This window comes from Cryptomeria japonica, chromosome 5 (genome assembly GCF_030272615.1).
Source record: "Cryptomeria japonica chromosome 5, Sugi_1.0, whole genome shotgun sequence".
In the NCBI taxonomy this organism is placed as follows: domain Eukaryota; kingdom Viridiplantae; phylum Streptophyta; class Pinopsida; order Cupressales; family Cupressaceae; genus Cryptomeria; species Cryptomeria japonica.
In genome coordinates this window covers 189,749,180-189,821,268 of record NC_081409.1, presented here as the reverse complement: position 1 = coordinate 189,821,268, position 72,089 = coordinate 189,749,180, and the positions used below count along the sequence as shown (strand labels likewise).

At 34.3% G+C, this 72,089-nt stretch overlaps 1 pseudogene; it reads right to left on the bottom strand.

Moving 5' to 3' along the window:
- Positions 1 to 52,837: 52,837 nt before the first annotated feature.
- On the bottom strand, positions 52,838 to 53,557 carry LOC131049852 (DNA-directed RNA polymerase subunit alpha-like; annotated as a pseudogene).
- Between the last annotated feature and the right edge of the window lie 18,532 nt (positions 53,558 to 72,089).

Here is a 72,089-nt window from a genome sequence, read left to right as displayed (position 1 = left end):
AAATTAGGAATAACATGAGAAATAGTGAAGAAGAGAAGCAACTTCAAAAGTTACAAGAGGATATGGATCTTGTGATGAGAGAAATGACACTTGAGAAGGGAAGATAGCTGCTTAAGGAAGCTGGTGTGCTATTATACTCTGGATGGGACATGAACTCTGCCTTGTTGTTTGATGGGTTCCTCAAGAAACAGGACCCAAGTAGGCAAATGATGCCAAAAGAGATTGATAAACTCTTTAGAGGATCAGGATATGATCTAGATCAGAAGGCTCTTCTATAGTGGGCTATCTATCCCAAAGATAAAAGACATATATTGGTTGATATAGAAGAAGCTTTTGGACATTTGATGGTGCAACAAGTTGGAAAGGTTGACCCTAGAACAACTGCCAGACTAAATTTGGATGTCGCTAAACTGAACCAAGATTAGATAGAGTTTCTGTTCTGAGAAAATTGTACATACAAAAGCCTATATGAGAAAACCGATGAAGAAAAAAAGAGGCTACAAGCAAGATTGCTTCAGATTGATATAGGTACCAATCAAATAGGGATGACATACAGTGTTGACAGAGATGCCATGGATGCCTTGATAGACACTATGTATTGGAGGAAAAGGACCAAAAAGACATCTCGACAACTAAAAAAGGAACAACAAAAGATGGATAAGTTAGTTCTCGAGGTCATTGACCATAGATTCAAAAGTATGATGCAGGTTGCAGAAATTTATTGGAAGACATAAACTAGAATAGTCAAAGGTGTGAAAGAGAATGAAAGGCTCAGGTCTCGGTTGGAAGGCTTGATGAATGACAATAGTCTGATGAATCTAGGTGAGAAAATTGAAGCCGAGGCTCACTTGAAGTCCCATGATGAATTGGCAAATCAATTAAGGAAAGAGAATCAGAGGCTGGACAATGGGAATACCCCTAGGGTGCCCTCTTTTTACAGTAATGGTGAGTTAGTATCATTGGAACAGTGGAAACAAGAGTTCAGTGATGAGAAGAATCGAGTAGTAGCAGAGTTGGATCGGGACAAAGATTTGTCACTTTGTGTTAACAATAATCTATCCAATCATTTCCAGATAGAAAGCGACATGAGGACACTAAACAATGATGTTCTAATGTATAAATATGATAAGTACATTGAACACATAGGAATGTTGAACTTGTTTATCTTCCAGTTTGTTAACAAAAGTGCTAATTAATAGTTATGTGCTGAAAAGCCACGATGCTTGGTGACAATGTATACACTCATATAAATGAGGGAATTTTCGTAACAATAAGGATCATTAGAGAAGAAGTAGAAAATAACCTCAAGCTTACTATTGTACCATTTTGTGAACATACATAATATAATTAGTCATCTTTCCTTTGTGTATATGCTATGGATTACTGCATCTTTCTGTTGGCAGTTGTTTGTGATATTATCTAAAGAAGATAAGGTTACTTGTGTTCTTCCAGTAAAACTCTGTGTTTCATATTGTGGATTTGAATAAAAGATTTACTTGCGAATATAGTTTTGTATATAGTGCACATGCATATTATCTCAACCATGGTGCGCCTGCATATGTATATAGTTTTGTTTATAGGTGGAAAGCCTGAGGTTCAATGTCAAACTTGGTTGCTCTGATACCATATGTAATATTCCATTAATTCTATACTTAAAGAAAATAAATTGTGATCTATATTAAGATAAAAAATTGAGCATTTCAAAATAAAACATAACTACTTCAGTTGAAGGAGAAAACTAACTAAATGTTCTTCAACATAATAAGAATCTAATTAATTTATCTAAAAGGAAGGTAATCTTTTAACGATAAAAAAGATTGAACAAATATTATTAAGCTAATCAATATGAGAAAGGAATTCAAATGGCAAGTTTCATTTTTGAGGGAAGAGGTAAAGGTTCAGAGGTTACTGTTATCACTGTTTAAAAAATGGGTATTCTTTTCCATAATTGGCTAAGTCTATGAAATTCTTGGGTTTGGTATGGCCTTGTGACTTCTATTGCTTTGGGTCCTAAAGAGGGTTTAGAGTTTAGGTTTAATCTCTTTCAAAATGTCTGAGAAAAAACCCTTATAATTCTATTTCCGTGTTACTTTATTCTCTTACGTAATGGGTCCATTTGTCATGCAAAGTGTTCCCCCCATTGTTTTTTACCTAGGTGGTCCTTTTAAATGTTTTAATTTTTATTCGCCTTTAAATTACCTTTTCTAATGACTGTCAAGCCTTGTAATTGTTGCACAACTCTCAGTCAATCAGATGGCCCACGTGGATTCGCGAACTCAACATGCCCAAAAGTTACCTATTGCATAGTAGTGAAAAGGTTTGGTGGGACCCAATGATAAGGACTTCTTTCCTGGCTAAAAGCATTCTATCGAAGTATCTAAGATTCAAACAGTATTGATGAGACCCAGCGATGTCTCATCGATATAAAAGGGGCATCGAAGAAAGAAAACACTGATGAACTTCAGAAAGGACTCATCAAAGATAGTAACTCCATCAATAAAAGATATCGAGGAAAGTGGAGATGGTTCTCATTGACAAGAAAAGGTCTTCGAGGATATCACACTATCAGTGCAAAAAGACTCACTGAAAGGGATGGTCCCACCAACAAAAGGTATCGAAGAAAGTAGAGGTGGCCCCCACCAATGACAAAAGGCTTTTGAAGAAACAATATCATCAATGCAAGATAAAGAAGATTCACCGAAAGAAGCATTCTCATCGAAAAAGTGATATCGATAAAATAGATGAAATCTACATCGATGAATGATATTGATAAGGATATGAGTTTCAATGAGAGGACAAAAGAAGTCACCAAAGTCCAAAGTCTCTTCGACATGAAACCCGACGGACAACAAAAAGATTTCGATCAGAATGAGTTTTGAGGAGACTAAAAGGCATGTCTCCAATACACATGGTTTCATCGATAGAAGCCATCTCTCTTTGGAAGAAATCATCATTTTCATTGATACCATAATAACCCATAAGTTATCGAACAAGTCTAAAAGCATTCTATCAAAGTATCTAAGATTTGAATAGTATCGATGAGACCCAATGATGTCTCATCAATATAAAAAGGGCATCGAAGAAAGCAAATGCCGATGAACTTCAGAAAGGACTCATCAAAGACAATAACTCCATCGATAAAAGATATCGAGGAAAGTGGAGATGGTTCTCATCGACAAGAAAAGGTCTTCAAGGATATAACACTATCGGTACAAAAAGACTCATCGAAAGGGATGGTCCTGTTATCACTGTTTTAAAAATGGATGTTCTCAGTTCATAAATGGCTAGGTTTTTTGAAAATTCTGTGTCTAGTACGCCTGTGTTCTTTCAATTTGTTTTAAATCCTAAGGGGTTCAGGGTTTAGGTTTTAAGTTGCTTCAATACTTGAGAAAATCCCTTTTGGTTTCTAATTTGGTGTTACTTTATTCACTTAAGCGATGGGTCCATTTATCATAAAAGTGTTCTCCCCTTGTCATTTACCTAGGTGGTCCCTTTAAATATTTTATTCTTGTTCACTTTTAATTTTCCTTTTCTAATGTCCATCGGGCCTTATAAGTATCATGTGATGTTTTGTTGATCTGACGGCCTGCATTGATTCATGACCAAAAAGTGCTCGAAACTTAGTTTGCGTGAAGTAGTGAAAGGAGAAGGTGGAACCAGCATATGGGTTTGGACCAAAGCTAAACACCGATCAACTTTCATCTGATCGAATGGACAGCATGGTTTTGTGAGATCAAGCTGAACGTGTTTTAACCTTTATGAAGTGGCGAAAGGGTTTGGCGGGTCCCAGAGATAAGCGGTCTTCTTTGGTTAAAGAATGATCAGGTTGGAAAAAGATCAATGGCTCATATTGATTCGCAGTCACAAGCCAAATGAAGTATAATGTTCGTGAAGTCGCAAAAGACAGGTGGAATTCACATGGAGGTGTGACGTGGCATAACAGCTACCACTTTTTGTAGAGCTCAATAGCGATGTGTTGAATGCCATGTGGCTCTAAAAGTGGTTGAGGGCTTGCCTAAGGTGTAACCAGCAGTTATGTGGGAATAGTAAAAGGGAACACATGGCGGATTAAGGGTGGAAACAAAAGGAGTTTCCAGGGCTAATGGCTGACTGCCACATGGCATTTATTAACAGAAGAACAAGTGGGGTAAGTAATTCCCAGGTAAAGGGCCCACTTAAAAGACATTCATCTCAAGATTGATCCAACACTTCTCGTTGTTTCATGGCCCTAAGATGCCTGCAGCTTAACCTCAGTGAAATGGTGAAAATAGTTAGCCATCAAGATGAGGCACGGTTAATTAAAAGGATTGATGGTCCCGGTTGGAGTTAAAGGCCAGGTGATTTGAGTTTGATCTAATGCTTGGCGCGGCCTTGAGAAGGAAAAGTGAACGACTATTAAAGTTCGCGAAGTGGCAAAAAGGAGGTAGGGCCGACACTAAAGCAAAGAGATGAAATGGAGATAAAGGCGATGCAAGTTCTCGTGATCCAACGATCGGCGTTGTTTCGCGAAAGAAAAGAGCACGGGTTTTATGTTCTGCGAAATAGCGAAAGAGCGAAACAGAGGAAAGACTTAGAGGAATTATGACCTGTTGGAGCCAGTTTTGAATTCGATTTGGCGAATTCAATTCTGAAAAGAAAGCCAAAGCATGCAGAGTTAATTTCTAAAACTTAAATGCCAACTTGTCCTTTTTGAGTCCGCATCAACTTGATTGCTAAGTATTGTTTCATCGAAGTTTGTTGCAGGGCGAATTGTTGAAGAGCGATTTTCTTCAGGTCAATAATCAGGTTTCTTGTGCTTTTCTTGATAACTCTTGGTTTGTTCTCAAATATTGCTGTGTGAATTACTTCATTAGAGGTCTGTGCTAGTTGCTAGTGGTATAATTGTTTGACCAGAATGGCACCTAGAAGAGAATTGATAGGGAAGGTGAATTACCAGGACCGAAATATTTGTGATGATTTTTTAGACCAATCAACCATGTCCACCAATGTTGGGGCTAAGGCCAAAGAGCTAGTACCTAAGAATCCTTGTCTAAAAATTGGAGATGGCCTTTATGATAAGGGTAATTGGTTGAGGGACCCTGAAATAGGATTGTCAAGCTTAGGACTCTTCAAAGTTGGTTTTGGGCAGAGGAATTCCCTAGCTCCTTTGAATGGCATATGGGAGTAGGATGTAGGAAAGCTTGTGGTCCCAGGTGTTTTTATGGATGTAGATCTATTAGCCCTGATTGCACATAATTATGACTCTGTGGCAAGATGCATCAAGAACATAAAGGGATTAGTCTTGATTGAGATAAATGAAGATGAATTTAGGAAAGTGTTTAAACTCAGTGAGTCCTCCAATTTGTTAGAACCTATTTACTTTGATTCATTAGCCCAGGTTTACAACACACAAAGGGATCATCTTAGAAGTGGCCCATTGAAAGAATTCTTTGTAAAGATAGGGGGGTTAATAGTTGTAGGCCACAGCACAATGGAACCATTCTCTCTCAACCTATTCACTCTAAGAGCTAAGGGTATGTATTGGGCATTATGCCAGGTTTTTGGAGAGGATGCTGAAAAGAATATGCCAACCCATTATATGTTAATGATTGCACAAATTCTAAACCCCTCCCCAGCAATAACATTTGATTATGCCTCATACCTTGCTGATGCAATTTATAAAGGGCTAGTAGGAATAAAAAATGGTAAGGTGGATCGGCCATTTGGATGGTACTCCATGTTAATGCATATGTTTCTGTTCAAAGGGGCTGATTATTTTGGGAAGGAGATGCTAGTGCAATTATGGAGTACTGTTCTATCTTGGGATAGAGAAGATGCAAGTTATTTAAAGTTTGATAGATGCTTTGAATATAAAATTAGGATTCTTCTATGCAGAGAAAACCCTAGAATTCCCAAGGCTCTTTTGGATTTTCTCAGACCAAAGGAGTTTGTAGAGGATTTCAAGATTGTTCACAATTGGGGAGACATATATTTATACCTTGTGTCTGCTATTTTTAGAGTGTTTGGATTTAGAGGCACCCCCTTTTTACTACCCTATCAGATCCCATTGAAGATAGGGATTGCAGAAGTCTCGAGACAAATTAGGGGAGTACAAGAAGCAGAGCTAACCAATAGAGGTAAAGGGACTATTTTCCCAACTATTACCATGGCTCACCATTTTGTGATCACTAAGGGTGGATGGAGATTTTTTGAAGAATTCTTTAAGCTATATAGGCTATCTACTGCAGTGTCAAGATGTGCAGACCCCGAGGATTTTTTCAATGGCATGTTCAGAAAAAGAGCAGTGTGCAGAGGTAGGCCACATCAATTTCAGTTCCCAGAAGATCTGATTAGAAATGAATTTAGCTTAAATGAGCAAGAACTAAGGAAGGAGAAGTGGGTGGCATATAAGAAATCCCTTGATTTTATCCATCAATTTGACACTGGCTATGACCCTCTTTCTAGCTTCAATCCATTTGAGGAGAAAATAAAATTCCTGATTCTTTATTTTGAAGATCTCATGCAGACCTTAAAAGAAAAGAGGGAGGCCATAATGCAAAATGAGCCTGATAAGGCTAAGATGGTATTGGCTATGCCTACCTTTGCTAGAGATATCCCACCTGGTGACTATGTAATTCACAAAAGGTCAAAGTACACTGTGATAATGTCAGTGACAGGTGAGCCTTCCACTTCAAAAGGGAAGAGGAAAATTGAAGATGTCATTGACATCCAGGATTCCCCTAAGAAGCAGAGAGTGGGAAAGGAAATTGAAACTAGTGAGCCTCAATATTCTCCATCTCAGTCTCCTATCCACATTGGAGATGAACAAGCTGTGGCTGAACAATTATTGTAGTTAGGGAGTCTCGGTGAGATTGCCTATACCTATGAGGAGACCCAAGAGGGGATGCCCAAAGAGCCACCTAATGTTGAAATGGATTTGACTGATGGTGAGTTAAAGGGCCAAGAAATGGACCTTACTGTTAAGCAAGCTAGTGAAGAATTCCTAGCTGACAGTAATTTTATTACATCAGGAGCTTTTATACTGTTTCTATGGAAGCAAAATATTGATCAATTCAAGACTAGATGTGAACTGAGGAAAAGTAAAAACCTCTTAAAAATATAACTCAGGTAGAAGAAGAGGTTAAGTAAGAAATGATGGAGGAGTTCAAAGCAATCACCCCTGAGAAAGGAAGAGAAATGGTAGCAAAGGCTAGTGTGTTGATTCTTCCTGAATGGGATATAGCTGATGCCTTAGTGCTTGATGCGGTGAGGAAAGGAACAAAGCCTATGGAAGGAGTGACATTCAGCAAGGATAATGCTGCTCTTGTCAAGTGGTCTTTAAAGAAGGATGAAAACAAAAGAAGGAAGGATGCATCAGATTCTAGCCTCTTAGGAGGCATGATAGTTAAAAGAGTCCAAGACACAGGGGTACTGGAAGTTGCAAGCACAGTCCTAGAGAGTGCAAAATTCAGTGTTACGGTGGCAAAGAAAGAGGCACCAGAAAAGGCTAATCTCCAATTGAAGTTGGAGACTATTTTAAAAGCTTACAATGATGCTAAAGAAGGAATAGCCAACAGAGACAACATAATTGCTAGACTCCAAAGTCAACTAGCAGGTCAATATCATCCCTGTGAATCTTCTACACCCATGATAGCCTCCTCTCCAGCAAGACCCCCTCCTACTAGTCCCATCATTGAATATCCCCCTTCTCCTATGCCTTCTAGTTCCCAATTACCTAAAAATGTCCAGCATGAGTTGGAAAAATTGAAACAAGCTCAGACATTGTATTCAAACAAATATGAGGAGAAGGTGAAAGCCACCATCTTGAAGTTTGCTGACTCAGTCAAAACCTCCAATGTATACATAAATATGAAGAAGATTCTTGAGATTTTGATCAAATTCAGAGAAGAAGAAGCCACTTTGGAACCAAACGTGAATAAGTGGGTGCCTAGAGGTAAAGAGTTAGAGCTCATGTGTTCTTCCCATGCAGATGCAAAAGAGAATGACAATATAAGGTTCACATGTGAGTTTATAAAAGAGATGACTATTCTTTCAGTGGAAGGAGCAGGTATAAAAAGAAAAGCCCAACTTTATAGCAAAGAATATTCAAATCATAAATTTGAAATGTTTCCAGGAGGTTTCATTGGTCTTGTCTAGCTAAAGGAAGAGAATACTTGGTTAAAGGAGGTGGACCACAGTTTGTCCCTAAGGATCAATTAGATTATTAGTACTAATGACACATCCTTATTTGTCCAAACAATTGAGGAAATTGAAAAAGTGAAATTTCATTATGGTTTCATAGAAACAGAGATTGGGCATGTACGAGTCACTTGGAAGCGGCTAGAAGATATGAAATAGAAGATTGCTAGTTTTACTTGGCCTAGTGATGATGTGTATCAAGAGTGGAAAGATAAGTATATGGGATAGAAAGAAGATGCTCGGGAGAAGTTACAAGAGGTTGCAATAGAACAACAAGTAGAGGAAGCCGTAGATGCTGAAAAGGACTTATAACCACTTCTTGAAAATGACTGGTTGTTTGTAACAAACTTTCTTTTGAAGGGTCCAAAGCTTGTATGCATCCATACTATTATAAATAGATACCAGGAGTCCTAAAAAAATGATCGCAAGTAATTGTAAGAAAACGCTATAGAAATTTATCTGAGCTTTTGTCTAGTCTTATGGAGAATACTCTGAGTTTTGTAATATTTTCTCAAAATTAATATCAATATACAGACTATCAACTTTCGAGCCTAAATTTTGTGTTGTCTTCTGGTCTACTTGCAAATATTTACTATTTTCAATATGAGTAATCTAGGGTTATTGGTGGAAGATGACAAAGAGAGGATAAAAGGGGCTTCAGTGAGACAACAAACCCATTCATTGAAGGAGCATAGTGATATCAATGGAAAAAGCATTTCGATGGAAAACTACAAGAAGTCAATGAAGCCCAGGGTTTCTTCAACATAAAAAGGGACCGATGGAATATAAAGACTCTGTAGCCCAAACAATGAAGAAAGGCACTGGTCATCTATAGAATACAATTCATCAGTTCACATTTCATTTTAAAGGAATAGGAGTAGTTGAGTAGGAAATATAGAGTAGACTAGAAATAGTGTATATACATAAATTTCAAGCATAGAAATTGAATAATTTATACAACAACAATCTTGAACTCATTTGCTATATCTCCATCCTGGGAATTTATGCAATTCTGAGATAGGAGGAAATCAGATCAAGATACTTAATCTTCTATAAAAAGCATTAGTCATTGAAAACAACTAGTGAGTAGGTATACCTGCTTAGGTCCTGCAAAGCCTAAAGTGAGAGAGTTAGTAACCGAGTAGGTTCACTCTATAAGTTGGCCAAGTCAATTGGAGGGTTTGATCATAGGAGTTGGCATTTCCTTAGAACCTATCTAATCTATTGATTTGAGACCCAACTAATTCATTAATTTTTTTGGACATTTCAAGCTATGTTTTCCTAATAGATGGTCAAGTATAGAACAACAACACTCAGAGAATATAGTTTAGAGAGATTGCAGTCTATAGTAAAGCCAGTAGGCAGTCATACCTAGTACCAAATAAAATGACAGTAATCAAGTCTACTAAGTGAAAAAGAGCAGGGTATAAGTTTCTTAAAGGTCTTTTCAAACCTTAACAACAAATAACATGTTATTGTTGCAGCATTGTCAAAACTTGACAAGAACAACACCTTATTACCTCAAGAGGCATAGCAGTCATAGGGCAACTCATGTCAAATGTGCAACTCAATACAATAAATAATCTTAGTTTGTAGCCCTATAGCATCATAATGCAGTCCTTGACCAAGTATGCATGCAAGAAACATCTAGTTCTATTAAGGCACAAGCATCAAAGTCAGAGGTTATGACAACTAGTGAAAAACATCAAGAACAAAAAGTTTAGTCTCAAGCATTAGGAGTTGTAATAAAAAAACTTACAAGGATGAGGCATATTCATAACTTTTGCACTCCCACCTTGGATATCAACACTAGAAGCAACTCATATTGTTCTTGTACAAACAAGACAATATGGGAGTTCATTATATCTAGCAACTCGTTGTGTTGTTGTTTGTGTTGGCTCTGTTGGACCCTACAATTAAGATTCAATATACATTATTAATAAGATTAACTGTGCAACATAATGAAATATTGAAAAGTGTGTTACCTTGTTGAGCTTCACTTGGTTTCAAGAATAGTTTAATATTCTCTACTTAACAGGGCCAACCATGTGAAGGTGGAAGCTTATTTGGCCCCTTCCCCCCCATAACATCACTCTAAATTCCCCGTTAACATCTTATAACATTCATTCATTAATTCTTTCTACCATTAATAAAATATAGTATTCATTCATTAATATCACATAATGTTTATTAACACATAACATTGATTAACATTAATTAACATGCAACATTCATCAATATTAATTAACACATATCATCCATAACCATTAATTAGCACAAAATTACATTCACTAACACATAAAAATCAGTCATTATCAAATAAGTTAGATTACAATCATTTCTTTCTTTGTTTTTTCTTTGAAGCTATGAAAAGACTAAGTGGAACATCGGTGTCTTCATCGTTTCCCCCCTCTGTAGATGTTCCACCAACTTCTCATGATCTCAATGTATGCCTAGTCCTATACTGAGGACGAGGACACTAAAGCGAAGGGGGGTCCTTTGCAATAACAAAGAAATGGGTTAAATTAAAAAAAACAAACAATTATTATTGTTACAAGTATTTCATTAATTTAGAGAACATAATTGTTGTGCTCTTTACCTAATGGGACCACATCATTTTGTGTAGCCTCAACCTCAACATGCTGAACACCAATTGCAATTATATTTGTTTAAAGAAATAACAATGGTCCTCTTTACCTGAGTGTGGAACATCATGTTCTTGAGGTTGTGTACCTAGATCATGCTCCACTTGCTCACCACCGACTACATGCTCTAAAATATTAACAAGAAAGGTTACATTAATTACTATAATTACAAATTAAGATGTTTAATTGTATTAATAGCTAAATAAATAAATTATAATAGCAAATGAATACCTTCACTACTGGGATGTACATCCGAACCTTCATGTGCAAGTGGTGTTTCACAATTAGCAGGCTGCATTCTAATGACATGCACATTGTTATCATTGCTTGATTATTTAAAACAAATATAGTCACTTTATGTTGGAACTCAACATCAATTAGATTATTGGTAAAGTATTCAATTTGAAACAACTTCCATTTAGCATATTTACTTGTGTGACAGATGCACTCGAATGTTGTGTATGCCCACTCAATTCTCATAGCCAATCAGCCATAGTTGAATAGCCTTGCTGGTATGCAATTCTCTTGTCATCTTCTATGGGCGCTCTATTGAATTTAGAGCACTGCATTTTTTCTTGGTATCGTGAATTTTGCTTGCATTGTTTGATTAAAAAAAAACGCTTGCAATTTATCAATATTTTGAGACAATATGGGAGTTTACATGAGATACTAACAATTCGTGCAACAAGTTTCATGTAACCACCAGAGCCAAGTTTGTGTTGCCCGTGCTTTTCTTGCCTTGCCTTGGTTGCCTTTGACGTGTCACCTAGTCTATAAAAAGTTTGAAATATGTTAGATTATATAAATATAAAGAGTAATTAATTAGTACATAATTACATTCTTAATAGTATCTCGTACCTTCTTCTAGCATCTACTAGTGTATTTCCTTTTTCCTTTCAATTCTCTCGTTGGCATCCAAAATTAGGTCCTTCCACTCCCTCTCTGGAATCATGGGGGGACGCTCGTACTTTAGGTTCCTCTCCAAATGGGTCTTGTATTGGTCCCTAGCATACTTTAGATATGTGCTATCTTTTTCAAGGAGCTTGGTTTTATCAAAGGTGTCATTTCGAAACCGTTCAACCATTTGGTTTGTCAATTCATCTTTTAACCTTTTTTCTTGGTCATTCCACCTTTTAAAGCAAAAACAAACCTATTAGATTCAGAAATGAACTGAAGCTACATTTATTACACTTCAAGAAATGGATCAAAGGAAAATTATTCTAGCAATGATATGAAATCAAAAGTGGATAAGGGTTAGTTCACATATGATGTACCACCTTTTACGTATGGTGGGCCCAAATATCTACAATGCAATGTCACTAAGATGTTTATAGAAAATATCATTGCCTGCAAAAAATTCATGGGATCATTAGTCCAAAACGAGTGATCATAATGTAAATTATAATTAGAGTATATATAATAATAATTTTAAAGTACCTAGAACCTTTTGTATCTTTAAGGGAAGCATTTCTTCATCGCTCACCACAAATGTGGCCTACAATGTTCCCGTACTAGCAATACGAGAAGATCTAGGAAACAATGCTATGTTATTAGCAGTAGTTGCTTGTGGCACATCCTCATGTGCATCTCCTCCTGCAAAAAATGAATCCACTATGAAATGGCATTAGAATTCAAGAAAGAATGCTTGAAGGGAAATAAACACATGACAGGAGATAGAGCAAAATAGGGATCTACCAATAGTGGGCGGGCCAATATGACGTGCACTAGAGGATGTCTGCATGCTACATGTTGCCAACATTGCAGTCGGCAATGCAGATGAGGGTGACCTCTGATGAGGCGGTGTCGGCATTTGCACAGTAACATTGATAGCACCTAAAGAATAATACATTAAATATATGAAAAGTGCAAGAATTGTAAACAAGGATGGACCTTTATTTTGAAAATTGACAGTATCAAGTATGATGTGTTTTGGGTACTCAGAGTGATAAGCCAAGCAAGTGATAATACAAGAAAATTATCATCACCTAATCCTACAACACCCTGATCATAGGAATGACTTTCATGAGGGCAGATAAATTGCTATAAAAACAATACATACATATTTTAGTTAGTGACATAAAAAGAGAATAAAATATAAACCATTATTGAACTTTTGTTATAATTAAAGCTTTCATTATTGCTTACTTGCAAGTTTTCTGCTATCTTATACAATAATTCCACCCTCTATCGTATCTCATCAGTGGTAGGATGCACGGTTGCCAATGCAACAATCTCTTTTCTAATTTTTATAAGAGGCATTTTAAAGAATTTCACAAGGTCTGTGGGATCTTCAGGGTCATCATTGCTTAACCCTAATGATTCCACATCCATAGAAAGGTGCTTAGGTACTGCAACTCCCTTTCCCTTTCCCCGAACATCCGTCTGTGTCAAGAATATCATTAACAATTACAAAATTAGTATAAATCACTAAAAAAAAGAACATAATAATGTAACAATTTGCTTCTACCTAATTTGTACAATTACAATGAGGTTTACCTACTCAGTAGAAGTGTCGCAAGGTACATCTCTATCTGCGATATGTGATGGATCCATGTCGGCCTGTGACAAAGAAAAAATATTAAAAACGTTAGCGAAATTACATCATACACAACATGAACAACATGAACTTTGTAGACAAAAAGAGTATTAAATATTAAAAAGATGTTGTCATCAAAATCATTGTAAATTTTTTAATTCCTTACCTTTACTTTATGTAGACTATGCAGGATCCTCAACTAAATGGTCACATAAATAGTCACATAGCTAATAAACAATCCAATTTCCATAAATAAACACAGTTTAAAAATTGTCACATAAATAGTCACACTCCCTATCTCCATCTCCATATTAAGAGGTGCATCATGAATTAATTATGTAATGGCATTAGAATTCAAAACAGAATGAATTAATTATGTAAAAAAAATTCTATCAAGAAGTCAATATTAAATAGATAATATACTAATCGCATTCCTCATACATTTCATTCTTCATCATCAACATTAAGGTCATCATCATCATCATCATCATCATCATCATCATCATCATCATCATCATCATCATCATCATCATCATCATCATCATCATCATCATCATCATCATCATCATCGTCATCGTCATCGTCATCGTCATCGTCATCATCATCATCATCAATGTCTCCACCATCATCATCACCATCACCACCATCACTGTCATCATCATCATCACCATCATCATCATCATCATCATCATCATCAACATCATCATCATCATCTTCTTCTTCTTCTTCTTCTTCTTCTTCTTCTTTTTCTTCTTCTTCTTCTTATTCTTATTCTTCTTCATCGTCATTGTGAAACTGTCGATCATGATCATCATCCACTTCATCTTCTACTTCTTTGGTATCTTCTTCTTCGGTATCTTCTTCTTCCATCACATTATACTTTATCGGCCTTCCTCTTGGATCATGTCTAACAACAAATGACCAACCCAGTTTATGTGGAACCTCTGAGTAAAATACTTGCTCACATTGGCTTGGAAGAACATAGGGCTCATCCCCAACTAGTTCAAATGACCTTGTATTTAGCATTATAAAACCATTATCATGTTCAATAAAAGTTCTATCAGGATCATTTTTATTCAATCATAGCCTGTACCATTTGATGACAAACAAAACTAATTTGAAGGAATTAAAATCACACTCAAGTATATCATCCAAAATGCCATAGTATCAATTTTGAGACTGTTGAGGATGAATGTCATTTCTCGATGAAATATTTGTCACCTCAAAGACTGAAATGATGCTAGAATCACAAGTTTTCTTCCTGTCATCCAACTTTTTTATGCAAAATTTATGACCATTGCAGCACATAGCGTTGTGGTGTTTGACCTGCGATATGTCAAACATGTAAAATTTATTGCATTGTGAGTTGATAAACATATGAGTGATTAATAAATTTATATGTACCTGTTTATCTCTTAAACCATATGCTAAATCAATTTCCCTTTGCATAACATTGGAATCTCTATTACGATGTGCTTCTTTAACCAATGAAGCCACACCTTCCCATGTTAACGTGCATCCAAAATGTTGACAATGTTCAATCCATACCGTCATCCAATCAAGATTGTTTGCAATATACAAATGTAGTGCATCCCACTCTTGACCAACTGTACAAGAAATAAATAGACGTCTTACAATCGATTTATTATGAAGATTAATAATTAATTAACTACAATAACATCTTATAATTACCTCTCACTTTCCTCAATCTACCTTTCCCCGTCAAGTACTCCCCTTCGAATTTGTTAATGGTGTTGGGATCCCAAATGCGATCCACGTGGATCTTTACTGCAAACTTAGGAAGATATTCAGAAATGTACACCATAGTCTGGTATACCATATATCCCTCCACCATAGAACCCTCAGGATGTGCTCTTTGTCGAACCAAAGCCTTCAAAAATTTCAAGTGCCTCTCAACCATCCACATTGACCTAGTGTGTACAAGTCCACACAATTCAATCTCCTCAACTTGGTGTATGAGGTAGTGTTCTTGTGCATTGAAAAAAGATGGAGGTAGACACTTTTGCATTTCACACATTAAATGAGGAATTTTTCTCTTCCAATATTTTATATCATCTTTATGGATTTCTTTACATGACAACCCCCTACAAGGTATTCAAGACACAAAAAAATATATTACATAAGAAGTAAAACAAATCACAAATATAATATCTATACAACGAACTAAACAAATATCACTACTTACCTCATGTATTTTCCAAGATCATATATGACTTGCCTGACATTATTGTCAAAGTCGTCTAGGAGAGATAGGGGTAGAATGTACTGCAACAATTATAAAATTATCTTTTCATTTTTTTGTAACATAATGAAAAGTACACATATGCGCAGTACTTAAATACATACTAAAAACATAAGAACATGAATTACCTTAATGAAGGTATGCCAATCATGCGTTTTCATCCCTAGCCCAAATTCACTTTTCTTTGATATGAGATTGTTTATGTTCGCAACAAATCCTATGGGAAATCGAATTTTTCGTATGACTTCTTTTATAGCACTGCTTTGTTGGCCGTTAATAACCAAGGAAGCTCACTTATATTAATCTAGCCTCCATGGCTATTTGATTGAATGAAATTTATCATTGCATGATTGGAATCCTGAATGTCACTACATATTTTGACAATTTTTTCTTTGTCACACCTTCCATCCAATATTTTCCATAATGTCTTTGTTATATTCTTTCCAATATGCATACTATCAAACAAATGAGCAATTTGTAACCGCTCGTAGTAGGGCAACCTACTAAATTGTCGGGGATAACTTTTTATTCCCTTAGGAAGGTGGTCATTTATGTCATCATGACCTTCATGATCATCAATCACATCATCAGTAAGCAAAACAAAATAGAAAAGATGTTTTATGACAAACCAATAGATGGAATGGCATTACCTTGACGATTAATTCTATTATATTCCAACTTCCACAGGTGAGGTGTCATTCTTTGTGGCTTTGATGTATTCTCTTCTTTCCCATTGAAAAGATGTTTTTCAGTATTTCGATACTTATGATTTTTGTGGAGAAAGTTCCTATACTCATCAAACACCTACTTTCCTAGACTTTTTGAATGACAAGATTTCATCTTTGGACCGCAAACAAGACATGCAAATTTTCCCTTTGTTTGAAGACCTACAAGATAATGTATAATTGGATTAAATATGATAATTTTTTGAATTATAATGTTCATGCACAACTTAAAAACACTATAACATACCACAAAAATGTTTGGCCCCGGGGCATCATGTATTGTCCATAGAAGCATCACATGGAATTGAAATTGTCTTTGTCCTATTGGTCTAGAGACGTCATACATAGTGACACCATTCCATAACTCCAACAACTCATTGATAAGAGGCTCGATATATACATTCATATCTTTAACTTGGTACTTACCTAATTGAATGAACAAAAACATTACATAATTATTATGACCATTTTATTGCAATATTTATAATTAAATTTAGACGACTATATTTAAATGATTAAATACCTGGAACATTCATTGCCAACATTATGTGCTCCCTCTTTATTAACATCCATGGAGGAATGTTATTGTTGATGACAAAAACAGGTCACACTAAGTAAACAGATCTCATCTCTCCAAATGGATTGACATCGTCTGCTGCCAATGAAAGCCTGAGATTACAAGGTTCTTCTTTTAAGTGTGGCCACTTTTCCTCTATGTCCATAAATGCTGAACCATTTGCAAGCATTCGAATAATGTCATCTTGACTTCTATTGCATGCATGGTAATCCATAAATTGTGCCAAGCTAGTGCACTTGAATAATCGTTGCATACGTGGAATAATGGGAATATAGCGAAGAACCTTGCAAGGAACCCTTTTTGTTATTTGATCTGTTTGATATCTACTGATATGACATTCAGGGTATTCAGTTCAAAATTCATGTTGTTTGTGATATATAATATGATCATTGGGACAAGCATCTATTGCTTGATACTCCATTTCAATATCTTTCATAACGACAGATAATTCTCAGTATGAGCGAGGTAGAATATTTGATGGTGATAACAAAAACTCACCTATCAATCTACAACAACAAAATATAATTTGTTATAATAAAGAATATTAATCGTACAACATGATTCACAGTTTATTATCACATATATGACATGCCTTAACATACGTGACATTGTTATGTTGGATAAACCATTCATAACCTTCAAGTTCACCAACAACAATATAGCGGAGAGAAGAGTTGCCTCTGAGCCTTCATAAAGGGCCTCAGATGCCTTCTCAAGTAGAGGGACATCATGAATAACATCAAGGTCATCTTCATCATCTTGATTAGCTGCGCAAGTACTAAATGAGTCATGGATCAATGTATTTGTACCATCATCTTCAATTGTGTTTTCTAGCTCATGATCGTCATCTTCCATGGGATCATTATCTTCAGCTTCGATATTCACACCTCCATGTTCGTCCACTTCGAAAACCATATTCTCAAGGTTGTGTTGATCCATAACATGTGCTCCGGGGTGCTCGACCTATATAAAATTGATATACATAAATAAACCATGATCATGATCTCATCATCATGTGATTTATTATGTATATAAATTGTCAAAACAATATAATGAAAAACTTACCAATGGATGATAATTATGTCCACCTTCAATGTGACCATGCAGCCTATAATGTTTCTTCAATATTTTGATTAGAAGTCTTCTAGTCTTTAACCCCTTACAAATTTTGCACAGACAATAACATTTTCCATCACCTTTTCTTTTCAAGTTAGACCACAATCTACCAATTGTCTCCTTATTTTGTTGTTCATTGGTATTGTCTGACATGGTCTTTCTTCACAGGCAAGAAAATAGAAATTATTGTTTGACATGGTCTTTCCCTTAGGAGCTGGCAGATCTTGCTTCCATACTTTAATTCTAAAAGTCCATGCATTGCAAACAACTTTTTACACCTTTGTTGGTTGTGGTGGCATCATAGAGAGAGTTTACATCAATAAATGAAGAACATGCCAATGCTTTTAATGCAGCAATAGAAATCTATCTCTTATTCAATATCTCTAGTGAAACCCCCATGATCTTTTTGTTGGAGTAGAATTTGTTATATTATAGAAAGGGTCTTGTCCTTTGTTGATGGGATATTCATCTACCTCAAGAAATAACTGTTCTTTTCTCCAACAAGAAGTGGAACTAAATGAAGATCTAGCACCATGAAATTAATCCTCAAAAGGATTACTATAGTTAGTTTTGGTAAATAATGATCTGGGTAAAATACTAATGTGGCTTTACGAAACATTATGTACTAGCTTAGCATACTCTAACAACTTTGGTGTGACATGCTACATCCAATTAAGTCTCCATCAGTATCTCTATTATGTTTATGGATTGGGATTCAATGTACTCTTTTTATACACAGATTTTACTTTCAACTGACGAGGTTTGTATGTACTTACTTGTCTTTTGATTGTATCCCTATTTCAAGAATTTCTTCTATCAACAAATCATTTTTTGTTAGTTGTACAAGTGGAAGCTTGAACATGCCTTCCATGCTAGCCTTGTTGATTCGTTCAACCCCATCTTGTGCAACAAATCTTTAGAACTCCATTTTTCCGAATTGAAAAGTGAGTAGTAGGGACAATCTAGGACACTTACAGAGGTTTTGCAAGAGAGATAAAATGACCTAAACATTATGGCTTAATAATGATCAATAGGTAAACAGATAAGAAACTCTCAATATCAAAATGTCTTTCTCAATTGTCTTTACTAGAAATGGATAGATTTGCTAATAATGGCTTTATGACTGTATGTCAACTTTAGACTCAATCCAAGAAGAGATAGAACTAATATGTGATATCTAGATTTATGATCTCTATAATATAACAATCCCATAATTATGTTTCCACGCATCTATACCACAACACAAACATCATGCTAGTGTTCAGCCATAGCAATTGATATCCTAATTATAGAACATGAAATATGCACATAACTATGAATAAAGATTAAGAAAAACAAAGAAAGATGCTTATTGCAAACATAAATGACTAATGGAAAAGAATTGAATTCATTGTAGATAGTTTTGAATATCAAATTCACTTATTTGTGTGCATTTAGTAACTTATGTACTTGTGGCCAACCATTTATCTCTTTCATAAATTAAACACTTATTAATAACATTAAATGGCTGAGTAATTATGTTTTAGTTTAAATTGAAAATAAAATATTTTATTTCAGGACAGCTCACACTATTCCCTATCATATTTTAGACTCTCAGTTTTGTTAGTAGTGGTTTGATGTCTTTGGAGCTGATCATTGCATTTCTTTAGTTACATTTGCTAGCCTACTCCTAGCTTGTGCCAAAATGGGAGCTTTGGAATAGGGTATGGACATCTATCAAAGCATAAAAGATAGAGGAATCTTGTTAGATGTAGTTGCAACTGCACAAAATGGATTTGTTGAGAAGGCTTTAGAAACTTTCAAGCAAATGCAATTGATAGGTGTAAAGCCAAATTCCACGACCATTGCTACTATCCTCCCTACATGTGCCAAAATGGGAGATTTAGAATAGGGTATGGACATTCATTGAAGCATAAAGGATAGAGAAATTTTGTTAGATGTTGTAGTTGTAACTGCCTTGGTAGACATGTATGCAAAATGTGGAAGCATAGACAAGGCACGTGAACTATTTGATAGAATGCTTGAAAGAAATGTTGTCTCGTGGACTGCAACGATTGTTGGATATGCACAAAATGGATTTGTTGAAAAAGCTTTCAACACTTTCAAGAAAATGAAATTGGAAGGCATAAAGCCAAATTCCACAACCTTTGCCAGCATCCTCCCTGCCTGTGCAAAAATGGGAGCTTTGGAATAAGGTATGGACATCCATCAAAGCATAACGGATAGAGGAATTTTGTTAGGTGTTGTACTTGCAAATGCCCTTCTTGACATGAATGCAAAATGTGGAAACATGGAAAAGGCTCGTGAATTGTTTGATACGATGCCGCAAAGAGATGTGATCTCATGTGAAGAATCAACATGCACGTATACGGGAGGAAGGGATTGCTGATACAAAATTGAACGCTCACTCCTCAATCACAGTTCTATGGTTTTACGAGATTAAACTAGGACAATTAAACACCACATGTATATTTTTTGCAACATGAAATTAAAAACTAGGGCAATTTGAATCTACCTCTTGTGTGGGATTGCCTTCAACGCGGGTTTGATGTTCTTGGGGGTTGAAGTCGCCACAAACGCCTACACGGGATTGCAATTCACAAATGAATTCCCCACCTCTTTTTTAATTTTGTAATGGCCGCTGTCGTCGGAATTATGACGAACTCAAGCACTTTTTTGAAAAAAAGAAAATTCTCATTGCTAATGCCTTCTACCTCGAAACCAAATGGGTAATTTCTGTTGGAATTATGACGAATGTAGGCATTTTTTCAAAAAAAATCAAATTTGGCCACAATATACCTTCTCCGTCGGAAACCTCAATCGAAAATCTAGTCCAAATGTATTAGTGAAAACATAAAATCAGAAAAATCAACATGAAAAGAGTCAACAAACCTAGTACATACATCATATGCATTGTTGAAATCAGGATCCTCCTTGTACTTTGCCATAAGAGAATCAACACCAACACTTTACAACTGAATTTATTGAATAGTGAGAGTTCTCCTGCTCAAAGTATCTGCAACCTTATTAGTCACACCCTTCTTATGCTTGATGGTAAAGGTGTAAGGTTGGAGTTGTTCAACCCACTTGATGTGCCTTTGGTTCAGCTTCTCTTGCCCATTAAGAAAACTCAATGCACAGTTATCTGTATAAACAATAAACTCTTTTGGAAGAAGGTAATGGCACCACTTTTTGAGTGCTTACACCATGGGATAAAGCTCCAAATCATAGGTTGAATACCTTTTTTTAGCCTCATTCAAATTCTCTAAAAGGAATGCCACGAGATGACCTTCTTGACTAAGGACTACACCTATTTCCTGCTTGCTTGCATCACATTCAACTCTAAAAAATTGATGAAAACTAGGGAGCTTCAAGGTGGGAATTTCTGTAACCTTCCTCTTCAAAATCTCAAAGCTTTGGGCTTCTTTCTCTATCCATTCAAACCTACATTTGATTTATCCTTTTATAGTGTTAAGGATGGGACCATAAATATGACTAAAGCCCTTGATGAACTTTCTATAAAAAGTAGCCAATCCATGAAATCTCCTAACATCACCTATTGTCCTAGGTGTAGGCCAATTTACAATATCCTCAACCTTAGAAAGATCCATTTTCAAACATTCATTTGAAACTACAAAGCCTAGATACACCAACTCAGTTTTCATGAATTCACACCTCTCTAGATCGATTACCTATTTCTCCTCATGAAGCTTCCTCAAAACCTGATCCAAATGCTTCAAATGGTCCTCCTTGGGCATGCTAAACACAAAGATTTCATCAAGATAAACAATAACAAATTTTCCAATAAATTCTCTCAATACCTCATTCATGAGGCGCATAAAGGTACTAGGTTCATTTGTGAGGCCAAATGACATCACCATCCACTCATATAAGCCCAAATTGGTTCTAAAGGTTGTCTTCCACTCATCATAAGGTTTGATTCTGATCTGATGGTAACTTGACTTCAAATCAATCTTTAAAAAATAGCATGACTTCCAAGACAGTCCATTGGGTCTTCAATCATAGGCATAGGAAACCAATACCTAATTGTGATCTTGTTGATGGCTCTAAAATCAGTGCACATCCTCCATGTTCCATATTTTTTTGGTGCCAACACAGTGGGTACAACACATGGGCTTAAACTCTTCCTAATGAACCCCTTATCCAAAAGGTCTTGCACTTGTCTTGCTATCTCCTCATTTTGAGTAGGAGTCATCTTGTAGGAAGCTTTATTAGGAAAGGTCACTCCAGGGATTAGATCAATTTGATGACTAATTTCTCTGATGGGAGGAAAGTTATCAGGCATGTCTTTGGCCACAACTCCCTTATCTCTATCCAACATGGCTTTCACTTCATAAGGAATCTCTCCTTTCTCACCATTTCCTTTCTTGGAATCATCTTTTGGGTGTAAAACTAAAGCATATCCCTGGGTCTCTTCTTGTTTGAGAACTTCCAAAAACTCCTTTCCACTAAGCAACATGACATGTGGAATAACAATCTTCTCTTCCCCTTGATCAGGTAAAGGATCCATCCTAAACTGTCTACCATTCTTGGTAGTGACATACACATTTTTCTCACCATCATGTTGTGCTTTGACATCATACTGCCAAGGGCAACCTAACAATAGGTGACAAGCATCCATAGGAAGGATATCACACAAGATCCTATCCTTATAGTCCCCCATTTCAAAATCTACCCAAGTTTGTTCATCTACTACTACATGCCGCCCCTTGTTAAGCCATGAAACTGTATAAAGACTCACATGTGGTAACCTTTTCAATTTTATCTTTTCTACCATTTCTAAAGAAACAATATTCTGTATGGATCTAGAATCAATGTATCTTAACCACAATAGATTAGTTCCCTAATGATTTGAAGTGATTTCATTAAATAATTCTTCAGAAAAAAAAAATTCTAAATATCCTTGAAGAGTTAGTAGCAAGCTTCGACTCTCCTAAAGCCACCATCTTTGATAATGTGCAAGATTCTATAGGTTCCAAGATGTCTAAGTTTGCATTGAGGTATGAAATCTTCTTGAAAACCCATCAAACTACTATCCACATAGAAATGGGCTCATAGAGTCCATGATAAAAAATCTAATAAGATTGATCAAATGGATAAGCAACATATCAACAAAGGGAGTGGTATAAGAATCTACTTACAACAATATGGGATGATTGAATTACTCTGAAGGAAATATTGAAAGTATATCCCTACAAATTGGTCTATGGAAAGAAAATCATATTTCCCATTACTATTGAGATCCTGACTTTGCAACTATTGAAGACCTTGGAAGTTAAAGAAAACATGGCAATGAAAGTAAGACTAGCTAAGCTATTGAATATGCAAGAGTCTTGGGAGAAAACATATGATTGGTTTTAAGGAGGGCAATTTAGTCCAAAAATATGACAAACATGTTACTAATCCTTTTTAGCAAGCGAAATTTGATTCCCTTTAAAAAGGGTTGTTCCACATCATTAGCTACAAAGAAAAAAATACATTTAAATTAGAAGAATAGGAGGGAAATGCATTGGAGATTCCAGTTATTGTGATCCACTTAAGCATTTTCATTAATTTCATATCTCTTTGAGCCCCCTTGTAAATAGTTAGGATAGATTTGCTTTAAGTTTGTGTGGCATGTTTTCTTTTCAAATAAGTGTTTTGGGCATAGTCTCCCATATTTTTGGCAAGTGCCTTGTCAGCTTTGCATGCCTTCTAGGTATAATCATGAAGCAAAGTGACCCTTATCAGCCACCTTAGGTCCGAATTTATTGCTTGAGCCCACAATTTTCCCTCGCATGCCATATTTGAGGCTCCAAAGTTCCTAAAGCGATGACATCATGAGCTATTGTACACCTTCATTAATGGTAGGCATTTTTCAAAAAGATTGTAGTAAATTCGGACAAGGATGCTCTTTAACGAAAATTGAAATACCAATCTTCTCATTCATTTGTATTTGCATTGCAAGTAAAAGAAGCAGAGCAGAACTAAAAGCGAAAATAGAGCCAAAGTTGCAGAGAGTTTTAGAGTGCAAAATTTAAGGTTGGTTCTGAACCTATAAAAAAGCAGTAAAGTGGAGTAAGAAGTGGTGTTTCCAAGATGAAACTGAAACAATTACTGCTGAGGGAAAATCTTCTATTGTCTAGCTGAAGGAAGTGTTGGCTCCAACCTTCGTCGGAATTTTTGGTGATAAATAATATGCCTCGAATTCAATGCTATTGAGGCAAAAATGGTTAACACTAAGGCCCTAAAGAAGACATGTTGTAGGGACCCAATTATAGTAATGGACTATGTTGACAATATCCATAATCTAGTGCTGGATATAAACCCCAAAAGTCTCCATCGAGGTTCTTTTGTGATTCAATGCTAAATAAAGTGAAAGAGAATGACTATGAGTCCCTGGGGTTCTGACTCTGGCATTGCGGCCTTCCAAAATACATGGTATTGTTGGTACATCCATGCTAGGAGCTTGTGGATGCTTCCACTATGAAATTTCGTCCAGATACCAAGATTATTCAAGGAAAGGAGCTAAAGGTTTTCATCAATGTAGAAGCTATGAGGGATATTTTGTATGTTCCTTATGACTTGGTAGTGCTAGAGATTTTCAAGAGGAAGAAGTTGGAATACTACTAGACTGATAGAAATAGCTAGGTCAGTTCCTGCAATTTTTAGATCAGGAGAGATAAGTAAGAAACAAAATTGCCCCATTTTCTCATAGGAATTAAAAGTTTTTAGCAACACATGTACGACGTATTCTTAATGCTTGCGTTCATATTTGGATTTGACCAAGATCATGCAATTGAAGAGTTCCAAATGGGTTTACGCTTCATGATAAAGAAATAGGAGCCCTTCTAGTACGATTTTGTAGATATTATTTTGGGAGGCATATTCAAATAATTTCAAAACTATGATAAGGAATGAAAATTTAGGTGTTCTACTTTTTTGGCACACATGCTTCTTTATCATAATTTTGAGTTTTCTAGTGATATATGCAACTTATAGATATCAATGATACATCAAATAAAAGGAAATCGATCTATTTCCGCGACACATGGTTACTTGAACTTTTCCAAACTATTTTTGACCCCAACTCTTCAAGGTTTTAAATAGCAAGAATCCCCTATTAGGCTTAGAAAAGAGCGTATCATTTGTGTAATAGATAGGACTCTTTCCATATAAATATTTCAGCAATTTTCTATAATTGACAATAATTTTGGAGCCAGAAAGAAAAAACTTCAAAGATTAGCTAATTTTTTTCACATAAAAGATCAGCTAATTTTTTTCTTGCAGCAAAGCTTACTTACTTGGACTTCGATGCCATTTTTTATCTCTAGAATTATGATCCAGATGATTTTTGTCTGGAGCAATAATCTCTCTGATGCACGCCCCGTGACCATATTATTGGGACCAAAGATGCAATTCAGATGAAATAACTTCAAAGGCCTGTTTATACTTCTCATCCATTACGCCTAGTAGCATAACACCATGAATTTCTTATTATATGGTTGTGGTGTATGTAAATCCTGCATGTAAAATTCATAAAGCCATGAAATAGCAGTTGACATAATTAGGCTGGAGTGATGCAAAGATAACTGATTTTCAGGTCTATTGACACAAGATCTATGATTTGAATTCCAAGTATATTATGGTAATAATTGTGATGATGAATTTGATACTAAGTGGGAAGAGGAGGGTCGCGACTTGTCGAATAGAAGGGATCCCACTTAAAAGCAGAAGAAAAAGGAGAAGAAGTTGAGAGAAAGGCGTCTGGGCCTTACTCCTCTATAAATAGCATTAGCTCACATGGTGGTTAGGAAGCCCCATCCTTGGGCTCTAAAATGGAAACCCCAAGCTTCATAGCAATATCCGGGCTCCTTGGGTTTTATAGGAGAAGGATATAATTCATTCATAGAGCCGCCTGAAAATAATTAGAAAGGGTAAAATTTAAGACTGGCCAACGTTAAAGAAGAGGAGGAAGGAAGAGTGACTATTGTCACTCAGGCCCCAATGGCCCCGACCACTCAAATAAGTTTTGCTCGCTTCCTCCTCAAATTTCAATATCTTTTTAACCCTTATTTTTCCTTGCTTCCTCCCTCTTCACAATCCCATGCCACTTTCATAGACACAATTACATAAACAATGCCATCTGCACCCCCTTCCACGGTCGCTAATATGATATCTGTTATGTCGCAACCTCCATTTCCCAACCCTGCAACTACTTCGATCTTAGTGCGTGTTTTCATAATTCCTCCATTAGTTTTGGGGAATCCTATCTTGAATCCATCATCCACATCGGCATATGCGCTAGTAGCAACCATTACCACATTGATTGCACAGACCCCTGTGCCTTCATCCTTTTCCATGGACTTCTGCTTCCACAAAAAAATTTAATCCCCACATTTGACCATTTCTTCATCTACTCTCATTCACTTCACGAAGTACTTTTCATATGGCACATGCTCTGCAATGCATCCTACCATTTTCTCTATCTACTCTAAATTTTCTAATGAACACTCCCACAAGACCATAAAGAAGTGCCCCCATGTTCCCTATTCCTTTTGGTTTCCTAATCTGTGTCCCTTTTGTAAAGCAATATATATCCTCTTCGACCAAGATCCATGTGCAAAAAGAGCACAAAAGAGAAGAGAAAAAAATGTTGTTAAGCCTTCTTTTATAAGGATGGAGACTGCATTTGATGAAATCAAATAGTAAATCATTCACATCAAATATTCTTAACATCATGAAGCCCGAAGGATAGATGCAACTAAAAGATTACACAATGCATGTCATAGGCATCAACATAAGCCAGACTTGCCTATTAGACAAAGTAGAGCTTATGGATGAAAAATAGAAAATGACTACTGATTTCATCAAGAAAAGTTGGTGAGTGGAGGAGTGGGAGAAAGAGCTGAAAAAGGCTATAGTAGATAGGTTCAAGGCAAAGCCTAAAAGAAAAGATGCAGATATCGTCCGCCTAAGAAAGGAATTACAAGAAATAACTTCATTAGCTCTCCACATCCAACAGGATGTGAAGACTATGCTCCAAACTGAGCTAATTGATGCATTGGACAATACTGATATGAAGAAGAATGAGAAGTAATATACAGATGCCAAACTATAGGCGAAGGAGCAATAGGTTTTACAATCTTTGAAAGGCCTCGCAAATGCCACTAGCTTCCAGCAACAACTTCAGTAAATGCACAAACAGAGTAGAGAAGATTGCTAAAGGAAATAAATGAAGCACAAACTCAAGAAAGTGTTGAGAAGGGTGCAAAGGAATTGGCAGAGAAGCATCTGCATGAAAAAATGTAGGAATTAAGCAATCAACAAGGGCTCTCTAATGCCTTAAATATGCAAGTGCAAGCCCAACAAGAGATTTAGTATAAATAAAATTCCAAAAAGAGCTCAAGGAGGCTCAAGTTTTGTTATATACAAAAAAATAAAAAAAAATAAAAAAATGGGATAAAAGCACTCTGGAGTCTACTCTATAGGCAACAGATCAAGAGTTGACACAATTGCAGCTAGGAAATTTAAATTCTTTGAGTAGGGTTGATAATCTGCACGAAGAAATAAAAAATAAAGACTCACAAATTCAAAAATTGCAGTGTGTGATTGCGAGTCAATGTAGCAAGCCAATTTTCTCCCTCTGATGCAAGAACTATATATTTCTTTTTGAGAGAAAGTAAAGGAAGTTGTAGCATCCCTACAACCAGCTTTAAAATTTAATGTGAATGCACATAAGTTTACCACTGAAGTTGGCTCTTCCATTGAATTATTTTTACAATCTATCACCCCAAATGTGGCCGAGTAAGAATTTTCGATTAAGAAATTATATAAAGTAATAGATAATGCCTTCATAGTCACAGCCATCATAGATTTAAGGTCCACTATTAAAAAGGCTAATCAGATTACAAATTGCAATAAGGAAGCCCTAAAGGGTAGAGAGTGTCGTTGGGCCTTGGAGCTCATTATAACAATAATGAGGGAACATTTTGAGCAATTAGTACAATTAGACTCCTGTCCCCTTTCCTCCTCGATGCGATAGTTTTCGTAGAAGATCAAATTAAATAGTTATTAGAGATAAAGCAATAGGATCAATCCATTTTTCAAGCCCTTAGTTCATCCCCAAGAACGATAGAAATTGAAAAGATTCTACATCCTTTACCATTGCTCAATTTTCATATGGACGTTACACCAACAGTTTTGAGCGATCTCTCTTTTAAGGAAATAATTGACTTGAATTGGGCATTTGATGATCTGCAGGCATAGATACAAGATTCAAAGGTAGACTAGGTACCTTTGTAGTCCACACTTTCTAAGTTGTGATGTCAAGCGACCTTCACCTTTGTCCCATTTTTTTATATGTGAAACTAGAGATTTTTAGTTCATGCCCCTATAGGTAGAGGCCCCCCTAGGAGTCACCGAAGTTGTTGATTCATCTATAGCGGCCTAAGGCCAAGCTACTATTTTTTATATAAGTTCATTCATATGCTTAATGGGCTTTATAGCTTATTTTGTTTGTTGGTATAATTAATTTATTTTATTTATATCTTAGAATATAATTACACTTTATTTAAGCTCACTTAGGGAAATGTGTATGAGTAATTGGAGCACTTCCACTTTAGGTGGACTTATCCTTCCCCACGATGCATAGTTATTTGTGTTGGGTGGTTGATTTCTAATAACTCCTACCTACCCTTCTATTTCATTGAGTCACATGTCATTAGAGGTTGAGTTATAACTAAATCCTACCTACCCTTGCATTTCATTGAGCCACATGTCATTATTGTGTGCTCTCATTTCCTTTTGGCTTGCTTATTTAAGCAAGCTTATGCACACTATTTACTCATCCAACTATTTGCATCTTCATGAGAATACAATTTGTTCTTGTCTGCATTGTTCTCTCTTATTTATTTTATTCAATTTTCATCTAGGTATTAGGTGGCTACTTCATAGTCAATTACATACTACCATAGATGATATAGTGCCACTAGTTTGCCATTTGAGAGAATTTTGGTGTGGGGTTTTGTATTTTGGAGATTTCTATTTCAAATCAATATCGGGGTTTTCTCAGTTAGATTTGAAGTTACCATTGGATTGAAAAGATTTGCTAAAGTTAGAATCGCCTTTTGTTTCATCTAAATCCAACCCCAGAGGCCAAATCTATAGTTGTTTAAAGGTGGAGTGTGGCTACTTGATTGAAGAGTGATCTATAATTTCAGAACACTTTCTAGGCCAAATCCAACATCTCCATTAGGCTCAAAAGGGTCAAGAATCCCAATATTGCTTATCCATTCACTAAAATCCAAACAGTTGACCCAAAGTTGAGAAATTTGAGGTATATATTTTTCTCCTAGATTAGTGTGGGATACCCCTTAGGGTGAGTAGGTACTTGGTTAGTTGCTGCTGACAAGGGGAGCATGTATGGAAGTAATGGAGACCTTCACACTTTGTCCTTGATGTCAAAAGTGAAAAGAGTACACATGAGTGCTAAGGAAAGAGTGTAGATGGTTGTCTTATCAGATGAGTGTTGCCATGAATTATAAAGGTGGAGATTGTTGGAGAATGTTCTATTGTAATTGATTTCTGATGTTGTGGTGTTCTCATTGATGTCAATCCTCAACGTTAATTTCATGATTAAATATCATGCCTTGTTAGCTATCAGCAAAGATGTTATCATTACACTATCACTTTAAGACGAGGATTAGATGTATTAAGATGAGAATTAGAAGTATTAGGATGAGGATTGGAATAATTGTGATGAACTAGATATGACATTGATGGTATTGCACATGCCATAAGCTATAGTTCTATCTCTCTTGTTGATTCTCAATGAGAAAGTGGTGCTACAAGGATGTTTTGGTCTTTGTAGATTAATGAATAGAGAAAATGTAGGAAAGTGCTTTGAAGACTGTTTGGGAGAATGCTCCACATTCCTCCATGCTTAATGATATGCTCTTGCAATTTTTGATTTAGCTTGTAAGTATTGTGGACATTGCACTCCTATCTTTTTAGGTTACTGGTGTTCCTGTAGATGTTTTCTAGTAAATGTTGTTTCTTGGCAGTTTGGTTTCTTATCAATACTGGTCCATAAAATGCTTTGTATTTCTTTGCATTGTTGTTTTTGCTCCTACAACTTGGTGAACACTCTTATACTATATGTATGGTGTCTCAGTTTAGATGTAAGGTGATGAAGTGTACCTCAAGTGTAGTTGACAATGTTCTATTTTGTCATTGTGTTTTTATTGCCCTTTGAGTATTAAGAACTCTACATCTGATTAGTTACAACAACTTGTTTTAAAATATATGTACAAAATAAGTTTATGGGAATGTTGTTAAATATTCATGAAATGTCTTTATGTGGCTTGCATGATAGTGGTTGATCTTTTTGGTGCCACATTTTGTCAAAAGTTAGGTTTTTTAGGCTATTTTGTGGTTGTTCGAGAGAAAGAGTTTTTTTCTATTGCTTGTGCTACACATTTAGGGGTTTCCAATATCATTAGAGGTTGTGATGAGTTGTTTTTGATCCATTCTATTTCTCAATATCTATTGCATTATGTCAATTCATTTGGAAGTTATGTTTTTGGGCTGACTATAAAATACTACACTTTTCATCTACACATTACCTTGTTGCTCACTTGAGATGAGCTAACATGTTTGAGTTTTGGGGCTACATGGAAAGGTGTAATAAGTTTTTAAGTACAATCTATCTCTTTACTTGGCTCACTTTCATTGCAATATGTTTCTAACCTTGCTGACTTGTTAGGGCGATTGATTGTCTTTTATTCTAGCCAAACTAATTTAATGTTTTATTTTCTTATGTAGAATATATATATAGAAGATCAAATCAGTTGCAAGTTTGTGGATGATGTGAGATATGAAAAGTGATGTAGTAAAATTAGGTGGTGAAATTTTTGGAGATGAATTGCTTACTAGTTGTTTGAGGCATTGAGTCAAAATTAGCTACATTCTTAGGAGTTTGTTTGATGGAAGCTTATTCATTGTAAGTCAAATTCTCATGTATCCCACTCCATGATAGTGGATCACTTAAGCAACTTCTTGATTCTTTCGTTCAAGTAGTGAACTTATTCAACAGGTCGATGATGAAGAAGTGTTCTTCCTTAGGCAATGATCCTTAATACAAACTTTAATTGTTGTTCATATATGGGTATGTGCAAGCTAATGAGTCAAAAATTCGCAGAAGTCTGCGCATTGGAAAACGCGCTCTGCAAAACGGGCCCCTGTTTTTAAAAAACGGGGGCCCGTTATAAAAAATGAGGGCTCGTTAATGGTTTGGCCTCCCGAGCCGAAAGGTCACGGGGTGCCGAAGCCAAATAAAACGGGCCCTCGTTTTATAAAAAACGGGGCCCCGTTTATGGACAAAACGGGCCCCCGTTTATAAACAAAACGGGGGCCCGTTTTAAAAAACGGGGGCCCGTTTTGAAATGCTATTTTTATCGTTTTTTTGGACAATTTTTCATTTTCACCGCTATAGTTAGTTGACAAGAGGAGATCAAAAACGGGCCCCCGTGCTGTGGTTTCCACTTCAAGCCTCCACCATTATCCTAGGTACACATTCAGTCATCTATTTTCACATTTCATAATTTTCTTGTATATTTTTCTTTTTTTTTTGTGTATTATTTAGTTTTTTTTTTTTTATTTCAGGTTTTTTTTAATAGTAGCATATAAATAAATTATTTTTTATATTTGTAAATTCTTGATTTTGATCTAAAATATTTTTGAACAGTTAACTGTAAACCGTAATCAACAAATTTAGAAACCAAAACCAAACCTAGAAAATTAACAAAATGAAATCGACACAAACAAAAAACCGAAAATGAAATGGAAATAAAAACAAAAATGTTCGAAAATGAAATCGACACAAACAAAAAACCGAAAATGAAATGGAAACAAAAACAAAAACGTTCGAAAATGAAATCGACACAAACAAAAAACCGAAAATGAAATGGAAACAAAAACAAAAACGTTCGAAAATGAAATTGAAATAAAACCGAACATATGTACCTAAATTGTTCTTAATCCTCATTAGGCAATACAAAAGTTACCACTAAATTAGTATAACCTTAAAAGTAATTAACATTACTCTTCAAATTTTAGATATGAAAGTTTAGGCTTAGGTTTATGCCATGTCATGGCATAAAGGTCCTATTATGGTCCTATTATGTCATGTGATGGTATAAAAGGATCAATTATAGACACAATTTTAGAGCAAAGCTAGATAAGTTACTAAAATTGGAGTTTGGTTTACATAGGTTCATAAAGGAAGCTAATATGCCAAATATATAATTCATTAATACAAAATAAAAAATATTCTTGATTTATAATGTTGATTGATAATGAGTTTTCTAAATGGGGTGCTAATTATATATACATCCGAAAGATTTGAAAAATATAATTCCCAAGAAGTATTTTGAATATCTTTAGAAGTATATTGGTATATCTAGAATGTAATTTATATTATAAAAGATTTAATATATGATTTGAAGTTGGTAGATATTTTGAGGAAGATTTATTAGATTATGTTATGATTAAGCTAATATTAGAAGAATGGTTTTAACAACATCTTTTGGTTTTAAAAGGTGCACAAGGTTTGAAGTTGAAATCATATTCGATTGTATATAATATTAAATTGTTAAGGAGCTATTTTTTTTAAAATAGTTAATTTAAGATATTAGTTGAAGCTATTTGAGTACGTGAGATAGTCCTAATGAACACATGAATTAAATTAATGAACCTAGGACAATCACAATGAACATATGATAGTCCCAATGAGCCTCAAATGATCCTAATGAATGTAGGGCAGTCTTAATGAACCTAAGAAAGTCCTAATGAGCCTAAGAAAGCAATAATGAACTTGGGACAATCCTAATGAACCTAGGATAGTCCTAATGAACCTACGATAGTGTAAACAAGCCTAGGATAGTGTAAGAAAAAAACACTACAAAAAAGACCTCAAATGCGTTAAATGAATTTCCCAATAACGCACTTGTGTTTATCTTTTTTTGGTCATTTGGCTACCTTTTTTTACAACATCTTGGTGTATACGCCCCTAAGAAGACCTTTTCCTCAAAAATTTCTTGGATCATGAACTCCTCATGTGCACCAAACATTTAAGTTGCCACTTGGAAGCTTCTAATGCACACAATCCTTTCAATCAATCTACTCCATTGATCTCTCAAAACAATCTTAGTATTTAGTCCTCTATCCTTCATTTCTTATTCAACTTTGTAAGAGAATTTGTGTATGGATTGATATCTTAAATTTTATAGAAAGATTATATATGAAAACAAATGATTGTGGAGTTTTATAATAAATGATATATAGGAAATAATATTTTTTGAAGGTTTTGTAAATTATAATCTTGTGTAGATTTGATTATGGGAGAAATTTAATGGTGAAATATGCTTAACTCTTCAAAAGTTTTGATGTTTTGTCTTTACATGACAACCACTTAGAATATAATATGTTTTACGTATGTCATTTATAGTCATGGGAGATTAGTTTTTTTTTAAGATTGTCTGAAGACTAATCAATGTAATATGAATTGATGGCAATTATCTCAAAACTATGTAATTGAATTCTAATAAATTATCATGTGTACACTAAAACACTAGAAATATGGAGCATCCAAACACACACGTGCATTTTTCAAAATAACTTTAAGTTAAAGTTAACAAAATATTATGTTGTCTTAGTAATATTGTTTCCATGCTATATATTCTTACACTAGAAGGAGGATCATCTTATTTCTCACTTCTTTATTGATCTTATGTATGAAATATTTTATATTGATTTTAATAGTTGATGCATTTTACAAGAAATGAATTTATTAAATTGAATATATAATAGATTTATGATGTTTCATTGAAAGTTTTTATTAAGTTTTGTGCGCAAATTTTATATTTCAAGATTCAATAGTATGTACATGTATATTTTTTTAAGTTCAATATTATATTATATATTTCATGTGTATCTCATTCAACAACATAGAAATGTTACTATTTATAAATGTTTTTTTTTAATTTAGTAAAATAGATTCTTCTTTGACATAGAGTTGTATATAATTCATGTATATCTTTATATATGCAGGAGTTCTTTGCTATCATGGATGTCTTTGACATAGATGAACTATTAGGTGAAAATCCCCCACCACAACCCCCTCCTCCTCCTCCACCACCTCCACCACCACCACCACCACCACAACCCCCTAGATTGGATGAAATTCGTTTAAGAGAATGAATTAATGAAAACCTACAAGTGATTGAACAAAACATTGCTGCTATCCAAAATGAGCAAGTCATGCCACCCCATCTTGTAGAGTTTGCAAAATCAATGCAAACTGTTGTCGAGTCAGTTAGATCTGTTGATTCTCAATTAGATCAATTTCATAGACGACGACAAGAGTTGCGTGATTTTTATGCCGATGGTTTAACTTATAGACAAATCACAGATTTGAAAATAACCAAAGCTCATTTATGTCCATATTTTACCAACCCAAAAACAAGAGAACCAATGCAACCTAACCAGAAAAGAATTTCAATTAGGTGGTGTGTGCATCCAGAAATGGCTAGATACTTTTGGGATAGATGGTGGATGGTTTTTGATTATCCACCACATCATAATTATGAGGTCCCTTTTTATTTTTTGAAGAAATTATACTGTGAGTTTGTAATGAACCAAAAACCAAATTATTTTGATATTAAGTCATTCCAGGGTGTTGGTCGTGGAATGCCACAGCATAGATTAGGGGCACGGAGTAATAATCCCCTACCGGATCCACCCATAGTTCCACTTGTTGCTCCATCGATTCCTGCAGATGTCCAAAATACATCATTCATTTCGACATTAGATGCTTTGACTTCCCTCACAGGTAACCTAAGTGAGCAAGCTGCTCACATGGCATCTGCTCCTTGATGGATGCCACATATGTGTTCGAGTTGTCATGAGACGTGTGTAGGTCCTACTACTGCTGCAGGATCTACTTCAGTTCCAGATGAGCATGATGCAGCAGATGATAGTATGATGACATCTTATATGGATTTTCTTTGCTCGGATGTTCATCTTGACCAGGTATAGATATATATATACATGTACATGTCAATCTTTTTATGTACTTCATTAAATATAGGTATAAACTAAGTGCATCTCTTTTTTTATAAAATCTAATACTTCATTAAATAAATTTTGTTTATGTAGATAAGGACTACGCCTAATATTAGAGTCAATATTGCATCTACTGGAACACAACTCAGCACACCTTATGGGGTATAGTATAAATTTCTATCTAGACATTATACTAGATCTTTTCAAGTTAATATGTTATCATCGTATACTATATAAATTTTCATGTTGATACATTGAATTCTTCTTTCTCCAGGATTCAGGTCATGAGGGACCCTCTACATCACATCGAGAAGAGGGTATGACTATTGTGACACCATCTATGGTATGTATATTATAATTCTTAAATTAAATATGAACTCTTACAATATTGTAACTTAACTTGAAATTATTTAGTACACATATATATGTTCACTAAATATGATTTCATTAAATGCATGTATGCAGGTGGACACTACCATTAGGATAGGTTATCCTCATAATTTTGATCAGAGCCAATTTGAACGCACATCGACATCCTTTGAGGTATTAATATGTAATACTTAATTTGATCTTATTTTGACTCTTAATTTAAGATTTAATTGGACACTTTGAATTTGACCTTGTACAGGAGTTAGCTAGCACTGCATTTGGTGTTGATACTGCACAAGATACTGCTACAGGATCTGATGAGCATATGGTAAGTTTGTAACTTAATTTACGAATTCTACTATATTTGATAAATGATTCTTTTAATAGTTAATTTCAAGTAATATTTTAATATTATTTTTTTATTGTACAGCATGAGACAGGTGGATCTTGACCACGTCCCAGGGACAAGAGAGATACTGCTACAGGATCTGATGAGCATATGGTAAGTTTGTAACTTAATTTACGAATTCTACTATATTTGATAAATGATTCTTTTAATAGTTAATTTCAAGTAATATTTTAATATTATTTTTTTATTGTACAGCATGAGACAGGTGGATCTTGACCACGTCCCAGGGACAAGAGAGATACTGCTACAGGATCTGATGAGCATATGGTAAGTTTGTAACTTAATTTACGAATTCTACTATATTTGATAAATGATTCTTTTAATAGTTAATTTCAAGTAATATTTTAATATTATTTTTTTATTGTATAGCATGAGACAGGTGGATCTGGACCACTTCCCGGGGACAAGAAACATACTGCTACAGAATCTGATGAGCATATGGTAAGTTTGTAACTTAATTTACGAATTCTACTATATTTGATAAATGATTCTTTTAATAGTTAATTTCAAGTAATATTTTAATATTATTTTTTTATTGTACAGCATGAGACAGGTGGATCTGGACCACGTCCCGGGGACAAGAGACCACGAGATGTTATTGATGATAGCACTTAGATTTTACTGTTTATTTGGCTTTGATATGTACTTTTTTATGGACTTTACACATTTGTTTACACGTGCACATACTTTATATATCTGGATAGTTGCATAATAGGATTAGATCATATATATTTTGTGCACATTAGATATTATGTGGAGTGAACATCATGTTACCATCTAGACATATATATGGATTAGATATTATATGGATTATGTGGACTTGAAATTTTACTGTTTATTTGGCTCTGATATGTACTATTTTATGGGCTTTACATATTTGTTTACACGTGCACACACATACTTTATATATATGGATAGTTTCATAATAGGATTAGATCATATATATTATGTGCATACTTTATGTGTATTGTGCACATTAGATATTATGTGGACTTGAAATTATGTGCACATTAGATCATATATATTGACTTGAAATTATGTGGACTTGAAATTTTGCGCATACTTTATATATTATGTGGACTTGAAATTTTATTTATGGAAGTTGTGCTTAAACAACTTTATAGGCATTATGTGGACTTGTAATTTTATTTTTGGAATTTCATTTAAATAGTTCTTGTGATTAGATAAACTAAATGTGCATACATCATGAACTAAGTATCGAAACATATCTTATAATTATAACATATTCTAAATTAAAAAGTATCATTCAACAAATATAATGAATAGAACTTGATTAAAACATAATTATCTCATTCATAAATTTGACCAGTAGTCTCTCATTTACGTATATTGTACACAAAATGTAATCAAGAAGACATATCTAAAATAAAATAAATAGTCTATTTAAATAACTTTGTTTTCATTGATGCCTTCTACTTGTGGTAGACCTGAAACAAAATTTTACTACATTCATTCTGTTATACCATCTGCATCCTCTCTCTTTTGCAAAGCATCTATAATTGTCTCGTGCTCTTCCATGGAGAGAGTCCATAATTGTTTATTAGCAGGCCTGCCACAATATCTATCCAATTTTATATTAGTTGCCACTACCAAATGCGAGTAATGTATAATCTTTTTCTCTAATTCATAATCTTCAAATGCAGGCAATCCATTCTTTCTTGTTAGATATTTGCGTAGCCAAGTGCCAACAACAACCACAGATCCTGTTGGATAGTCATAACCATCATCATCTACTCGAGGAGTAGTTAGCTTATGTTTTGGCTCTACACATCGAGCCAACCAATACTTTGTCCCCTCTTCATTGTCCTCTGGTGCAACAACAGCTTAGACATGTCCTGTGCACAAAATTTTTTTATTTTAATATTTAATGAGAAATAAAAACAAAAATATACATTGTAAGATTTCATAAATTTATGTAGTATTTAATAAATCAAAACAAATTTCAAAAATAATTTTACCTTGTTGTATAAGATCTGAAATGCGATCATAGTCATTTGATGCAAACATTTGATCCATATCTTCATCAGTTCTTTCATGCTTATCATTTGCATCTATGGGTGTCAATGATCTTTGTTGTCATTCTTCAACCCATTCTTTATTCTCACAAAATTCCCAATCTCCGGAAACACAAAACTGACAAAAGCAAGCAAGTTGCCTTGTGAATATAGTCCATGTGTTTGAATTATAACTCTTAAACGAATTCCATTTAGCTGATCCAATGATGGTATTACAAGCATGCCGATTAGGAATACTATCTTCCTCTATCAACCAGAAGAAACGTCGAATTGCAGAGTTTTCAGTTGATCCTTTTGACAACTTTGAATTGCACCAATCTACAACTACACGAGCATCTCTGAATTTCATTGCATCCTCGAATTTCAATTGTTCTCTAGCAAGAGCTCTTTTTATACAGGCACCGGCTCCATCATGTTCCCCCTTACCATGTCCCGCTTCAAAAAAACTCCATAAATGTTGGACATTGGTTATCTTGTGAACTTTGCATAGCCAATAAAACATTCTTGCATTTTTGAATTGTCCAGTGCAGTTATCTAACCATATCATATGTTGTTTCATGTCAATTTCTCTTTCCTTAAGATTATCATAAAATACCTCAAAGCAATGTTGGACAAACTCTGAAGAGTGTAATCGATTATCACTAACATAGAAATGATACTCCCTCAAAATTTTTCTGTTATCTTCTGTACTGTCATGGTCATGTCTATATATAATGTGCACAAATATGGCCACTTGCACTGAGTTGTAGTATTGTGATTGAGTTTCCTCTTGTGGTTTTAGAGTATAATTTTCTACAAAATCCACAACTGATACTATTGTTCCAACTGGAAATGTGTTCTTGCATATGCGAAACTATCCATCAAGCCATTGGGCATGTTGGGAATGTTTCAAATATTTTGGAACAATATGAGTTTTAAACTCACTAATAAATGCATTCACACTATTCTGTTCTGTAATCAATTCTAAACGTTTCCCCATCTTTCCATCCTTTAGAGGGTATTCTATATTTTTAAATCTCCTAACATCAACCATTTTTTGTCCAAACTCAGATGAAACATGTTCATGCAAACATTCACCTATCGAAGAATAGTTCCCACATAAATTGCAAAGACCATAAATGCATGAACTGGAAAGAAATAATTGTTCATTAGGTGGTTTACAAAATAAACTTCCAATAAAATCTTTTATAGTTTCAGGTGGAACATAAACACCACAATCCTGCACAAGATCATTACCATGCAACATACAACGAATATATCGAAAAACATTATAATAGTAACGAAACTAGACATGAGTTTTACAACAACAAGATATTCTTTGTTTATTGATTTTAACATACCAAGGTTTGCATTTTTCAAATGATCTTTGACTAATTCATAAATTCATTAACACAGATTCATCACTAAATTTTTTAAAGAATTCAGTTTGAGTCATGTCAAGAAGATGTTTTGGATGAGGATCACGAATTTTTGATCCCACCCTTAACTTTAAAACATCTCTAACATTTGATGAAACTCTAGTGTTATCATGCCAAAATTTTGTAATTAATTGTTTAGTTTCATCATTTAATTTCATGTCCGACCTTTGAAGTCTACCACTAAAACTCCAACAATGGTTTAGTGGATCAATTTCAATTGTGTCTCTTCTTTTGGCCGCTCTTGACAAGGTTCTACGATGTAAGTTCAAATAGCCACTTATATCACTTAACATTCTTTTATTAACAATCATTTTGTCAACTATAGCAGTCGTTATAACTCTACGTGCTGCATTCTTATCTTTAGATCGACTTGTTTTTCCTATAGAATCGATGGCACTGGCAATAGTAGATACAACTTGCTTATATGATTCATCTTTTCTTTTTGGTTTTGCATAAATACCTATTTTTTTCATGACTTTATGCATTTTTAACATTTTTATTAATTGTAGCATTAATTGACATTGGAATCCTAACTTTTTATTATAGAAAAATTGTTTATATAATCTGTTTGCATGTGTTCTGATTTGTCTCCAAGAAACTAACCCATTAAGATTATCTAGCACATTGCTATCAAAAGTAAACAAATTACATTCATTTTCTTTTAGAGATGGTGGTGTAATATTTTCAATTTTTATTTCTTTTCGTATTGGTGTATGAAATTTATATCCAGCTTCATTTAAATCAGCAATTTGATTGGCATCATAGTCATCAGGATTTAAAAACATACCAGGATTCGCATCCACATCAACATTTGCATCAACAGTCATACCCGTGTGTGGTTCTACATTTCTTGCATCCATCATGATGTCTTCAATGGTCTCATCTACAACGGGCACTGAATTAGATGCTTCAGAAGTGTTATTCAATTGCCGTTGTTGTGATCTTTGATCTCTTTGGCGTTTTACCTCCTTCTCTCTTTGTGCTTGAATTTCGTCCACTGTCATTGTCCTCTTTTTTTTCTTTTGACGTTGCTTAGAACCCATTTTTACAAACTTGTCTTAAAAAAATCATGTAAAAAATATTAAAAAGTACTACCAAATGATGTAAAAAATCTTTGTCAGTATGGATTTCAATGATAGTGTAGTAAATCGATGCAATCTGTTTTTTTTTTTATAGTAACGGTTATTTAGAAACGGGGGACCGTTATTTTAATAACGGGCCCCCGTTTTAATAACAAACGGGGGCCCATTGTTAAATCCAACGGGCAAAAAATGAAACGGGCCCCCGTTTATAAAATGGGGGCCCGTTATGCAAAATTTGAATTCACAACCCTCCACTTGCCTCGGGATTAGGCCCGGGATAGGCCTGGGATGGCCACACCTGAAACATAAACCTGCAAATTCAAAGCTCCATGAATGAAAGCACAAATATGATGAAATGAAATAGTTTACGCGCCTCTAATCAAAGAATTTTTATACGGAATTGAAACCCATTTCAGATTATACTGTCTAGATTCTAAATATGTAAATTAATTTAAAAATTGATTATTTTAACTATTTTTCATTTAATTTATACTAAATTAGGGTCATAAATTTGAAATATTAACTAATTTTCTTAATTTAATAACTTATTTATTTTAATAAATTTTGAAAAAATAATTATATGTCATCAATCTACACAAAATTATTTTCAATTTAAAAAAAAAAAAAATTCAAAAAATACTAAGTTTACGTCAAATTATGTGGGTCGTACACGTCAAATTTTTAAAAAGATAATTACGGCCATTAAAAAATTAATTAAAAAAAAAATATTTGAAAAAAAAAAACAGAAAAATATGCTCATCAATCTTCAGTGTGTTACAAACCATTTCCCAAAATGGTTTGAGAAAATAATTTTAATTGTGTCAAAAAGTGTGGGTCATACACATGCATGGTATGGTCCTGAAACAGACATTTTTAAAACATAGTTTTTAGAAATTCATTCAAAAAGTTATTTTTTATTATGTGGGTATTAAAATAAATTACATATTTGAAAAGTACACTCAGAGAGCTATCTTTTATATTACTGACTTTTTCCAAGATTCAATCTCTAAGTGTTTCAAAATTTAAGCTCAAGTGAGACAAAATCTGAAAAACAAGGAAAACACTTCCACTTTTTGGCCAAAAAGTGGACTCATCTTCTTGCACTGACCCATATTGTGAGATATCTCCTACCATGGATTTTGTCTTATTCAATTTTTCATGTAAATTTGTTGTTCTCTTGTGCATTGGTTTTCATTGTTTTGCATTTTATCGCTGCTGATATTTTAAAGATTTTTTTAATCTAAATTGTGCTAAAATATTTAAGTTTCGACAAATACTGATTCACCTCCTCTCTCAATGTTTGGTGTGTTTAATAGTTGGGAATGTTTATTATGCATCTTGAATGTATGAGTTCTCTCATTTTTCTTCTAACAACTATGCAATTCCATCGACTAATCGTCACTCTCATTCATCTAGAGGGGATAAAAAATATGAGGAGATATTTGGTCACCTGAACCTATGAATGCTTAGATCATCAACCATTTTTCTCAAGGCTTATGTTTGTACCTCCTCCTCCACCTTCTACTTTTTCATTTATCAATTAAGTTCAATGGGTTGATAGTTTCCATCCAATTAATGCTTTGTAGAATGAGTACTTATAGATATTGCAGGTTTATTTGATACATCACACACTCTAGGCATTGGGCGAAATATTGAGGATCTTAACTTCCACTTTGATGGTATCTTGAATTTTTATGGCATCCCATCCTAAGTGCCTTTTGAAATTTTTCACTAGGTGTCTTTATAATTGCTGTAATTTTCTTTAGTTGATTTGGCAAATTTTCATTTAAACATTTGGAAAATTGAGAAAACTCCATATCACACTTCATGAGACTATTCCTTCTATCTCCTTTCATATATTTTCTTCTATCTTGGCCATTAGATTTATTTCTTCTCAAGTGGAGAGATTTAGTTTTTTTCTCTTGAATCTTCATCAACATTTATCCTCAAGCCTTCATCTTCATCAATGGATCTTCTCTCTTGTTGGGGTGGGATTCATCATCTTTTCCTTTCTCTCCTATGGGGGGATATTGATTGTTCTTGTGTGATAGTTTCAATGCTTTTGGGGACATCTTGAGTCCTTCATTCTTATCACATGTACTATTTCATTCCTTTTGTCTCTTATGGAGAGGTATTTTCTCCAATTGGGTTTTTCTCCTTTTCTCCATTTGTTAGAGTTGCATTGGTTTGTAGATGGGTACCTAATCAAGCCATGTTGTTATAAACCACCCATTCTCGCATATTTGCAGTCATCATCAATTTTCTAGATTCTCTACAAGTTAATATTAAGGAGGGTCTTTTAGTAATTAGGACATTATCTAATTGTATTGTCATAAATTGTATACTTACATAATTTCATACTCATTTGGGGCTCATTTTTGTGTTTGTCCCTCCTTAACCTTAGGATTTCTTGACTATAGATGTTTAGCACCCTATCTCTACATTTGCACACTATTCTAGCCTAGGCCGCCCTTGACTACGGTGCCTACCACCCTTGTCCCTATGGACTAGGTTTTTTATCACCCTAGTCCAAGCAAAAGGGGTCAAATTTGAATCCTATAGTTGTCAAAAAATATTGAGAAATAAAATGCTCCTTATGTCAAACTTTTTCAAAAAATTTAACATGTTTCGAGATCTGATAATAAAAGAAAGTATTATCCCCTTGTTTGAAACATATATCTATCATCTCTCGTCAAGAAATTGAAGTCACATTAATCAGTTGAATTGAGAAAGTAATCAAGAATCTTCAAGGCAGTGAAGAAGAGTTCAAGTATTTAGATTTAAATTAAGAATTCAAGATTGTATTCATGATCAAGTTTATGTGAATTCATGTATGATATTCCACCTAGCAAAATGAACCTTTCATGAAGATATCAATACAGGTAGATTCATTAGCAAAGATATAACATTTTAATTCAATATTTATGTAAGGTTTCAGCCTCTATCCTACAAGGGTAAGTTCTCTTTTTCTATTTATCATTGTTGGAGGGTTAAGTCTAACATGGATATTAACTTAGGAAAACCCTTGTACAACCCAACACCAATTTTACTCTCTTTTGTGTGTAGGACTAAGATTTGACATAGAAGAATTGCAGGTTAAGAAAGTATAGACTATGAGAAATAGATCTAGACTTTTAAAAAGTAGAAAATCCTTGAAATTGTGACTTAGACACATAGTTTGACACTTTTCCAATATAATTTTAGGGATATAATCTCAGCCACATCCTGATCCTAAATTAGTTCATGATATCTACATGAAACACCTTTAAGACTAAGATGCCTAGCCACAAAATCTAGCACATTCAAGTTCAAATTGTGGACACATATTTATTTTTTATCCCTATTTCTAGATTTATTGTTAGAGATTTCATATTTGTCCAAGTTCACATACTATTTATGTTGATTAATACCAATTTTAAATATTTAGCCCTAGAGTTCTTACATTTAATTCATTTTATTTTATCGATTCATAGCAAATTAATCAACAATGAAATAATCTTCATGTCCCTAGCTCCCCCACAAGTCTACAGTTGGGTCTACTGGTTATTTCCCCAATGCATGTTGATGTGAATTGTTTTGATTCCTAGTTTGCATGTTTAAACTAGAAAACCCCCTTTCCACTAATTATATCTTTGGTGAACCTAACATTTTATTGAATTATTTTATAGTTGGATGTTCAAATATGAGTTTGATTACATATTATTTTCAGATTTATAAACATTAATTGCTACAATCTATCATTTCTATAGTCTATTTTTTTTAATTAGGTGGTTAATTAATTCTTATATTGGTATATTGCATTTTTCAATCACTTGGTTTTTTCTAAATGTTTGCATCATCATTTATAATTGTATAAAAGGCATTTTGAGCATAAACTTATTCCATTAGTTTCTTCTTCTTTTTTTGTTAGTTTCATTACCTGTTATTCCAATTCCAATATACCAGTGAAAAGAAGATATATAATTATAGTTTTTGAAGGTTTACACACTAATGACATTGAGCCTAAGTTGACTAACTTATTCACTAGAATATTGGGTAAATCCTCTTCTTTCAATCCAATGCCTAACATGCCTAATAATGTTAGTAATCTTTCCCTTCATACTACTCATGATGAGGATGACTCTTCAACTGAAGTGACTATTGAACAATTATCAAATATTGACAAGCAATTGAAAGGTCTTTAACAATTTTTGAGTTATGAACATTTGGGTGGTGAAGCAATTCACTTGATTAAAAGTTTAATGAGGTTGACTGAAAATAATGCACATGGTGTTGAAGTGTTTCATGGTACAAATCATATTGTGGATGAAAACATTATGACATTGCCAACTTATTCTAAAGTGCTTGGACATTCTAATTATCCAAACCAAGCTGATATTTTCATGCCCATTCTTACATATCTACCTAATATGCCTGAATACACATCTTCCATCATGACTACCACTACACAAAATATTAATGCTACACATGTTATTAGTTGGGGGAATCCTATCAATTAATATTCCTACATACTACCTTTAACCAATCTTCTATTTGTTTCCCAACCATCTACTCTACCTACCTATCATAATGTTCCCCCCACCTATCATACAACACCTTCAAATCCTCAATCACAATTCAAAATTTATTAATTCATTTCATCCAATGAAGCCATCATAAGTTATTTCCTTCAAAATGTTTCATCTTTACCATAAAATTTGGATATTGTAACCAAATCCAAATCCATGATTCCTTCATATATCATAGCTAGACCACTTTCCATTGACATCCTTTATACTCATCTTCCAAAAGACACTGGGGTTCCCCCATTTGGAGAAATATAACAGACAAGGAGATAAGAAACTCATGTAAACATATTTTTCACTTTGTGTAATGATTTCCAATATGGTCAAAGGTTCCTTGCAAAACTATTCCCCAATACCTAAAGAGAAAAAGTTTTGTAGTTATTTTTCTCTTTGACTGCTTGTTCAATTGATAGTTTTCAAAAATGGATTGATGCATTTGATCAATATTTTTAAATATAAAATTGGTCCATAAATTAATTTTACTAATTTTTTGTTTTGTAAACAAGGCACGTTGAGGAAAAATTAAGTAATTTCATCTGTAGATACAAACATTTTCATGCAAAAATTTCTTATCATGTTCTTTTGGATTTTTGTTAATAATTTGAAAAAATACATTAGAGATCTAAATTTTTTTTTCTAATTTTACATCTTTCACAAAAAAATTCACACCACTTCATAATTATTAATTTCAAGTGAGTCAATTTGAACCCTCTTCATATTCAATTCATTCAATTCTAGTTGATAGCAATCAAGTTGCTTATCAAAACTTTCAAAAATAGACTTCATCAATATTAATATAAACAATTCCTCTAATCACATTGCTTCTCAGTGGTAGCCACAACACTTGTTGTAGCTCACTTTCTTCAAAATTCAAACATCACAACTTCAGTCCTCTTTTTGAGTATTTGAATAGCATCATGCTTAAATTGACTATTAACATGTGATGAATATTTAGATTCCCATTTGTCCCATAGATACTTCTAATTTCTTTTCACCTACTTTTAGTCCCAAAGCCTTTTGCCAATTCCATGATCAAGCAAGGCTTGATACTAAAATGTGCATTCAATTGAAGAATTAAATTCAAGATCTTATTGGTTTTACTAATATAATAGTGGATGGTGTGAATGATAAAAGGAAACAAATATATGGAACCTTGTTATCATAAATTCCAATTAGCAATTTTTTTCCTTCCCACTATATCAATGTTGTTGAGCATAATGATAGAGGATTTATGATTATTAATTATATATCTATTGAACCCAACAATTTTGTGAACTTGATTGAGGAAATTAAGCCTAAATGTGACCCTTGCATTAGCTTCAACTTAAGAGATGTCATAAAATCACTAGATGGAACATTATACATTACGACAAAGATTAAATATAATATGTCATATTGAGTTCTCATTGATCTAGTATGTATGGTAGATGTTATCATGGAAGAACATCACTATATTAAAATATTTCATCAAGATACATATGATTAATTTGATGTTGTGATTAAGGTGCATGATGGTTTCACTTGCCCCACTTTAGGTTCCATCATCCTTCCCATTAAAGTTGGTATTAAATACATATATTTTACCTTTTCCATTATCCCTACATTAAAACAATTTCTTTTGAAGTTTCCCCCCTTTAATTGATTACAAGAAAGATATACCTTCTACCATACATAAGTTCTGTAAATTCCCACACAACGGGTAGATTATAATGATCAATCATTGTTTTTATTATCCCTTAGCCAATCTTGAAACTTCACCCTTGATTTTTGTCAATCTTAGAAACCTGAATCTTTTGAAACCTCATCAATATATCCTTTTTCTATCCTATGAAAATGACAAAGCCAAATGGGTATCAATCCTTTAAAGAAAACCTTTGGGGTTCGCTTCAACTTCTCTTCGTAATGATTCTTCACCTATGGATATGGAAATAAATATTCTACCTCCAAGTCTTGGACCTAGACTTCTTCCTAATCCTCTTATCCCTCCTATATATGTTTCACTTCCATATACAAAATGCTATAAAAGAAAAATAGAGAAATACCCAACACATTTTATCTCTCTTGAAACCTAATGTGGTTACTTTTGTTCCTAGAGAAAAGGAACAAAAGAAACCAATTTTGTGTTATCCCCAACCTTCATTCACACAATTTTTGATGCAAAAATGAGTAAAATACTAGTTCAAGAGAATACCAATGAAGACATTGTGCTAAGGAAAATAATCCTACTTCCCAAAATGATTCCTCCCCCAAGAAATTGAATGTTGAAATTTTCCTACTTTCCCAAAATTTTCTTAAGCCTAGGGAGGAGGTTTATCTTGATTGCCCTTATCAAAGATTGAAATTGTCTAAGCAAAATGATTATTCTTCTTCATCTCCTCTACACATGACATATCCTATTATGATTAATTTTGATTGTGATGTTGATAAGAATATTGAGAGTACTATTGATATTGATGGTATGCATTGAGTTGTTGAGATTAGTCATGAGTTAGTTTCAATATTTTCAAAAGCTTTAACTCTAGCTCCCAGCCACACACATAGTGATTCATTATTAGAGAATGGTTTTTGTTTGGAACTAGTGGTTGCTTCATCTACCATATTAGTGGTTGACTCCTCTAGCATCTCACCAAAATTTTCAAATGATGTTAAGGAAGATTAAGAGTTGGATGACTTGCTATACTATCTCAATCATACAATAGATTCTTTTGTGCATTTTCTTGCATGTAATATGATCCTTGTAATGTGATCGATGTTTGTCATATCCTTGTGTTTTGTTAAGATCTCTTTGAATGAACCTCATTTCTTTTTTGGTGTAAGGAAATAAAGGGACTAGCACTATCATGACATTCCTCTATCTATATTTCACTTATTATATATGTTATATAAATGTTGTCTTGTAAATGTGATCTTATCATAAATGTGCTTTTGTGTTGTCTTCTTGGGGATGACGCAAAGCATTTAGATATTATTTTTTATCTCTTCCACATTGACCAAAAAAGACTTTTGTTGTTCATCTTATTTTCTCTTCTTCCATTGTGATCATTGCTCCACTACCTATTGTAGATGAGGTCAATTCAATAAAATCATACTTGATACACATGATTTATTTGATGCATACATTGACCCTAGATAGTAGATCCCTTATGTTCACTTTTGTGTATTGTGACATTCACCTTATATTTTCCCATTTGTAGACTCATCTACAATAATCCTTGGGGTCCTTTTGTTTATCTTTTATTTACGTTAGTTCCTAGTTCACACCCCTTTTCTAGAATTTTCATCTCAGAGATAACTTTAAATTAAGCACAAAAAGTCTGAGAATTTTTTTAGATGACTAAAATATGGCAGATTGAGCTAGATGGAGATTTTAAAAAGGGTCTATGATTAATATAGAAAAGATCTATGTCATTGTTTGGTGACTTTTACAATATAGAACTAGATTATAGCATGTGCTAAAAGGGGCAATCCATCCATGAGATCAAGATTCTGCACTCAAGGTCATTGCAATAGAAAATTTATGTGTATTATAGGTGCCATTTTTGTTTGAATGCATGACAAGATAATGAAAATGCTTAGACCATTAGTGAAGATGGTTAAAATGGCCGCCATGATAAAAATTTCACATAGAAAATATGCAAGGTTCCTTCCTATTTTCAAGGAAATCATGATTTCTATTATTTGGTCCTATTTAAGCTCATGGGTGTTCTGTATTAAGGGTTGAAATTTTTTATCAAAAGGAGACTCTATTATATTTTACTCATACTTTAATTTTGGTCAATGAATTGGTGAAGGAGAACATATTAAATTTTGCCAGCTTTGCCTTAGTTGTATATGTTCAATCTCTATAATTCATGATTTAAGATTCTATGTCCCAAGTGAGTACAATATACTTTGTCTTAATCTTCGTCTCTTATAATTTTAATTTATTCATATAGGTTCCTAAATCATGTGTAGTTTCACTCTTTTAGTAACTTGTGCTATTTTAGTTGATATTGTCTTATGCTTATACGATGAACTAGGAAGTGATAGAAGTCAACAATACTCATAGACAGTTGGGAAATATGAATTTCTATCAAGCCTTAATAGATGTTTCCCACATGGGAATTTGCATAGTATGTTTTGTGTTTGTCCAACCTTACACATTTTGATCTCACTCTAATAATTATGAGATAATGGTGTTATGTGCTTATTTTTGGATCAAATATTATAAAGTGCTATTAATGATAAAATATAATAGATCTTTGGTGCATTGCCTTAGGGATAGTTTTTTGTTATGTTTCTTTATATTCTTTTTCTCTCCCCAAATATTTGAATATATGGCTTCTAAAATCTTGGAGGGCATTTAGTGAAGAACTACAAGTCCTCCATTCACTAAACTTCCCATAGAGCTATTTATTCCCAAGTGTAAACCATAAGATCAACAATTCCTTTTCAAGCATTCTTAGTGGGATCCTGCTTTGACTGATCCCTAAACCTTAAGTGGGCGTATGAGCCATTATCTTGTTAATAGATCTCAAACCTCACGTAACTGAGACTTTTTGTTACCCCCTTTAATATCTATAGCTTAGGTTAGAGAAATCAGGGAAACTACATTAAAAGTACATGCACAAGTTCATCAACCACCACAAGTGGCTATTGAACTACCCAAAAAAATTGTGCCTTGGAATACTAGTAGCCCATTAATTGCCCCTACACTTCTATCTCAATTGGATCCTTTCCTTGTTTCAATAGTAAAAGATCTTCTTAAATTTACGGAAGAATATTTCAAGATGCTAGCTAAAAATCTACATGATCTATTTGATTGTTGTAAAGTACATAATGACACAAAGTAAAATGTCACACAAAGGAGATTGTTAAAATTGCTTCTTCAATAGGTTATCACACAAAGGAGATTGCCCATCCCTAGTACAACAATTGATAACCATCAAAAGGAATCCACATGAAGTTGTGATAGATTTCAACTCATTTCCATAAAAATTGGAAAAGAATTCCTCTAATGGCACATCTTCCCCTTGCCATGGCCTTTTTGTTCTTCCTTAGAGATTTCAACCTAGATATATCAATGACTGTTAAATCATTGGGAGGTATTGTCACACCACAATAATATGAAATAGTGGTAAGAGCATATAATTAGTTGAAATAGTAGGTCAACTTCAAAATGAAGTGACTCCTAGCACATCTACGCACACGCAATCAATGTATGTTTTCTTAAATGCAAAACTAATAAATGTTCTTGCTCCTCCAACATTGGCTACTAAAATAAGTGTCATGAACAATCTGCTATGCACTTTCTAAAATTAAATCATCAACATGAAGCCCCAATAGGTGATGCCTTTGAATCCTCCATGTAAGGGATTTTAAAATGGGAGATCATCTTATTAATAGAATTAATATCAAGGAGGAACAAGGTTGAACAATCAACCACAACCTTCAACTCAAATTGTTCCTATTCCAACTCCTCTTTAAATAGTAACCATGAATCCAAATAGAAAGATAACTTTGCTAGACAGAACATCATGGTGGATGACTCAAATGTCTAGTTCTTACCATGTAATGATGTTATGAATATTCCTTAGAATATTCTGAGTATACACTTATTCATCTTTAAGTATAGACAACTTGAAATTTTGACTGCCTAGATGCAAGGCATGTCCTTGGAACAAGAAGTAGAAATTGTTGTTGATACATTCGATTTTCTCCTAGATGGAAGAGGAAGAGAAAATGTTTGTAAATGATGCATCTACATTGAAATTCCTACAAGTGCAATTCAAGTATAACACTCGCTCAAAGTGGAGGGTCACCAAGGAACCTATTCCCTAGATCCAATTGCCAAAGTTGACTTTTTAAAAACATCGTGTTACTACTGGTGTGGTGCAACCTTTTCAAAATTTGAAGAGTAATTTCTCATATAAGCTAAAAGAGTTTAAGGTTCCACCTCTTGCATCCATAAATGTGGTTGAATAATTAAATCAAGCTCCCACAAATGTGTCTCTCTGGGATATTTTGGCTATCCTAGAGTAGAAGCTATTGTTAAAAGAAGCATTGGAGGGTCAAGAGAAGAAAGAACAAGTTGAAGATGTCACTAAACTGGTGAATGAAAAGGGAAAAGAACCAACTACTCCCACACAATAACAACAATCCTCCACATTTATAAATTTAAGTGATCAAAAAAAGAAAGAAGATACAAGTTAAAGCTCATGCCCGTTTTCTTAACCCTTTGAGTTGGTAATAAGCTATTACACAATTCTATGATTGATTCCAGAGCTAGCACTATAGTCATGCCAAAATAGATTGCAGAAGCCTTTGAGATAAAGTATGAGCCTCTAGAAATAAGAATTATGCAATTAGATGGCAAAGGGTTTAGGCCAAAGGAATAATTAAGGATCTCCCTTTGACCTTGTATTCCTATCCTAACATTACCATCCATAAAGAAGTAGTTATCATCAACATTATTCCTATCTTTGGTCTCAACCTATCTTGAGATTCCATGACAAAGATTGGTTGTTATATGTCTCTTGATTGGTCTCACTTTATCCTCAAAACCAAATATGGGTCTTAATTAAAAGTACTATCTGAATCCCTGCACTTCAAACACATAGAAAATGATGCTATGATGAACTTTGAACCTAATCATAATTCTTTTCTAAAGATGAAATTTACTATGTTGAGATGTTGGAGAAAGAAATTATAACTAGAGATAGAAATGAAAAAGAAGAGGATCTTCTCAATCAATTCATAGATATAGAAACATTCATGCTACACATATGGGAACCTATGTGATATTTGATGAGGATCAACCTATCCCCTTAGTTACCAAGGAGAAATGAGAGTTTGTGGAAGATAATTGTGATCAAGAGTCTAAATTATGGATAATGCATTTTGACGGTGCACGATGTAGAGCTAGCTCAAAAGTTGGTATTCGTTTAAATTCTTGAACTAGAGAACAAATGTTAAGGGATTTTTTCTTTTAATTTTCTTGTACAAATAATGAAGCTACCTACGAATTCTTTGTAAGAGGGCTCACCCTTATTGAATGGATGGGAATTAAGAAGCTAATTTTTTTTGGAGATTCAAATCTAGTAATCAAGCTAGTTCAGAAGGTTTTAGTTTCTGAAAATGTATGCATGAGATCCCATTGACACAAATTCTAGGACCTAATTGAAGGGTTGGAGGCTTTTAACATTCAAGTGATCCCAATAAAACAAGTTATGAAAGCGAATCAACTAGTTATGATTGGATGAGTAAATAAAAAATAAGCATTTTGTGTGAATAATTGTGAGACATTCAATTCTTGATAATGATCCAAATTGGTATTTATTTGGGAGGAATGCTCAAATTTTTTTGTCCATGCAACATACAGGAGAATTCATAGAACAACTATAACCTAAATTGATGAAGCGTACAAAGATCAAATAATTGAAAGCTGAAAGGTAACAAGCTTCCTAAAGGATTATTAACATTAGAAAATATCTTTGATTGTGATGATGCAAGGAATGACAAGAAAAAGTTTGTCATTGATAAAAGATATTGTGTTGGCATGGAGGTCAAAAATGGTAGAAAATAAAGTTGGAAAGGAAGTTCCTCAAAAAGACAGAGATCAGTTAATTTCTTGGTGTTATAAATACAACGAAGTTATAGGATGGACTTACAATGACCTGAAGGGGTATTATTGTATTGTCATCTAGCACACTAGATAGAGTTTACTGAGGGAGCTAAGCCAATCCGATAGAAACAAAGGCTATTTAACCCTAATATTAAGTCTCTTATGGCTCAAAAATTGATAATGATTGTTACTTAAGTAATATCGTCGCTTAGACTGCTTGTTCCATCATTGTTCTCTTCCTTTGCATTTAGAAAGGGAAGGAAAAAGTCAATCAAATTCTGAGAAGCTTCATAAAGTGCTTCTTTAGGAGCTAATCCTCCATTCATCCATATTTCAAGAAATAGAATTTCTTGTGTCTCATTTTTGCTCCAATAGGAGTGAATATTGTAATTTACATTTTGAATAGGGGCAAAGGTAGCATCTATAGGAAAGACAAAGGTAGCATCTATAGCAAAAATTTCATCCTTAGGATTGTAATTATTTGGATTTCAGATAATATATCTGTGGTCTTTTTCAATTTGTAATGATATATCTAAGGTAATTGATTTGTTTATGTTAGCTATATGCTATGTAGTATCGATTATTCTCACAGAAGGTGGTAACATGATATCTTGAGCGGTTACCATTTTTGGTCTGAAAACATGGATAGATCCTTCTCGAATTCCATACACATCACTTCGAAGTACAATTTCTTTCAGATTCATCAAAATTTCATGTATTGATTCTTCAATACTTGTTATTACAGAATATTCGTTTGATATGTTGTGAAATTTAGCACGTGTGATACATGTTCCTTCTACTTCTCCAAGTAATACTCTTCTTATTGCACTGCCTATTGTATTAGCTTGAACTTTGCGAAGTGGAGATAGAGTGAAACAACTATAATGAAAATGCTTATTCTGTATTTTGGATTAAATAGTAAAGAGATACTAAATGAAAAAGGTCTCATCGAAAAAGATGAACCTCTTTGCATAGATATAAGGTGAAAAATTAGACATTTTCTTTGGCCTCGTTATCGAGTAGAGGATCTAATTTGCATGAATCGATTCTGGTGGAATACTAGTAATGGTAGTCGGTCTGTTATGTTGAGGGTATGCATGTATCCCAAAATAGATCATTGGGAACATATGGAAAATAGTTTTTATTTTATAAAACAAAGTTTTGTTTCAATAAGAGAGATTCTTCAAGATTTGGCAAATCGGACCAAAATTTTATTGGGTACAAAGTGTTCACCGGTTTTTGGACGAAATGAACCTATAAATCAGGTAGAGCTGCAAAAAAAAGAATAATTTTTGTAGCATAAGTTTGTCTTTTCCTTCTGGCCGCTCCCTGTGCAATGAACTTCTTACAAAAATGATAAAATTGATAAGTTCTTTTAGGGATAAACTTATAAAATTTCTAACAGAAAGTAGAGATTCTCTTCTAAAATTGATAAGTTCTTTTAGGGATAAACTTCGAAAATTTCTAACGGAAAGTAGATCATTTACCCAATCAAACATAGGACATGGGTGTCCAGCCTAGTGTTGGTCTGAAAGAAGAACAGAAATATCTACTTATGTGTGGATTTTCAAGATTTGAATAGAGCTTCTCTAAATGACCACTATCCACTACCCTCCATGGAGCAAATTTTCCAAACAGTTGCTATGTCGAAAATGTTCTCATTGCTTCATGGATTTTCTGCATATAATTAAGTATGGGTTAAAGAATAACATCAACATAAAATAACATTCACCTAAACTAGGGAACTTTCACATATGCAATGATTCCTTTTGATCTCTCGAATGTCGAAACTACATTTCAACACATAATAGATATCGCCTTTAAGAACCTAATAGACCTGATAATCCTTATCAACCTGATATACATGATCTATTTGATGCACACACTGACCCTAGATAGTGGATCCCTTATGTTCACTTTGTGACATTCACCTTTTATTTTCCTACGTTTAGACGAGTATCTACAATAATCCTCGAGGTCCTTTTGTTTTTCTTTTATTTTTCTTAGTTCTTAATTTAAACCCCTTTTCCAGAATTTTCATCTCGGAGACATTTTTTTGTAAGTTGTAAGCTTACACGTGGTAGCAACACTTGGCACCTTTATGGAGTTTTAAAGCATACTCGGCTTTCCCTTTTCCTTGAAAGTGCACATAGCCAACACGTGTCATCACCACATTTTCTATTTTTGAAAAAGGCTCTAGTGCTTAAAGTCTCTCTGAAGAGCTGTCATGTGTTGATGGCATCGAAGAAAAGGTTATTAAAAAAAGTCCACTAACTTGCCACACCTTTCGAATTAAGAACAAAAGGCCCGATAATTTTTTTTGAATATTGACATATGGTAGTCGGAAGAATATTTTGAAAGGGTCTACAATTAAGTTAGAAAATATCTCTGCTATTGGTAACTGACGAATTTTAAAGGAAAGAAGTAGATTGTAGCATCTATTAAAAGGGGCAGTCCATCCATGAGATCAAGCTACTGCACTCAAGGTTGTTGCAATAGAAAAGTTATGGGTATTACAAGTGGCATTTTTGTTTTTATGCATGACAAACTAATTATGATGCTTAGACTATTAGTGGAGATGGCTACAATGATTGCCATGATTAAAATTCAATGCAAAAAAGATATGCAAGGTTCCTTCCTGGTTTCAAAGAAATTATGATTTCTATTTTCTATTCCTATTTAAGCTCATCGACATTCTGTATTAAGGGTTCATCATTTTTATCAAAAGAAGACTTTGTTGTATTTTACTTAGACTTTAATTTTAGACTTTAATTTTAGTTCATAAAATAATGAAAGAGAATATATCAAATTGTGCCAAGTTCATATTCGTTGTATGTTTGATTTCTATAATGCATGATTTAAAATTCTATGTTCGAAGTGAGTACAATATTTTGTCTTAATCTCTATCTCTTATAATTTTGATTTGTTTTTGTGGATTCCTAAATCATGTGTAGTTTCACTCTTCTAGTAACCTGTGATGTTTGATTTCATATTGTATCTTTCTTATTTAATGAACTAAGAAGTGATAGAAGTTAGTAATAATCATAGGCTATTGGGAAATATGGATTTTTGTCGAGCCTCAATAGATGTTTCTCATAGGGTAATCTAAATATTAAATTCTACATCCATATGATCTTATATATTATGTTCTCCCCCTAATAATGAAGAGATAGTGGTGTTATGTGCTTATTTTTTGATGACATATTTTAAATCTTATGTTGATGTTTAAAATATCATAGATCTTTGGTGCATCTTGGTGATATGATGAATCAATAAGGATCCGAACAACTATTGACAGGGGGGCTGAATCAATAGATAGAAAATTGACTAATCTTTTACCAAACTCAAAACCCAACTCAAAAATCAATCATTGAATTAATTGGTTCAATCATTGAGTAATAAACTACAACTGCAATGTCAAGTTTACCGGTTGACTGACATAACAAAATAACAGTGTAACATATCTAAAACTCTCAAACCATTTGACAAAAATATCAAAACATTTTGCTAACATTAGTAAAAGCACTTTTCATATCACATTTGATCATCTTAACATAATTAAGTGGATTTACAAGTTAAACAAATTAACCATATCAAAACATAACCACAAAAACCATTCACCACCTGACACAATGATTTTTGACGTCGAAACCCAAATGGGAAAAACCATGGTGGGGATGAATACCCACAAATATTTTGAACTCTTTTGAAGTTTGCCCTGTTAGGAGCCAAGCCTTGTTAGAAGATTTGCAAAAATGTCTTATTAGGAACAAATCTGGTTAAGGACCACCCGGTTAAGAAATTGACTACAATGCCCTATTAAAAGAAATACCCTGTTAAGAGTAACCTCGATAGAGGATCCAAAATCCAAGCTAATGGATCACCTGGTTAGAGGATTTAGAAAATACCAAGCATTTTAAAGTTTGCCCGGTCAAAGGATTTAACTATTGTAATTGTTAGAGAACAATTGGTTTTTTGTTGACCTGGTAATAGCACTACTCTACTTGATCAGATCCAATTCATGCTCCTATCTACCTCCAAATATTTTGCTGACTTTTTCTGGTTCGACAATCAATCACACTAACACTTAACCAAAAATTGCCAACACTACTACAAAACAACTCGTCGACCTTATAAGAAAAACAATAGGTTAGTAAAACATCACAAAACCTAACATCTCATAGAGATTACAAACAAATCAATTCAAACATGACCATTAGATCACATAGCAATCATCAACACATTGTTCAAGACAACCTCGACCACTCCTTGATCACTGCTCATCAAATCCTGCAACTCATCACGCAGTTTCCACTTCATGCAATGTACTCTCTCATTCCCAAGATAAAATAGTTATTTGTATGCACCAAAAACCACTTGAAACTCATCATGTGCATCGTGCATACATGGCATAATCATCTCCGATCAGCATTTGATCATAGATCAACACTGCCGATTCACCAAGCTCCATCAGTTATGGTTTGGCATATCAATAGGTAGGGTTACCGGTTGATCTCATTGCTTCAATAGAATACCGGTTTCCTTCACTGCTCAATTACTAGTTGCAAAAAAACATCACTACCGGTTACAATTGACATCAATGACAATACTTAAACTTCATTAATGCAATCTTCATACAAATGCCAACAATCTCCCCTTGTTGGCATTGATGTCAATACAAATATTAATAACCTTTGATTGTGATGATTGAGAGTAATGCACATACATAGGTATATCTATCCTAGTTTACATTTTACCATGTACTCTCTTTCAACTGTGTCTCCATGTCTTCAGCTAGTAATTGGCTATAGTTCTTCTCTTTATCAATTATATAGTTCTTCTCCCCCTTTGACAACAATGCCAAAGTGAAAGTAAAACATACAATGTCATACTTCACTATTCTACAACAAGATGCTCCCCCTGTGGAGTAGCTCCATTCTACACCAATCCGTGTTCAAGATATTCAATAAGCTTCAGGACTAATATCTTCCACATCTGTTCAACTGACCTCATGTAGGGGCACAACCCCTAGCTAACCTCTAAGATACTCAAATGTAGTCTTAGGCAGAGGTTTAGTAAAGATATCCGCTAGTTGTTCCTTGGTAGATACATGCTCTAGTAACACATCGTTACTCTGTACTTTCTCTCTCAAGAAATGATATTTTAGCTCAATATACTTGGTTCTTGCATGCAACACCAGTTTCTTTGAAATATTTATTGCACTGGTGTTGTCACATCAAATCCTTACCAGTTCTATAATCTTCAACTTGAATCCTTCCAGAATGTGTTTCATCCAAATTGCCTAGGTACAATTCATATATGCTGCAACATATTCAGCTTCAGCAGTGGATTGTGATATACAACTCTACTTCTTGCTGCTCCAAGATACAAGCCTTCCTCCAAGAAAGAATGCACCTCTGGTTGTACTCTTTCCATCATCAAAATTTCCTACCCAGTCTGCATCTGTATAAACTTTAAAATCAAAGTTACCTACATGTGTATACCATAATCCATAATCAATAGTACCTTTCAAATATCTAAATATTCTTTTAGTTTCAACCATGTGTGTCTCCTTTGGGTTCTTCTGAAATCTGGCAACTAATCCAACTGCATGAGAAATATCCAGTTTTCTGTGAACAACATAATGTAGTTTCCCTATCATTGACTTGTACTCCTTTTCATCAACGGATGCGACATCATCCTCCTTAGACAGTTTACAACCTATAACTATTGGTGTCCCAATTGGTTTACAGTCTCCCATTCCAAATGTCTTCAATACCTCTTTCACATATTTGGAATGTGTGATAAAGATACCATTCTTCATCTGTTGAATTTGCAATCCTATAAAGAATTTTATTACTCCTACCAGAGACATCTCAAATTCACTTTTCATCTCATTTGCAAAGTCATCACTCATGTCATCATTGCCTCCAAAAATAATATCATCCACAAATACCTCACTAACCAGTATCTTATCTCCTTCATTCTTGAGATATATATTGTTGTCTTCACTGGTTCTCTGAAAACCTATCTTCATTAGGAGTGAATGTAGTTTTTCATACCATGCTCTTGGTTCTTGCTTCAAAACATATAGTGCATTGTGTAGTTTGCACACCATATCCTTTACATTAATCAAAGCATAACCATTTGATTGTTCAATGTATACTTCCTCTTCCAGTATAAAATTTAGAAATGTTGATTTCACATCCATTTGATATACTTTGAATCTCTTATATACTGTAGATGCAAGTAGAGTCCTAACACCTTCCAATCTAGAAATTGTTGCAAATGTCTCGCCATAGACTTCTCCTTCTTCCTGTGCATAACCTTTGCATGCCAATCTTGTTTTGTTTCTGACTACTACTCCATCTTTGTTCAATTTATTTATGAATACCCATTTAGTACCTATTACATTTTTGTTCACTGGTCTAGGTACTAGAGTCCATGTATTGTTCTTCTCAATCTAGTAAATCTCCTCTTCCATAGCCTTGATCCAATGATCATCTCCAAAGGCTTCCTTTGCAATTCTAGGCTCAATAGTGGAGATCATACAAGAATTTTCTCTAATTATTCTTTTGTTTAATACTCTTGCATCTTTATCTCCAATAATCTGATCAGGATTATGATTGAGTCTTACATACCTTTGAATAAAATGATCATTATCTTCAGGTTCTTCTTCCTCACTATCTTCATCCTCTGCAAAATCTACTTGTTCTAGTTAAACTGGTAGTACAACATTGTTCTCACCAACTTCTGGCTTCATCGGTTCAGGTCCCAAAATCAGAATATAAGGTTCATCTTCCTTCTTCTTCTCACTGGTTTCTCCTATATCTTCAGGACATTCATCCACTTGGACATCAACACTTTCAATTATCTTCTTTGTCCTATTGTTGTAACATTTGTAGGCTTTACTACTGATGGAGTAACCAAGAAATATGCCTTCATCACTCTTGGCATCAAACTTACCAACATAGTCACTTCTCTTGATAAAATATTTATTGTCAAAAATATTAAAATAACTAACATTAGGCGACCTACCATACCAATATTCATAAGGTGTTTTATCCTTACCTCTCATAACCAATATCTGGTTCAAAGTGTAGACAAGTGTGCTGAAAACTTCTCTCCAGAAAGTCTTTGCTACACCTCTTTGTATCAGCATAGTTCTAGAAACTTCAACAACTAACCAGTTGTTCCTCTCTACAATACCATTTTTGTTGTGGTGTCCTAGGTGCAGAAAGATGCCTCTTAATTCCATTATCTTCACAGTATCTAGTGAATTCCTCTGAAGTAAATTCACCACCTCGATTAGTTCTTAAGCACTTTATCTTCTTTCGACTTTCCTTTTCAGCTAAGGCCATGAATCCCTTAAACTTACTAAAGGATTTTGTTTATCCTTCAAGAATGTGACCTACATCATTCTTGAGAAATCATTAGTGAAAATCATCAAATACTGATCACCTCAAGAATACTTCTAGTCCTTATTGTTCCATAGAGGTTTGTATAAACCAAATCTAGCAAATGTTCCACTGAGAAAGATTTTCTCTTAAAAGTTGAGGATGTCATCTTTCTTAACTGACATTCCTTACATGTAACATTCACTGGTTTGTCCAATTGAGGCAAACCTCTTACCGACTTGGACTTACTGACTTGGACAATGTTACCAAAATTTACATGACAAAATATTTGATGCCAAAGCCAACTATCATCTCCTTTAGCAATTAAACAATTGTTGACTTTAGGATTTAGGTCAAACAGGTTACCTTTTGTCTTCTTGGCAGTTATAATCAGTTCACCTTTTCTCCCATAGCTTTTGCACATACCATTCTTGAATTCCAATGGATAACCTTTGTCATTGGGTTGAGTATCACTCAAAAGATTGTGATTCAATCTTTCAACCTAGTAGACATCATTTGCACTACTCTTTCCATTAAGAGAAATGGTCCCCTGTCCTTTTACCATGCAGGGTGAGTCATTTCCAAATCTCACAACTCCTCCATCAAATTCCTTTAAAGTAAGAAATTTACTTCATTCATCGGTCATGTGGTGTGAACAACCACTATCTATGATCCAATCATCAAAACTATCCATACGAGAGACTAATTCCTTCTGATCTTATGTCTCCTCTTTAATGGAAACGAAGACAATGTCTTCATTTGCATCTCCCTCAGATTCCTCATTAGTTATTCCACCATCAACTGCAATGAGGCAATCTCTTTTGCCTTTGCCTTTGTACTTCTTATACTTCTCATGCTTATGCTCATTGTCTCCATTAGGACAGTTAGCTGCAATATGTCTAATCCAGTTACATGCAAAGCATTTCAAAGGTAATTTACCTCTGTACTTACCAGTACCTCTGGGTAACCACTTGGCCAACAATACTTCAAGCTCAATCATACTATCTTCATCATCAACTTCTTTGCTGGATCTAGACTAATAATTGTGACTGGCTTATCTTCTTTTTCTCACAAGTGGGTTAGAAACTAAAGCTCTAAATGCAGATTCTGATTTCTAAGCACTACCATCATAACCATTTAATTCAAATGTAGTTAATTTACCAATGCTAGAGTCAATAGTTACCTTTGTTTTATCAATAGACTTTAGTTCCTAAATGGCTACAAGTCAGATAGCGTAGACTAGTAGAAGGGTTCTCAACACCTTGCTAACCACTGTGGTATCCTCCACTTTACCACCAACACTTTTGATCTCACCAACTATCTCCTTGATCCTTTGACCATATTGTTGAATATTCTTACCTTCAACCATCTGCATGTCATCAAAATTTACCTCTCAGGCTCTCTTCTTTGGAAATCTTCACATGTTCATCATAGCTATAGATATCCTCAAGTTTCTTCCACACATCATAAGCAGTCTCCAAACCATGGATATCAACATACTCTGAATCAGACAAGAAACTAATAATGGCCTCCAATGCTTGATTATTCTCTTGTTGCTTCTTCTTTTGATCATCAGTCAGAATCCCACTAGGCAAGGTGTATTTGGTAACAACATGTTCTGAGTATTGACTGCCTAGACTCTTGATATATATCTTTATCCTATCACTCTAGATTCTATAGTTTTCCCTATTGAACTTCAGAACTTCTTTCTTCATCATGATCTTCTAGATATTTACCTCAAGTTGTTAGGCTTAGACACTAGAGGACCTAAAATGCTCTGATACCAATTGATGATATGATGAATCAATAAGGATTTGGACAACTACTAAGAGGGGAATGAATCAATGGATAGAAAACTGACTAATCTCTCACCAAACTTAAAACCCAACTCACAAATCAATCACTGAACTAACTGGTTCAAACACTAAGCAATAAACTGCAACTTCACTATCAAGTTTATCAGTTGACTGGCATAACAAAATAACAGTGTAACAGATCTAAAACTCTTAAACCATTTGACCAAACTATTAAAACATTTTACTAACATTAGTAAAAATACTTTTTAGATCACATCTGATCATCTTAACATATCTAAGTAGATTTACAAGTTAAAAAAATCAACCATATCAAAACATAACCACAAAAACCATTCATCACTTGACACAATGATTTTTGATGTGGAAACCTAAATGGGAAAAACCATGGTGGGGATGAATACCCACAAATATTTTGAACTCTTCTGACGTTTAGCCTGTTAGGAGCCAAGCCTTGTTAGAAGCTTTACAAAAATGTCCTCTTAGGAACAAATCTGGTTAAGGACCACCCAGTTAAGGGATTGACTACAATGCCCTATTAAAAGAAATACCCTGTTAGGAGTAACCTTGATAGAGGATTTGAAATCCAAGCTAATGGATCACCTGGTGAGAGGATTTAGAAAACACCAAGCCTATTAAAAATTTATCAGTTAAGGGATTTAGCTGTTGTAATTGTTAGGGAACAACAAGGTTTTTACTAATCTGGTAATAGCACTACTCTGCTTGATTAGATCCTATTCATGCTCCTATCTGCCTCCAAACATTCTGCAGATACTTCTTCTGGTTTAGCAATCAATCACACTAACACTTAACCAAAAATTGCCAACACTACTACAAAACAACTCATCGGCCTTATAAGCAAAACAATAGGTCGATAACACATCACAAAACCTAAGATCTCATAGAGATTACAAACAAATCAGTTCAAATATGACCATTAGATCACATAGCAATCATCAACACATTTTTCAAGACAACCTCGACTGCTCCTTGATCACCGCTCATCGAATCTTGTAACTCATCACGTGGTTTACACTTCATGCAATGTACTCGCTCATTCCCGAGATAAAACAATTATCTCTATGCACTAAAAACCACTTGAAACTCATCATGTACATCATGCATATGTGGCATAATCATCTTCGATCACCATTTGATCATAGATCAACACAACTGATTCACCAAGCTCCATTAGTTAGGGTTTGGCATATCAATAGGTAGGGTTACCGATTGATCTCATTGCTTCAATAGTAATGCGGGTTTCCTCCACTGCTCAACTTCTAGTTGCAAAACAACATCACTACCGGTTACAATTGACATCAATGACAAAACTTAAATTTTATTAATGCAATCTTCATACAAATGCCAACAATCCCCTTAGGGATATTTTTTTTATGTTTCTTTCCACCCTTTTATCTCTCCAAATCTTTGAAGATTCGAATTCTAAAATATTGAAGGCAATTTTAGTAAAGTACAACAAGTCTCCCATCATTAAAATTCCTATAGGGTTGTTTATTTTCAAGTGTAAACCATAAGATCAACACAATGATTGGGGGCATTTCATTACTGCAATGTGCTTGTATTTTGGATGTATCTACACTATCTTAATGAAATTTATCCTAGTAAGGTGTACACAACCTCTTTAATGTGGGAGCCTATATTATGTTATATGTTCCACTTTGTGCACACACCACAAGGTTTGATTTGTACATTTTGATAACACACCATTATTTGTTTGGTTCATGCTACAACACTCATTTTACGATTGATTTTTTTTCTGGATTACTTGAAAGCCATGACTTTGTTTTTCATTATCTATTTTTGGTGCACACTATAGCACACACTTTGTAGTTGATTTCTATTAGATTATTTAGCAAAATGATGTTTTTCTTTTTAATCTCCTTTTTGTATCATGAGTCATAGCAAGCAATTCCTTACTAGACCAAGAAGTCATGTCTCTTATCTTTATCTCTTCTCATATGGCTCATCTCAAGTTCATCTCTTCCCATATGTCTCTTATCTTTACGTAAGATAATATATGAAAGAGGAATAATTTTACAAGAATAAAAAAGACAAGGCATTTATCTCTAACATAACATTCTATAATTTTCAAGTAAAATGACTTCACATTAAAAATCATGATATTATTCCCTCATAAAGTATCTGACCTCTTTTATAGAATAAAATCATAAAATGATTTGTCACATAAAGCATGTGACCTCTTTTACAGAATAAAACCATAAAATGATTCATCACATAAAGTATGTGACCTCTTATATAGAATAAAATAATTAAATGATTTGTCACAAAATAGGTTTGAATGTCATTGTTTCTAGAAAAGTTCCTAAAAAATCACCATAAAAGTTACTTACAAAATTATATAGCCATAACCTCTTCATTTCAATATGGGTTTGTCTAGATTCTGAATGATTTGGTAGAGAATCTTGATATGTATTTTTTTTGTTCTGTACCTACATAATTTTTCATGTTTTGTTAAAATTTAATATCTAATTTACATAGTTTAGTTCAATTTTTAAAATTAGAATAAGATAGAGAAATTATTAACATTAATTAAAATTAAAAAAAAAAGTTAATAATAATAAATGCTTATTATTATTAGAGATGAATTTAATATTATATCACATGAGTGTGTAATGAAATATTGAATATTAGAAAAAGTAGAAAAAATTCTTATATACCAATGGGTAGATGGATTAGTTTATTAATGCCAATTCTCAATTATTGACCCATACAATAGTGGAAGGAGTTCATGTATTGTTGTCAAATATGAGAAGTTGATGAATAAAATATTTTTTATTAAAATTACTGGGGAAGGGCCCCAACCCATTATAGATAAAAAACACAAACCATCAAGTGCAAAATGGAGCCAAACTAGTACTAAAATGACAAAACAAGGCAACCACGAAAGACATAGCAAAGTTGGAGCCATAAATGGGCAAAAAGAAAGGGGTCACATTGCAAACATCCAAACGAAGGAAAGACTAGGGTTACCCAAAAGGAAACCAAACCATAAAACAAACCAATTTTATTGGACCAAAATAGACCTAAACAAGTTATTTAAGATTAGATTTGGAACCCAAGAGTGGGTCGAATGGGACAATTTGATTTTTCAAGGTCGAGGGGGAATGACTCTTCTTTTTTGAAGTGAGCAATAGTACTTGAAGAATTATTTTTGTTTGAAAATTTGAAAGGAGTAGTGTTGGAGGATCCATTAGAGGCAACAGACAAGTTCGATAAGCAAGTTGTCACGTCTAGTGGGGACCTTGACAATTCAAAGAATGGGAATCCAGAAATATGGATGGAATGAGGCCAAAACTCAAAGGTGCACCAAAAGGACCAAAAGGAGCAATAACAATATGATTCATTGAAATATCGGTCACATAAGTAGTGGCAATTAGAGATGAAACAATGTAGGTCAATGAGACATGGACTGCTTGAACAAAGGGCATATAATTAGAGATATAAGAAACCACCATTGTAGGTACCACAACTAAAGTGGGAGGTGCAAAGTCTACAAGAAATTTTGATCCAAAATTCAAATAAAATATTATGTTATAAATTGTTTACTCTTTTCAACTTATTTTCTTAAAGAAATAGAGAATGCTTATTTTAAATATTTAATAAAGAAATTAACTATGTGTTTTCATACATATTCTATATAATAAATTTAGTAAAAATATTAAATAAATCAGAAAAAATATATTATATAAAAATGTCCAAAAGATTGGATACTAAAATGATAATATTTCCAAAGAAGTGGAGAAATACAACTTCAAGGATCCCAAGAACACCTGCAAGCAAAATACCTATCACAAGAGAAGAATGGAGGCAAAAAACAATAATGGCTCTGAAGAAAAAGATTATCATTCAAAGAGGGAATTCAATGAAAAAGTACAAAACAATCCTTATAAAAAGAGAATATGCAACCCTAAAGAAACCCTAAAGGGATAAAGTGTATCTAAATTACCTACAATATTATTAAATGCCTAAGTTTATCTTAAGCATAGAGTATAATAGACTAATAATTAAATAATTGATTATTAGCTAATACATGATAACTCTAACACCCCCCTTAATATGAACTTAGGGTGTAGCTAAAAAACTAAATGCATGAGGCAAAAAATGCAACTACATGATGAAGACAAATTTGGATCACGACAACAAGGCTTGATGAGGTACCAAGTACAAAATATCTTTGTAAAGCGGAGAAATAGAGAAAACCTCATGGGCAAAAACTCTACTCCAAAAAGAGATGAAATACAAGTGAAGGAGTGAAGAAGCCTCCAAACAAGAATGTTCCAAAATATAGGCACAAAAAGAAGAGCTAAAGAATCATTGAAGCATGAAGAACCTGCAAAAACTGTCGAAGAATAACTGTCAATCTGAAGAACCTCCACTAAAATAAAAGATGATCAGGTAGAGAAGACTATAATCTACATGAGTGCCCTCCAATAAAACTTCTTCAATCAGATGGCAAACAAAGGCAAACAACTAAACTCGAAGATATAGATGGCAAAAACACCAAAGTCTGAAGAGTTGATCAATCGAAGATGGAAGGTTGCCTCCAAAAATAGGAATGAAAGACTGTACTCCAACGAAACAAGAAAGCATTAGAACCAACAACCAACAAGAGAAACCCCCTCATAATGTTGACAAGGGAGAGGTGACAGGTACAATTAAAGTGAATGCGAAGAAAAATTGCATGACGAAGAAGTAGGAATAGTGAGAGTGCAGTAGAAAGTACAAACACATATAAAGGCTAGTGTCGTGGAAGGATCACTTGACACACATCATGAGGCTAATGTCATGGAAGGAACACTCACTTGACAAAGGTAGATGGAAAACAAAGGCAAACATCAAACGCCCCCATGGCATAATGGAGTGCGAGTACAGTAAGGCACAAGATGTACAAGATCCCAAGCATGCAAGACATATTGGTACCTTATCTCAGTGCGTTTGAAAAAGAGGAAATGCTTACAAAATGATGTATACAATGCTAAAAAAAAGAGGAAAAAGGTTGGAAATACTGAAATAAAAACCAAAGATGAGTCATCCCACACAAAGAAAAGGATCCTAGGAGCTGAAAACATCCAAGATATTCACCAGAGTGCATAAATGCAAAAAATTGAATAAAATGTACATGAAGAATAATTTGGAAAGATGACCCATACCACTAGAAAATGCAGAGAACCGGCTTTCCAATGATATCTCATGTGCCAAAAACGGAGTCCAGATGCTCAAGATATGCCTCCCGGAGTGAAAAAATGAACTTTTGGCTTTGACATCATAAGCAACATCAAAATAGCAAAAAAAAAAATAACAAACCTCCATATCTTAAGAGATATCCGAAATAGTTTTCTGACACCTATTTGTTTCCAAAAATCTGACTTCGTTTGCCCAAGTTATGACAAAAAAACCTTCTACCTATCAAAAGGCCTTCAAAGAAAAAGAAAAAAACCCCTCCTTGTTGTTGGCAGGGAGGTGGAGACTGGGTTGAGTGACAACGAAGAGGTGATGGAGGTTTACGAGTGGAGGGGTGGCGGTCGAGTGACAATTGTTGGGTGGCGAGGTCGTTGTTGGTGGCCGGCGGTTGCTGGGTGGCAGGGCCGCTGTTGGTGGTCGGTGGTTGTTGGGTGGCGGGGCCGGGCAGCGACTACTGGTCGGCGGGGCCACTGCTGGTGGTCGGTGGTTTAAAGACCGTCGGGTGCTTGCAAACCACGACGGTAACTGCCAAGGCTCCCGCAGCAATCCTGGAGACCGTCGGCGGCTCCAAGGCCATCATGGTGACTATGTCGACCTGGGCAAGCCGTTAAACTACCGACAATATTTTTTTTTTAATTTGTTCATCTCAAAAAATGTGCCCAAGAAGGGCAAAAAACAAATTTTTTTTGCCAGAGCCATAGTTGTTCAAATTGGACAAATTTTATATGAAAATGTGGGTTTTTGGGTGTTTTGAGCCCAATGGTAAGATCTTTTTGAACCCAAAATGCCCAAAAACAAAAAGCTTCCTAGATGCAAATACAAAACTCTGAAAAACTTGAAACCCTAGCCTCCAAAAAATATTGTGAAAAATCAGGAACAAGTAGCAGTAGATGTAGGCTCTGATACCATGAAGAAGTTGAGAAATACAACTTCAAAGATCCCAAGAACACCTACAAGCAAAATACTTGTCACAAGAGAAGAATGGAGGCAAAAAGAAATAATGGCTATAAAGAAAAATATTATCATTCAGAGAGGGAATTCAATGAAAAAGTAAAAAAAATCCTTATAAAAGGAGAATATGCAACCCTAAAGATGTGCAACCCTAAAGAATCCCTAAAGGGATAAAGTATGTTTAATAATTAGAATAATTATTAAATACCTACAATATTATTAAATGCCTAAGTTTAGCTTAAGTGTAGATTGTAATAGACTAATAATTAAATAAATAATTATCAGCTAATACATGATAACTCTAACAATTTCAAATTAAAAAAGATTAGAAATATGAATATCCTTATATAAGATACTGTAGATATTCCGCTACTAAAAATTGTAGAACACAAGATATCATTGAGAGGGGGGTGAATCAGTGATTATAATCAATTTCAAATTGATGCAAGGACTTCGCGGGGTCATAACTTTTGACTCAATTGTCCGATTGGGCTGAAATTTTACATGGACATAGATATTGAGGATTTTATTGGATTCTTAAACAAACCAAGTTTGGTAGGGCCTCCAAAAATTCAAATTTTCAGGGCCGGATTCCTTCATCTAAGGCCTCAAAATTGGCTTTTACTTTCTTTTTTAGTTTTTTAGAACTTTAGTTTTTTAGTTAATTTTGAGCTTGTAATCTTTTTGAGATTAGAAAGTTGGTTTTTTGTGTCATAGGAATATTTTTTAGATTTCTAGAAGATTTCATGATTTTTGGGATAGATTTGAAATTTTCCTTAAATGGAAATTTTTGGATTTTGTAAAAATCTGCCCAAAAAGGAAATTTTTGGTGATTGTTTAAAATAGGTACTTTTTCACTGTAATGGTAGAATAGTTGGAGTTGCAGAAGAATAATGAAGAACATTTGATCTAGACTTGTGTTTATTTCTGATTATTCTTTGTTATATTGGTTATGTTTTAACTGGCTACATCATCTAGTATCAGAGCAAGAAGATGGTTGGGAGAGGAAGAGGAAGAGGTCTTTCTCAGATGCATAGAGACATGCAAAACTCCAAAGGCAGGTTGCAGAGCTCACAAATATAATGGAAAATTAGAGGTTGAGGCAAAGAGAAGATAATTTTGATGAAGGTTTAGATGAAGGAGATACAGATCAGTCTGAAGAGTTTGAAGAAGAGCTAGTAAATCATGGAAATTTTGAAGAGAGGATTCTTAGGGAATTAGAAGGGAAGAATGAAGGAATTAAAGTTGAAGTTTCAGAATATGCAGGTAGTCTTAAACTAAATGAGTTGATTGATTGGCTGAATGAGATGGAGAAATTTTCTGAGTGGAAATCTATGACAAAGGAAAAAAAAAGAAAAAAAAAGGTAAGTTTGCATGCACTAAGTTAAAGGGTCATGCAATGAATTGGTGGGATCATCTACAAAAGGACTGAATGAGGAAAATAAAAGAGAAGATCAAAACCTGGAGCAAGATGGCGAAGCAATTAAGAGAAAAGTTTTTGCCTTTAGACTATGCACAAACTCTGTTTTGCAGATTTCAAAATCTAAAGCAAAACTTATATATTGTACAAGATTACACAGATGAATTTTACGAGTTGTCCATTTGGGTTGAGCATCAAGAATCTGATGAACAAATGACTGCTAGGTATGTAAATGGATTGAAGTTTTCAATTCAGGGTGAATTAAGCATGCACCGGATTGACAGTATGGAAGAGGCCTATCAATTGGCTCTAAAGGCAGAAGAAAAGAAAAAAAGACAGTATTTTCAAAGGAATAGAGGAGGAAGAAGGGGTACTTCATCTCCTTCATGTGGCGGTTCAAGTTATGGTAGGGGAGTTTCATCCCAAGGAGTAGAGAAGCAAGATGATACCTACTCAGAGTCCTCTAAGCTACAACAAGGATGAGGGTTTCAAAGAGGAAGAGGCTATGGTGGCGGTAGAGGATGGGAAAGCCAAAGGAGACCATTCACTTGTTTTAGGTGTGGGGAAGAAGGCCACAAAGAATTTGAGTGCTCAAATTTTAACATGCAAGATAGAAATAAAGGAGGATTGTCCAGGGTGATTTTAGCTAAATCTGAAAATGATGGAGCAGATTTAGAAGTTCTCCCAGACATAGGAGAAAACCTCATGATAAGGAGAACCTTGATAATCCCAAAGAAGGAGAAAGCATAGATTCGAAGCTCTGATGACTCATGGATTCGAACCAATATTTTTTGAACTAGTATGTTAAGTTATTATTGACAATGGTAGTTGTAATAATATGGTTTCTAGAGAGGGTAGATAAGTTGAATTTACAGTGTGAGAAACATCCTCACCCTTACCATATTGCATGGTTTAAGAATGAGAATGAAGCTACTGTTGATAAGAGGTGCATGATCAAGCTTTGTATAGGAAAAACTTACAAAGATGAGGTCTGGTGTGATGTCATCCCAATGGATGCATGTCATGTATTATTGGGGAGGCCTTGGCAATATGAAAGAAAGGTCATGCATGATGGGGAAAGGAATACATATAGATTTTGGAAGGAGGGATCAAAAGTCATCATATTACCCCTTAAGGATGTAGGAGAAGCTAAGAATATGTTGTCTGAAAGAGAGTTTGTTAAGGAAGTGAAGGTTACAAGATTTTGTTATGCATTAATGGTACAAACGGAGGAAGGAGGAGGGATATCAATACCTACTGAAGTAGCAAAGGTACTCAAAGAATATAGTGATGTTATACCTGATGAGCTACTGATGGTCTTCCACCGAAGCAAGATATTCAACATCGTCTTGATCTAATTCAGGGAACATCTTTACCCAATCAGGCAGCATATAGGATGAGCCCTACACAACATGCAGAACTCAACAAGTAGGTGATGCAGCTTATGAAGAAAGGTGTTGTGTGAGAAAGAATGAGTCCATGTGTTGTACTAGCATTATTAACACCAAAGAAAGATGGTACATGGAGAATGTGCACATATAGCCACACAATCAATAGAATTACTATAAAATACCAGTTCCTTATACCTTGCTTGGATGACATGATGGATGTTCTTGTAGGGGCCCAGTATTTCAGTAAAATTGATTTGAGAAGTGGGTATCACCAAATTCAGATCCGAGAAGTGGATGAATGGAACATTGCTTTCAAGACTGGAGATGGATTATATGAGCGGATGGTGATGCCATTTGGGTTGTCTAATGCACCCAATACCTTCATGCGATTGATGAATACAATGCTTCGACCTTACATTGGTAAGTTGGTTATAGTTTATTTTGATGACATTTTAATTTTTAGTAAGAGCAAAGAAGAGCACTTGCAGCATTTGCAGATCATATTGGATGTTTTGAGGAAAGAGAAACTTTATGAAAACCTGAGAAGGTGTAGTCTTATGCAAGAGAGTCTGGTATTTCTGGGATTTATTGTTTTTGCAGAAGGTATCAAGATGGATTCAGAGAAGGTTAGAGCAATTTTGGAATGGCCTAGTCCTAAGAGCATAACAGAGGTAAGAAGTTTTCATGGTCTGGCACATTTTATCAAAAGTTTATTCAAAATTTTAGCAGCATTGTTGCACCCATAATAGATTGTAACAAAGGAAAGGAATTGATGTGGACTAATGAGGCTGAAGAAAGTTTCAAGTTTCTAAAGAAGAAGGTAATTAAAGCTCCCATATTAGCATTACTAGACTTCGAAAAAGTGTTTGAAGTTGATTATGATGCCTCACATGTAGGTATTGGAGCTGTTCTTAGCCAAGCAGGTAAATCGATCGCCTTTTTTAGTGAAAAGTTGAATGATGCAAGGAAGAACTATTCCACATATGATTTAGAGTTTTATGCACTTGTGCAAGCCTTGCGACATTGGAGGAATTATTTAGTGCCAAAGGAGTTTGCCTTATTCATAGATCACATTGCATTAAAATATCTGAACACACAAAAGAAGTTGAGTAGTAGACATGCGAAATGGGTTTCATTCTTACAAGGCTATACATTTGTTTTGAAACACAAATTAGGAAAGTAAAACCAAGTTGTAGATGCATTGAGGAGACGCGTTGTACTTCTAACAACAATGGAGAATGAGGTAG